We start from the raw sequence: 69,431 nt of genomic DNA on the forward strand, positions 1-69,431 counted from the left end.
TAAGAAGTGTGCTTGAACATTATCACAAAATGAGAAAATAGCTGAATAACTTGTTTTTCATATGGCACTTTAGTATATACTTTATTTATTATGAAGTACGTCGGATGCTCGGACGAATTATGGCCGTGCTTGATGTGGTGAGGTCTTTGATATTTGGAAAAAAAATGAGCTCTGGCAATTTTTACCGAGCTATGAAAGTGAACACATTCATCGAACCCCAAACTGAAGCTCTCATGAGGTGAAATTTTCCACGACCATAATGAAGTCACTGCTCATGAGAGCAATTGAAATGGTATGAAATCTGCATTCGCTAACCCACATTTGCCATGCGTGCTGTAATCGCAATCGAAACTCAATTAACCACGAGCGAATTCTATCGCTCGTCATTGATTCAATAATTGATTCAATAATTTAGTTCTTTCCATCTTCTCGTCAGAGTGTAGTTAAACCGCTATTACTAGTTTCAGCTTAGATATCACTCTTAAAACTGGTGAAGTCAGTCAGACTTTATTAATCGCCAATAATAATTGCCGCCGCTAGGTATTGCGATTGCTCGGAGCAAGAGCAGGCGTGTCGCAAGAAGGGCTGTGTGCTTTAATAATGAACTCGAAGGCATATCTAAACAAAAGGTGATTTACCTCAATTTTTTTCATTTTGTTGTAATTGGTGCTTCGCCTAACCTATGATGCCACCATTACAGGAAAAGTAGTAAGAATGGCGTTGGAGTATTTTTCTCCTAATTTGTTTAGAATATAAGGGAGCATTCCCTAAGGCCAATTTCCTGCATTCTGAGAACGCCGGTTTCGTGCGCTTGCTCTGGGTGGTATACGTTTTATTTGTGAAACTTCAAAAGGAGTGGCCTAGAAATGTTTGTATTCGCACATAAAATATTTTCACACATTTTCAATAACATGGTCGTATTACGCGTAGTTTATTAGGACTAACAGTGCATTCAATGCTCCGAAAGAGCTCCGATATCACATTCATATAAAAAGACGTCCACGTAAATGAATATGTCTCAGTGTTCTTCATAAAATTATTCCGTGAATAGGAGTTCATGTTTAAGATAGTTCTAGTATTAAGCCTGTGTAGTAGTATGTAACAATGAATTTCTTAAATGATTATCAATCCTAGCAACACACAAATACAATGAATTATGCTCATTTAAGCGACAATGCTACACGAAAAGGTTTTTTTTTGGGGGGGGGGAAGGGAGTTTCCAGTTTCCTCCAACACTTGAAGGTCGAATTATTGGTATAACTACAAGGGTTATGAACGCGACAGCATTAAAGTTCTCGTTTCACAGAAAGTGAAACTAGACTTTAAAGGCATGACACCATTGAAGGGATCGGATGCTTACCGCTGCTGTATTTCCTGGTTGGGTTCCTCAGTTCCCTGTCGACGTGGGTTCTTGATGTGAAGTCGTTTTGTTTTGGCCGTGTGGTTTCGCTCCTGATCCTGATCACGCAAAGATGGTCACTGCTGATTCCTTCGTCTACCAGCACCCTGCGACACAGTTCTTTCACGGACAACATCACAAGATGTGACGCGGGATACAGCAACAAGCTGGTTACGTCCTTCGGTGCCCGGCCTTCGACGGTTCTCGAACCTTTCTCAAGCGGCTCCGTTTCCGGCAGTTCAACGATGGCTAAGCTTGGTTTCCTCGTCTACTGGTGCCTGGCAGCGTGGTTCGCTCGCAGACAATCTCGCTAACCATGACGTAGGATACAAAAGCCAGCCAAGCACAAGTTCAGGTTGGCAGAACGGCTTTGAAGAAATGGGACGCTTACGGCTGCCGTATTTCCAGGTTGGTTACTTTCTAGACGCTTCCTGTGTAATATGTAGCCATTATTGCCTCGTTGCGGCGTCGTAAGACCCACTCACCTCACCTGCATGATAAGGTGTTACGCGCATTGATGCTTCTCTTACTTCTCGCGAAAGTTGCATCGTTGTTATTGTAGCTCTCAGGTAACATTTAGTCGAATACCAGCCTTAACTTTGAGGAGATGCTTGCAGTTGTTATTGAAACAGTGCGTAGGCTTCACACTGTTCAGAATACCGTATTAGGGAAAATTAAGGGGATAAAGGGAACGCAAGAAGCTGCTGATAATTAAATCAAAAGCTTGAGCATGAGAGTGATAACTCTGGAAGATTAGGTTGTTTCTAATGCCTCTCCTTCAACCAATTTTGCTATTGGTACTATTAGCTCTACTTCCGTCATGTCTCTTTCCACCTCTCTGTCTCACTCGCTGTTCAATTATTAGATTAAATGCTGCATTCGAAAAAACCGGTTAGTGGTTATACTGAAAATGGGAGCTAGACAGGCCTCCTTTGAGTTTTAGAGAAGTACATATGATAATATGCATTTTCTAATAAAATAGGTGTCGCACATGTACAAAAGGTGAGAGGTGTATATTTCAGCCTAATGGACATATCTTGAGAAACAAAAAAGAAAATAAAGACACTGTGTCAGACTGAGGCGTCATACGCCATACAATAAAGTCCTTAAATCATCACTGGATTCGTCAGAAATACATGATGCTCTTTCAACTTTTGATAAGCTGCATGCTGACTCCTACTGCTGTCTGTTGAATTCTATTTCGAGTTTGTTTGCGTGTTGTATTATTCTGGCGTCTTTTGGGGATGGTAAAGAAAGAACTGAGAGCTACCAAAGACAAAATACTTTATTTGGTAAGCTTGGGCCCTGAAAGAAAGAATCGTTCTCAAATAGAGTGACATCGACAAATAAAGCCGTCATTCTTCAAATAATCCGGTCAGCAGTTAAGAACGTTAGTATTTGTACATATGCCATTTTACCCTCCTAAAGAGTGCCTGGGTAAATCCTAGCTATAGACGAGAGCACGCCTATCTCGCACACAGGCGCCTTCGGCAGCATACCCTCGCTCCCAGAGACGTCATATTTTGTTTGGAACTGCCAAGATGCGCCTCGCTAGCATGGCAAGCAGCGGCTCTCTTAGCTCAAAAAGCAAAAACGCCCCTGTTCACGCTGCGCCCGCTCATAAAATGTTATCTGGGTGCCACTGCGCTGTCATCTGATGCGACAAACAGAGCTCGAAAAATAGATTGCTGAGCACTGCGTGTGAAGTTCACAGCGCATCGCGGTAATCGTGCCGGTGTGGTGATTTGCGATTGCACAGATTTCCGTGCACAACGAAAAACGCTGACCTCCACCGCCTTTGGATATAACCACAATCGACAGGAAAAACAACGAGTCCAGTAAAGTGTAAGTACACTTACTGCGTTTATTCAAGCGCGACGTCTGCTGTTCCAATTTAATGCAGCGATTTGCGCGCAGTATGTCTGCAGGATAAGGCGCAAAGCTATTGCCGTACTCTTTCGCAGGCCGGATGTCAATAATAGCATATACGCATTACGACTCACACGTAGATGCACGCACCACGCATGTTTAGTACTACTGTAACGGCCCACTATCTCGATGCACGGAGACGTGAACGGTGTGGAAATCATGACTTTCAACTCCGTCTAACGGCGACATGCCTTGGCTGTCCCTAGGCGAATCTACATCTGCTTTCGGCCAGCGTCACCGTAGCTTTTTAAGATCTTGTTCTGGCTGGTACTTTTGACCGGCAGGACTGGTAATTGATACACATAGGGTACATAAGCGTAAGTGGCAGCCAGATTCTAGCGCTACGTTGACGCCGGCTTACAGCACAAATTCTGCCTTGTCACAACCAAGGCACGCCGCAGTAAACGCTGTCCGTTGTTCGCGTTTCTTTCAGTCCTAATACGTAACTAATGAAGTTGCTTCCGCTGTTTGCAATGCACATGCTGCAGACATTCCGGACTGCCGAGGAAGGTCTCCTCGACGTTTCACACGAAATCAGCACAAAGTTCCAGCAAAGGAATAGCGCAAAACATGCTTACAGCCGCACTCGGGTTGTGAAGTTTCGCGTTTGATTTGAAGAGCATCTGCTCTGGAGATGCTTGAGGGTGGTAATTCGCCACGCTTGCAAAAGACGGCGCCGCACGTCTTTCAGTGTGGCAGCAAGCCCTGAGTTGGCTGTGTTCTCGTGCCAAACCAAAATTTTCAGTTTTCTTGTTTTATATAGCATTTTAAGGGGGACGTCATTACGAGCATAGATGCCAGCGTTATCATTTTTTTCGGACATGTTAATTCTATAATGCAATATACTGTTCGTGCTGGGTCGACAGTATTTTCGGATATTCGGTATTAAGCGGGATTGTTCGCTGCCGTGTAGGTGTGGTTTGCAATGGGCCGTATTTAAATGTGTAACGAGACGGTCACATTAAAGCAATATCAGAGGTGTCTGGCAATGTCAACATGTAGAAGATTCAAAAATTTCTAAAAATTTGGAGACTATCTTGCTCGCAATACAGCTAAACGAATTTTAATAGCGTCAACAAAAGTTCTTTGAGCACCATTTAGTACTTTGGATAGCTCATTAATAACCTCTCTCTCAGTACAAAAATGTTTGTGATTGAAGTGAAAAATAGACATCCAGATGAGAATTGAGCGAGTAATAGGAACTATAATATACTTTGCAAGTTGGTTCGAATGAGAACATATTGTAACGTCGAAATTACATCCGTATTTCAAGAGCGTACGGACATTCCATATAATATTGAATTCGCATCATTCCCTTTTAGGCGAACGTTGAACCCAGTGAGGCATTTTGATTGACTCGTGATTGTAAGTTTTTGTCGTGTTCTGCCTATCTAGCCCACCTAATATAAAGAAAACTTTCATAAAAAATTAATGAGCAGTAATTAAGTATTGCCAAATAATTGAAGAGTTCTGTATACACTGTAATGCAACGTGACTGTTTTTTATCATTGCTAGGCGAATTCGATCATCGCTTAAAATTAAGTGTTGAAGTTCCATTTTCAATCCTGCAAGCATTGAAACGTCACTCTTCGTGTTACAATGATATTCGCATTATATTCAAGTCATACGCACATGCTGATATATTTTATTCCGTTTCTCAAAGTTGCATGGTGTACTTGCGCCAAACCTCAAAGTTACCTTACACGAGAAAATTCGACGCTACCAGGGCGTTTATTTTGCCGAGTGCGTGTGCAATCATCTCGATCTAAATAAACAGTATAAAATACAAGGACGAGTGAGCAGCTCATTTGACGAGCTGTCCATTTCGCTCAAGTTCATTCTACGCATCCTATCTCGTGTTCTTTAAATATTAGTGCAATAATTGCTCATGTCGTTGAAAATAAGGCGGTCGCGCCCTGACGACTAACCATATCGTTTTGAGTTTCCGCACTAGTTACGCCTAAATACTTTATTGGTTTACGGAAACTATAGAACCGCTTGACGTCGATGTGCCCTAGTAAATGCCTAGAGCCACCACTCTATGGTGACGACGCCTATATATTTAGTTCTAATACTCAATGAATATTAGCTTAGAGCAGCCCTTCACCCGTGTTCTCCGTCATACGTGTCTTGCGCGCTTACACAGTTGATAAATCAGTACATACTAGTCCGATCTCAGTGGCTTCCAAGTGGTGCCGGAAGTTCTTGAAATATACCTGGGCACAGCGTATGTATCGCGAATTGCAGCCAATTATGGCACCAACAACCCCATAATAAGCATTTACACGCAATTTACACGCGCCTATAGCGTTTTCAGCTATGTGCATGGACAATAGGGTATGAACGTGCAAGTAATAGGTTCCATATTTATGCGAGTGCTGATGCATACACTACCACACTGTGCTGCAGCAACACGGTGGGCAGCAGTTCGTAGCTTGAGCAACACGGTAAAATAGTAGGTAGCGACCGGGTAGGCAGCAAAAGCCTCTAGGAACAGCAACATGGTAGGCAAGAGTTCCAGAAACACAGTAGACAGCAGTTCGTACTTCAGCAACACGGAAAGGAGCAGTTCGTAGTTTGAGCTGCGAACACCCACAGATGTGTTTCACGTCCCGCTGTCCTGTGTTTTGCTCCACGAAGGCGCAAGGTTGAAGCGTCGACAGCGTTGCTTTGCTGAGGTACTTTCTGCGCAGTTTTGTTAATAGAACCTATCGCATTGGAAGCAGGAAGCAGCGGAAAGACAATGTTTGCGCACGTCGAACCGTCGCTACTCCAACTTCAAGCTACCTCATGCTAACGCAAAGCAAAATGCAAAGAACGCAACTCCATCTAGGGTGACACCCCGATGGAAGCGCGTCCAGGGTTTCTCGAAGGTATAAGGATGTTTTAACCATCGCCTCCAAAACTGCGACTATTGGCCAAAACCACGGCCTCCAAAATTGCGATAAATGAGTTGATGGAGTGACATAACCGATTCCTCCATTACGTTTTGCAACGAAGTGCGAAAGGCTGAATCACAGTAGGTAGGTTTCGAAAGTGTGTAGAACTTAACAAATCTTTCATTGTAGAGTATTTGGGTTGTTTCTTATGTGCATTCACTTTGCGAAATATGCCAAGGACAAGTAGGATCTCGGCGGGTCGAACTATCACTCGTGCAAATCGACGTAGGGGCTCTTTGAGGGTCTGTTGCGAAAAGAACTGATAGAAAGACAAATGCATAAGTGGGGGACAAGGTAAAGCAACTTCATTGTGCTTGGTGTCGCATAGAAATGAATTACTACTCTGTAACCTGAGTGAGTGCCGATGAGGCTTTAGATAATTAGCCACTTCTCACTACAAAACGCAGTGTTTGACAACAGCAAACTGTCTTTAGAGCTGGTGTTTTATATACCTAATATGTGACATCAACCTAAGCTACGTGTCCAAGCTTAAACCTGAGAATTCATGTTCCCTTTGTGCAGACAGAGGCTGACCACGAACAACAACGCGATTGGGATGAGTCCCTTTTACTTTGTTCAGCTTAGGCGCAAATTCTTTGTTTTCATGGATGCAGTCTCAACTCGTTTGCGTCGGTCAATTTACAAATTTTACGACATTTCAAAACATAGCTTTGAGCACATCATCTATTTATGTGTAATAGAACACATTATTAGGATGAACAGCTGCGAGGAAGTGAATTTTTATTAGAAAATGAGTACAACCTTTAGCACAATACCCTGTTTACTGAAGAAAGAGGAGAAAGAAAGTTTAAGCGGAAAGACAGGGAGGTTAGCCAGTTCATAGACCGGCTGGCTACCCTTTGCTGGGGAAAGGGGTGAGGGGAATGAAAGATGATAAAAATAGATGTTGTGAAGAGAGGGAGAAATTACAAAAAACATTGCGACAGAGGAATGGCGACATCAAAGAGTATAAGACACTAAAGTCTGTCTCTGAGGCCAGTTGTCCGCAAAAAGCGCAGCAAAGCTTTCAAAGCCTTCTGAGCTGAGGGTGGGCTCGGCTAATGACCCAGAATCCTTTGTTCCGACAAAGGCCGATTGTCTAGTCTATCCAGAGCTGCAGTGAGTTCTTGTCTTTGCACGTTGAAATGGGTGCACTCACACAGAAGGTGCGCGATGGTTTCTTCGCAACTGCAGTAAGTGCATGTAGGAGAGCTGGCCATCCCAAGGAGATAAGAGTATGCGTTCGTGAAGGCCACTCCAAGCCACAGGCGGCATAGAAGAGTCTCCTCAGCTCGAGATATCCTTGGGGGAAGACGAAGCTGCACATCGGGATCCAAGTTATGCAGGCGCGCGTTTGGAAAGTCTGTTGAGTTCCACTGTACCAGTGTGAGGTCACGTGCAAGCGAACGAAGTCTTGTAGCTGCGTCGGTTTTTGAAAACGGGATTGCTTTGTATTGGGTACCATCGTGTGCAGATCTAGCGGCCTCATCTGCGCGGTCATTGCCATATATACCGCAATGACCTGGTATCCACTGATACACTATGTTGGGCTGTTTTTCGGTTGCTTGGTGATGAAGAACCCTTATTTCAGCTACTAACTGTTCATTCGGTCCATGGCGAAAGGGTCATATAAGACATTGAAGAGATGCCTTCGAGTCCAAGAAGATCGACCAAATTCCCGAAGGTTCTTTCACTATAAACTGCAGAGCTGCACGAATGGCTGCAAGCTCTGCAGCTGTCGACGACGTCAAATGCAATGTCATGAATTTAATTGTGATGTGCCTCGCGGGAATAGCCACCACCCCTGCAGAGCTTACTGAAGACACCGAGCCATCTGTGTAAATGTGAAGGCGTCCGTTGTGCTTCTCTTGCAGGAAAAGTAATGTGGCCTGTTTCAGGGCTAGATGCGACGACTTTTTCTTATTTTGGATGCCAGGAATTGTAAGAAGGGCTTTGAGTGGGTGTAGGCACCATAATGGTATCGGCGGCTGTGCTGCATGCGTGAAGTGCAATGGAAGCACTGCGCAATGCTGAGCTACATTTGCGCTGAACGCTGAGTGGGGCCTGGAAGTTCGAAGTGAGGCGAGGGGATGAGATGGAAGCTGAGCGAAATGTCTTATGTGCATTCTCAAAGCGTCTACGCGGATGTATGCATTGACTGGATAATCACGCGCAATGATGACTGTCGCTGTTGTAGACGCGCATCTCGGGAGACCAAGGCATATTCTCAGGGCTTGGGCTTGCATCGACTGGAGGACGCGCAAGTTTGTTCTTCGGATCCCACAAAGCACGGGTAAGCTGTATGGCATATAACCGAGGAACAAAACAGTGTAGAGTTGGAGCATTGCTCGTACCGATGCACCCCACGTTTTTCCAGCAAGAAACCTCAGTACGTGGTTGATCATGGTGAGTTTAGTTTTCATGTGGGCGATGTGAGGGCTTCAGGAGAGGTCGCGATCAACTATGACTCCAAGTAATCGGTGGGTCTTCACGTAGTTGATCGTGTGTCCGTTCATTTTAATAACATATGGGCCCATAGCGTTATGCGTGAATGCTATAAGCGAGCATTTCTCTGATGACAGCTCTAGTCCCCGTTCTTCCAGGTACTTTGTCGCTATTTTAGCCGCTCTCTGAAGCCGGGCACGCAAATGAAGGCATGTTACGCCTGACACCCAGATGCAGATGTCATCTGCATATATTGACAGATGGACAGATTCTGGAACTGCATCAACCAGGCCGAGTAGCACTAGATTGAAAAGTGTGGGGCTAAGAACACCGCCTTGAGGCACACCTCGACGGTTGCAATGGTGCGTTGTTGTGCCATTCTCCGTCTGTATAAAGAAAGTTCTGCCTTTCAGATAGCTGTGGATTCATTGGTAAAGCCGACCCCCTAATCAAACATTTTCCATGACATCCAGAATGTCTTCATGTGATACGTTATCGTATGCACCTTTCACGTCCAAGAACAACGCCGCAGATAAACGTTTCAGTCTTTTTTGATGCTGAACAGATGAGACCAGGTCTATACCGTTATCAATTGCGGACTGCCCTCGCCGAAAGCCCGTCATAGCATGAGGGTATACCTCGTGGCGCTCCAGGTACCACTCTAGGCGAGTCAAAATCATCCTCTCCATCACTGTCCCGAAACAAATAATAAGCGCGATGGGGCGATAAAAGGTCAAGTGCAGAGGAGATTTACCCGGTTTAAGCACAGGGACGAGGCTGCTGGATTTCTATGAATGAGGGATAAATCCGCTGCTCCACGAGTCGTTTTACTTGGATAGAAGAGCCCGTCGAGCTGCTTCTCCGAGGTTGCAAAGAGCCATGTACGTGATCCCATCCGGACCAGGCGATGAAGATCGTTTGCATGCCGTCAAGGCCGCTTGTAGTTCCTCTAGAGAGAAAAAGGTGTCCATTCTTGAATCTCTGGAAGCTGGAGCGTTTTCTTGGTGGCGCGTGGTGCACGCGGACGCATGACCGGCAACTTTCATGCAGAAATCTTCTGCTACTTCAATTTCAGTGCGTCCTTGGTGGAGAGAAAGACACTTGAAGGGGTGATGTTGATGTGGCGATGTTCGTAGGCCACGGACAATCCTCAATGTCTGCGTCAAAGGCTTGTGTGGATCCAAAGATTCGCACAGATGTTTCCAGCGAAAGGATTGAAGTGAAATGAGTCGCCGCTGAATTTTTTTCTGTAGGCGCTTTGCCTCCCTCAAGTCGTGAATGGACTTAGTGCGCCTATATCTTCTTTCTGCGCGACGACGGATCACTCTGAGCCGTTCCAATTCCACTTGATATTGAAAATAATCTGAAGTATGTTGAATGTGATAGATAGGTCGCTTCTTGAGTAGCAGCTCTAATCATATCCTCAAGGGTCTAAAGAGGAGGCGTTTTATTTTCTTGACACCTTTTTTCCGTCAGTGACCTGAACTTTGTCCAGTCGATGCGAGTCAAAGTGTCAGAGTTTGGCGATTTTTCCAGGCCCTTGATCTTCAAATGAGTTGGTATGTGGTCGCTTCCATGAGTTTCATAGTCTGCGAACCACTTGACCTTTCCATTTAGGCTTCGTGACACAAATGTCAAGTCAAGGCAGCTGCTGTATGTCGTTCCCCGTAGAAACGTTGGGCGTCCGTCGTTTACACAAAGCAGCTGCTGCTCCAGAGCAAAGGAGAATACTTGCCTTCCACGACTGTCTGTCTTCTGACTTCCCCATATTGAGTGGTGAGCGTTGAAATCTCCGGTGATGATCCATGGTCCAGGTGTGGCCGTTAACAGTGCACGTAGTCTTTCAGGTTCAAAACGGTTCGAAGGTGACATATATGCGCCTACAAGTGTGAAATTGAGGTCTCTACGTTTAACTGCCAAGCAGACATACTGGTTGTCATCGTGAGGTGCTACACGGTGCTCGATATAGGTAAGGTCGCATCTGATATATACAATGACTTTACTCTGTTCGTTGCAGGTAGCGGACTTAAAGGCTTCGTACCTGGATAGGCGTATTGCATTGTGTAGCCTTGGCTCACAGATAACAATAATTGGAAACTGGTTTTTAAACACAAATTTTCGGATATCAGAAATGCGGGGCTTGAGGCCTCGGGCATTCAACTGAAATATCGAAGCTCCTTTGACTTCTTTACGAAATGCTTGCAGAGGCGGAGCCATGGTGGCTTTCCAGACTTGATAGCACCGGCTTCAGCGCATCCACTAACTGAAGTGCACTCTTTGCAGCCGGACTGTAAATGCTAGTGAGGAGCATACGAATGGTATTCATAAGGGCCTTTACCATGGCTACAATTTCTTGGTCGCGACTATCACCGCGTTCTCGTTCCGAAGTGATTGTAGGCGAGCTATGTGGGGGCTCAAACGGTGGGTCTATCGTTGGCAGCGCTGGCCATGCTTCAGGCGAGCCGGTGATGCTCTTGTCTTGCTTTATCCTTTGCTTTATCCTTCTCGAGTGCAAACAATAACCTGATCGTTTATTTTGTACACTTTTTTTTCCAGTACAAGTGTTATGAGACTGAATTGCACTGCACTTATTTTTAAGGTGCAATAAAACCCAATTAACGTCAATCTCATTCATCAAAATGACTGACCAATTAGAGATTGACTGACGTTTAAAAGTGGAACGTTCTTGCAGCTCCCAAACCGGCGTACAAATCTAGAGGACCATACATCACGTCATACTTGATGGAGCTGCCCTCACGCTCTACTAAAGGAACGTTGAACTCTGCACGTCTTTCTATTGTGTTACGATTGCAAAATTTTGTGAAGCAACTGCAGAATACATACGATTGTGCTAAAAACATTCTATCGAACAAAACAAACGCTAGGGAATACGGAGTTTCACACTGATGTTTAATTTACTTTATTGATACTGTCACTCATTTTTGAAAGGATGTTACTGGAGTGCAATGAAAACGTACTTAATCAGAAATGTGCATAAGAGAAACACAAAAAAGAAACCTTTTTACTGGGACACATAATGTTTCTGAGCACGTATATTAAGGTATAAAACAAATCAATTTGAATTGCAAGTTTTTTAAATATTCAAAGAAATAAATTATGGCTGCTGAAAAACGTATTATATCACTAATATGCACACACCAATTATATGTTATTTACAAGGCACTCAAAATACACCCGAAATCTCCATAATAATGTACACAATGAGAGTACACTATATGGTCAGTGGTTTATAAAAATCCGATGTGTAATTTTGTTTTTTCAACCCGATCTGGCAACGATTGTTTCTGCTCGATCATCTTGAGATGAAATCGTGCCTGAAGCTTAGCTGTATCTCAGAAAATTACCCCGAGCTAAGAGCTATACGAAGTCTCTAATTTCGAGTACCTTGTGGACATAGAGCACATGTCCGTTCAAGTATAGATTATCCACTTTGCTTCACTCCTATTCATCCTGCAAATAATTGTCCCCCAGTTTAATCTGCAATCATTCAGAAACTGTCAAAATAAGGAGAATAACGTTTCCTGTTCGTAATAGTGGCTGTGCTACCGGGATCTTACTATTTTGCTATAATTGCGAATGAAGCAATTCGTAATTATACCTAGGTGTAGGTGTCAGTATATATCCTACCAAGAAAACGTCGCATAGCACAGATGTTCAAGAACTGGTAAGCTAATACTGGCTGCAAGTAAGAACGCAATATGCCTAGGCGCCCTCCACATTCATTATCGGTAGTCAGATCTTGCCCCTGTCAAATTCAAATTTGCCCTGTATTTCCGTGCTTCACTACAAGTGTCGTCAAGAACAATATTTTTCTATTTTTCTGACGAGCATAACACGTGAGTTCTGGTCTCATCGACTTGAGATATGGCGCTGCGTGACGTGCACTGCATTTGGCTGGGACATTGGGAAACACGAGGTTTAACTGAACCAAGGATCACTGCCAGGTGAAAGTGCCACATGCTTGGTACAGGGTTTTTTCTTGCATTGCATCGCATTTTCAGCGTAGCTTAAAATATTTAGGGTTTCTAAATAAATTACATGTCTACAATTTTTCAAGTGAAACAATTCACCACCTAACACCTACGTATTGATTACGCGCTCCAGGTATGCGTAATTTTCATTTTTGTTCGACAATGCTCGCAAGTGAAATTCAGCCACCACTTGAAAATTTCTGGCCGATCAGCGAGTGCTAAATTTTCATCATATGACTATAGCGCACCACGACAGGGATTGAAAAAAGACACACACAGCGTAAACTTCAACTTATGTTATGTTCTCGATGACCCATGCTGTTTGTACTATACCAGTAGAGCAATGAAACTAAAGTATACCATGTAAACATGCTGCTTTCTAGGTCTAGAAAGTCATACAACGCAGCTGATGCACGTTTTAGCAGTGATTGCGACAATTTGCGCCCGCCAACTTAGAAGCGATCATTCGAAGTAGGCTTTTTATCTCTTAGTTGACAAGCCACGCTCATACATTTTTCTTTCATTTTTGTGAAATTCATAGGCTTGAGTGATTTCACACGTAGTTCTGCCAGCGGCCGTATTGAGAAGACGGGTGTTTTGAAACATTGAGGTGCAACCACACCTCTGACTGTGAATTCTCAAGTCATAAGATTGATGAGCCTGGAAATGTGCCTTAGCTTAAACTTTGGTCGTGTAGCTGAATAGTGTGAGAGACAGAGGAAAGAAAAAACACAGGCGCATGTTTCTGCGGCGAAGTATCTCGAGAAAGACAATCGACTTTAAAAGGCTTTCAAAGCTGCTATAGTTGTTTCAGTGCTAGTTGTTTAGGATTTGGCAACTGAATTTATGCTCCCTAAAAAGATGCAGTGCAGAAAGAGTGATGACCTACATCATGGTACTACAATACTGAAAGTGAGCAGCAAAAAAAAAAAAAAAAAAAAAACTAAAGAGCTTTGTTTGCGCTAAACTTCTAATGGTAATATACCTTACCGTTATATCGGCAACATTGTGGCGTTAAGAAGCGCCAATTTTGTTCATGTCAAGCCTAAAGTGTATTTAAAACTAAAGCCATGGAGTCATACTGTTAACAAATGATGTACGCAGTAACTAAACGAGTAAAGCACGGTAAAAGCGCTAGGATAATTGAAGTAGAGCGAGCACTTGGTACAAGCGGCGCCTTAAGTTTTTTTTTCAAGTTGTTCCTGATGACAACATAGAGTTTCCTATAGACGTCAGACTCTGGAGTTTCGCGAACACGCAGCATCACCGGTCGACGCAGTTTTGAGTAGTGCAAAGCCGGACTCCTTTGCACAGTTTGCTGCGCAACCAGGTGCAAATAGCGGGGACGAAAAAATGATTGAGATAAATATTATGCGTATATCCGCACTGATCTCTCAGAAAAAGTGCAACGAATTTCGGTCCACTAGTCGGACGCCTCATCGAACTGCAATGAAGTTCTTTCTGTTTCACTCGCCTGAACAATGGCGAAACCAGGAGCAGGCGCAACGTCTTCGCACTCCCCGAAAAACAACCCCACTCGACGCTGCTGATGCGGTCTGATTGCCAAGAACATAAACGACGTCACTTATGCTGATTTCCGCAATTTACGCGAAGCATAATGGCAAGAGCGCTGGATGCGGGCCGTTGCAAACGTGTTCAGTAAGTGAATTACTGGCGTTCTCCACAACCGGTCGCAGGAAAAGGTGTGATAACGTAGGTATTTTGTTTTAGTTCTGAGTAGCGTTGACGGAGAGCCATGGTAACTTTGATTATATAGCTTAACAGAGCCTCTGACATAGGCGCACGAGCTTCAACAGTATAGGCAGGTGACGCGAGCGTTAAGCATAGCACACGCCGCGACCACCCATAATCTTAAGTGGTCGCCACCGCACAATATAACGCATCTAGAACTTTGAGCAGTATAAACTCCGCATTCAACCATGAGATGCGAACACGTTCTTTATACAGGTAAACCGCAAAGTGATCGCGACCACAATCGGGTTTGTCTTGCCGTTGGTCTTCACGATTGCCGGAACTATCCGGGAAGCCTCAGTATTGCCTTTCGTTACACACCAATTAAGTGGACGCGAATGTGTCAGAATTATCAGTACATGCAAATGGACGACAACCGCCAACACCACATTCTAGTATGCGTGATAAAAGAGTTCGATGAACAAAAAGCGTAAGATCTATGAAGAATGCAAATGCAGAGGCGAAAATAGTCAATCCAATTCATGCCGGATAAAGCGAGCTAGCTTCGTAGTACGTACCACTGATCGTAAGGTACATTGTTTGTGTATGCACTTAATTGCTCTGGTACCATGTGCATACCCAAGTTTAACGCATTTAGGCGTTTCAGAACACACTTCGGAGTGCTTGCCTTTAACTCGATGTCATGTGCTGTGAACGACGGGCTCGAGACGTTTTCGCTTTTTTTTTTCACGTGCACTTGTGTTTCCTCTCATGGCGTTTCATAAGAGTACAGCGGCCACGGACGTACTTAGTGAACAAGTTATGATCGTGTTGCCGAAATTCCGAGGCAACCCCATCACCACACATTTAAGGACTTTCCTTTCCCAAGTTCAAATAGCGGCCAGAACGATTTACAGTGGGCGTAGCATTATATGATAGGTAGCAGCCACGGCCACACTCGCACAAACTCAACGTGAATAAGGTTTGCAAATTTTGGAGCGCAGTTTCTGCGGCAGTTGAAAGTGGGAAGGCGCACCGATGCTTTTCATGGCTTTGCAAATGCAGCAGTACGGGTTGTTCGGATTTACGCAGGAATTGGACTGGAGTACTCTGCGCTTCGCTGAGCCTATTTCGGCGTACAGAATATGCGACGTCTGCCGTTCGGTGCCAAGAAGTATCTCCAGACTGCCCTGTCGGTACGTGCTGTGAGAAGCATGCTACGAGCAACAAGGAGAAGTTTATTGACTTCCAATCAAGGATAAAGTACATGACAAAAACATCGAGCTTCAAGACTACAAAGGGTGCATGTACAATCAGGAAAGCACCACTACCGTGGTACAATGTATGTGGGGGAACGTACCCCTCTATTTACTGTACAGCGCGTGGTGCTCCAGCAGGCTTAATGACGCACGGTGGTAGGTCTTCTCAACACGCGGTTGGAACAAGTAGCGACTTAGCGCTGTACAACTCTAGGTATTATTTCTTTTTTGTCGCCTGAAACAATGCTGCTTTCGTACACGGTAAGTGCATGCCCGGAAGTATAAAAGAGGCCTTGAGGCTGGGGGGGGGGCAGGGGGGGTACAAGGAAGTAGGGGGGGGGGTCTTGTCTCCCCCCAAATAAGGCATCAGCAACAATCTGCGCGTAAAAAACTGACTGAAGGCGCCAATCAATGAAGAAGGCGCTATACAAAAATTAACTCGTGTCGACCAGCACACTTTGCCCGAATCGATTACAAATAACAACGACAATGGGGTGATAAAATGAAAAAGGTGATAAAGATATACATACATATATATATATATATACACAAGTCGCCTTCCGCATGTGCTAGACAGCGGGAGGGGGGAGGGGGGTCACCAGGTAGTGATTGGGGTGGCTAGCTTGCCATTCCTCAGAAAAAAGAATTTGGTATGCCAGCGACGAAGGAAGTTTTCCTCGCCGCTGGCCTCGAGTTCGCCGGATAGGTGGGCCCATAGCAACCGCCGAATACGCGAGACTACCGGAAACGCGCTCCGGGCAGGCTTTCTACGCGCCTCTGCTAGCGATCTCCTTTGCCAAATAGCTAGCATCGTGAAGATCAGCACAAGTTGGCCGAAGGCACCTTTGTTGCGCTTGTGGTAAGGAGGTGGGCGGATACCACAGGAGTGGGCTACCATCCGCCACACAGGTTTCACCGCCACGCATTGGAACAACGCGTGATCCTGCGATTCAACTGCGTGACAGTTCGGACAACGTGCATCCGGGACTATTCCAAATTTATGCAGGCGTTGTCTGGTGGGGAGGACGGCTCAGGCCTTTTTCAGGAGGAAATCCTGTGGATCACGGGGGGTGCCACAACGGAGCGAGAGTAATTCGCGCTGCGCGCGCTCGGCTCGTTTTTGTTCAGTGTCGCTCAGCTGCTTCCGCGTGATGGCTTCAACGATGCGCGCTGGCTGGTCCTGATCCACATCGCCTTCGGGCACTTCTTGCCTCAACATGCGCCAGGTAGCCGACGCCGTTTTATAGAAGGGCGCGGGTGCCTCAGCAAAGGGCCCGGTGTGGCGGCCTGCATCCAGCCAGTCGTGCTTCACTCCACTCCAGTAGAGGAGTAGGTTGCGCCCTAGGTAATCGCTCGCGCGCGCGAGCATGTGGGCGGTTTTCAGGGCCAGGACTCTGGTCGTGGTCAACACATGTGGTAGGCCGAGACCCCCTTCTGACACTGCCAGTTGTAGCAAGTTTTGCTTCAATGGTGGCGGTTTCCCATCCCAGAGGTATGCGTTAATGAGTTTGGTCAACTGGCTTGCTGTTCTTTGGGCATCACCGCTACTCGGCTCGCATGCGAGGCTAGGGCGCAAATGCTTGTTTTGACGGCTACGGCTTTCTCGTATAGCGTCAGGCCTTGTAGGCTAGCGCTCTCTGACATTTGTGCAGCCCTGTCCACGACTCGGGACCACGTTGAGGCCGTAACTCCCTCGTTGGAAAAGTATATACCGAGGACCTTAACAGCGGTGACTACCTTGAAGTTGCCGATCACGTGCGCCGGAAAATGGCCGAATGGAGGGCTTTACACTTCCTCTCATTTAGCTGTGCACCTGATTTTAGGGCGTATGACGCGAATACCTGGTGAAAGCGCTCGAAACTGCTTGGATCTCACACAAAAAGGGAGATATCGTCAGCGTATGCGAGGACTTTTAGGTCCGCAGTTCCTGTGAGAGGAAGGCCCCGGATGTGCGCATCGCTTGCCAGGGATGTAAGTAGCGGCTCTATCGCGAGTACAAAGAGGGTTGGGCCAAGCGGGCACCCCTGCCTGATCCCTCTCGTGTACTGAAAGGTGTCCGTCGTGGAGCCATTTACTACTACGTGGCACCTGAGGTCTGAGTACAGGAGCCTTATCACTTGTACAAAGCTTGCCGGTAGGCCAAACTCTCGCAGGGTTTCGAACAGGTAGGTGTGCCTGACCCTATCGAAAGCCTTGGCCTGATCAAGTGAAAAAAAGGCCCCAGTGACTCTTTTCTCCGAAGCGTACTGGAACACGTCTCTTGTCGTGGTCAGGTTGGTGAACATTGATCTGCCCGGGACTACGCAAGCCTGGTGTGGAGCAATAATATCCGGCAGAAAGGTCCTTAGTCGGCTGTTCAAGATTGACGCCACAATCTTGTAGTCTACATTTAACAACGTGATCGGGCGCCAACAAGCAGGGTCGTTCGGCGGTGCACCTTCTTTAAGAATGAGGACAACACGCCCCATGCCGAAGGAGGCAGGTTTCGCGTGTCCCTCGAGGACCATGTTGACTATGGCTAGGAGCGGTTCACATAGACTCTCGAAAAAGGTGGCGTAGAAGCCCGCTGTGAGGCCGTCCGCACCAGGAGCCGAGATTCGTGGTATTGATTGGACAGCGGCTCTCAATTCTGGTAACGTCGCTGCGCCGCACATAGTCGGGCATTGATCCTCTTCCAGACGCTTAAGGAATTTACACAGCTCCGACAGGGACGCTGGCTCCGAGGCGATCGTCGTGGCGTCCGGCTCGTGAAAGGCTGTCTCGAAGTGGTGCAAGGAGGTCGCCTCGATCTCGACCGGGTCTGTCGCGAGGGTACCATCTGAGCGCTTTACTTCTGCAATACGCGCAGAGCCGTTTCCCCTTACTTCGCGCGAGACTACCTCTGGCCTCTCGTTCGAGGTGGCCCAAGTGGCGCGCTTTTCGCCAGTAGCTGCCCGAAGAAGCTGTTCGTACTGCACCTTGAGCGAGGCTAGGTAATCTCGTGTACAGGAGGTGAGGGTGTCAGCACTCTGAATGATACGCATTCTGCGCAGTAACTCGTTCATCTGGGACGTCAAGTGCTTTTTCCTTTTACGGCCTTCGTCTTGGAGGAGCACCTTCCAGGCCTCCTTGAGGTCGTCCCAGGTAGTCGATGTTACGTGGGGGGATGCTCTAATCGAGGCCTCTATGAGCGTCTCAATCTGTGGTGCAGACACCGGATCCTTTAGTAGTGCAGAATCCAGGTGCCACGATGCGTCGGCTGGTTTGGGGCCAGGCTTTGCACGGAGGGTTGTTAGCAGTGGCGCGTCATCAGACAGAGCGGCCTGAGGGGGTGGCAACGGGACCGCCTCGCACGCTGTTAGGGATGGAAGTAGGAGCTCCGGTAAGTACGCGCGGTCTAGCCGGCTAGCGGTGACCCTACACACGCGAGTGGGGCCGAAGTCGTCGTCGTGGAGGCGGACCCATGCGTCTGAAAGACGGAGGCGTTCGAGAACTTTGATCAGTTCTTTTGCACGGTAGGCTGAGCCTCCGAAACCTGGTCCCCGGATATCCCTCACAGTGTCGACTACACAGTTAAAGTCTCCAAGGACTACGTGCGGGAGGGGGGCCAGCAGGTACTCGCCAAGCTCCCTGAAAAAGGGGTTCGTCTCCGATCTAGTTACTGGCGTGTACACGTTCACAAACCGGACTTTCTGCCCATCGATGAAGATGTCAAGCATTAATGTGCGGCCGTCAGCGCCAAACACGCAATGGGCTTTTTGCCTAAACCGTGGTGACGAACACAACCCCGACCCCGCATGACCTGGTCCTCGTCAATGAGAAGAAGGCTTCGACGTGACAGAGGCTGCGGAAGCGAGCGACGTCGAGGGGGGATCGGAAATTCGTCTCTTGGACGAACAACAAGTCGATGCTGCGGGCTTTCGCAAAGGAAACGACCGCGGTTTGTTTCGTCGTGTCGCGGAAACCGCGAACATTCCAAGTGGCGAAACAGATTCGGTCAGCCATCAGTCGCACTATGGTGAAGTGGAAACCACGGGGGTACGTGAGTGTGTGGAAGGGAGGGGTGAAGGCAAGGGGAGGCAGCGCATGGGGGAGTGAAACAGGAAAGGGTTAACAGCGGCGCCGGCGCGCACGGGCACTGCCGTCTGTAACGAAGCGAAGGTGTTATCAAATCGGCTCGCTGGCTTTAGGGGGCGGTTCCCCTTTGCTTGCGGCGCTTTGGCCGAGCTTCTGCAACTTCGCCTTCGGTGGGGTGGGGCATCGCTGTCACTCGCCGTCGCTTCTGGCTCAATTCGGCGTTGTCGCGCCTCTCTGCTTGTGGCTCTTCCTCTCGTTTCTTTCCTGTTATCCTCTCCCTGGCGTCGGCGCGAGTGCGAACGAGCTCTCAGCTCGCGGCCAGGCACCCGCTGGGACGCGAGTGGGTCAAGTTGGCGGTCTGTGTAGGGCGACGCTTTACCGGAGGGGGGCTCAAAGGAGAGGGGCTGGTTTAGTTGAGCACGGTCTTGGTCGTCAAGGAGCGCGTAATACCCGCGGCTCACGATGGACAATTCGTCCCTGGCGGGGTCATTGGTAGCGTCGTCCAAGTCCTGGGCGCACACTCGGGCCAACACGTTAACGGGTGTTTGGGAGGCGGTTGGGGGGGGGGGGGCTCACTTCGCTTTAAAGTTTCGGCAAGCGCCGGGAAGTTGTGGCCTTCATCTTGGACTGACGGGGGGACGGATGGCATAGACGGGTACGATTAGGCCGAGACGGTTTGGAGGTCGCTCGATTCCGTTTCCGATGACATGGTGGCGGCATCGTCAGTCTTCTCGGGCTTGTCTTCCTCGTTGGCGGATGAATCCGCCGTGGTGCTTCCTGTGAGCAATCTGGCATCTGTTTCGCGGCCTTGGGGGGAAGGAGGCCTTGGGGGGCGCGGGCCGCGGTCCTGGGTACGAGCACTTGTAAACGAGAGGGGGGTTCGCCTGGCTTCTGCGACGGGGAGCCACTCGGCTGGACCGAGTTCGACGCGAGGTCCGATACCGAGGGGAACCCACGAGCGGCTGACGCATAAGAGCGCCTCCTCAAACATTATTTCGTTCCGTGGTGACCCCCGCAACGCTTACATTCGGCTGAACAGCCCTCAGTTTCATGACCGAAAGTTCCGCATCGTTTGCAGTATGGTGCGGAGCATGCGCTCGCCATCTGGCCCACCTCACTACATCGCGCGCACACCCGCCTCATGCCTCTATATTCGAACATGACCCGGTGGCCCGCAATGGTCGCAAAGTGGGGCACCGGCTTACTCATTTCGATTTTTACGACTCTGACGCCGTTCAACTTATTTTGGCGGGTGGCCACAGTAGCAAACGAGATGCCCCGCACCTTACCGTACTGTGCTAAGGCGTTGCCAAGTATCTCGTCAGACAGGTAGGCGGGGTATCAGTAGACGTTGACGAACGTGACCGGCGGCCGACGGCCTCAACCGGTACGCTTACTCCATTAACCTTGAAACCTTCCGCCACCATTAACTTTGTTGCCTGGCTGGCGTTACGTGTACAGACGAGAAACTTGGCCCCGCCCATATGCTGCATAACAAAAACACTATCATCACCAGCTTCTAATTCTATAGCGTCTATAAGATCATCAAGGGATACGTCGCCGTCAGGCGCTGTGAAGAGGAAGCAGTTCTCCCGCACTGGTAGGTCGGTAGTGGCCGCCATTCTGGAGGGGCTGTCGCCAGTAGAAGGGGGCGTGACTTGTAGAAAACTAGTAGCGTGCAGTCGAGCTGCACTCTGGTAAATCTGCGGCTAAGCCTGGGGAGACGCCGCTCGGGATCAGGTGGAGTCGGGTGGGCTGCAGGCGGGCTCCGGGAAGGTAGCGTGGACCGGCAACCGTGCTCCTCCTGGCATAGGGATGGGGGGCTCCGGGCTGGAAGGCCCGAGACCCAGTGGTAGCGATATGAGGTCCCGGGGCACCGCCTAGTTGATCACGGTAATCCCGGCACCAGGTAACGCATATTGCGCGCGTTAAAGTATTACAGCTGGAAACAGAGCTACATAAATGTTATTCGTGCCGGCATACTTTGCAAAGAAGTTCAATCACTGACAGATTTTTACAGCTTACAACCACCTTGTTCCGTGCATGGACGTCTACAAAAACGGTTTCATTCCGCCATCTTGACCACGGTTACCCCGACACCAGGTAAGTATGTGCTTGGACGCCCGCGGAAGTGCTCTCAACGGCGAGCAGATGACGCTGACTGAAGAGACTTTCCGGTTGAGGATCTGCACAGGCGCAAGTTAAGAGTCAGCATTATACGATAAGTACAGCTCTTGTTTCTACATGTTACAGCTACTACCAAGGTCTTTTTTTCTCTAAAAGTTGTGCGAATCAGGCACTTATTACACGCGTGCAATCAGAACAGCGAGTGGCTTTAATCTAATATTTAAATAACTATAGAATCCACTAAGATTGGACTCGGCTACTCACTCGAAGTTGACGGTTCGATTGCGGCAACACCAGTCGCGTTTCAATGAAGAGCGTAATATACTATATGCGATGTTTTGTTCACACTCGTGACAAGCTATTTATTATTAATGCGCTAGCATTAAGAATGTCACTTCGCCGAAATTACGATGTCTGTGACGACGTCGTCGGTTTTAGGCGAAATATCTTGCTCATGACCAAAAGCTCGAAAGATAATATAAATAAATTTAAAAATTTGGTACTGATGGAGGGTGAAACGCAGGCCGTCTGCGTGGTAAGGAGATGTTCAATTACAAGGCACTCTATTTTTGTCGAATATGAAAATCTATATTTTTCATGTAGCGGAAGGAGTGTCATTAGGAAGCTCTAGAATAGTGCACCGTGAGCTCCTGCGGTGCGGTGACTGCCGCTGCGCATGCGTAGTACGTGAGCCGCCGTTCGCGTTCGCAGTCCGGCCGCAGAAAATCCGAAATAGCGTGCGGCAATCGCGGCCCGCCAGGCCCGCGAAGTGCTGGTGTCGAGGTTATGTGTCGTTTTCACGCATTTGAGTTTGCAGACCAGCTAAAGTCGGGCCCGCTATGCCTGCAACGGACAATTCCCAGTGGGGTGGGAGGCGAACACCCCCCTTGCCCACCCCCCGGCTGGTATGCCTATGGCACCCACCAATATTGCTCAAGATTCAGCGTTCATACTTGTGCGATTGTCTAATAAAAAAAAAACATTATTGAGCATATCTGAGGCACCATAACAACACGTCGATATTCTGTATGTGTGTCTCTTAATAACAAAGACATATATAAGTAATTCTAAGGACCGTAGCGCTTATCACGCTGCGCTGACCATGCAACGCTTGCACGAAAACGCAAATGTTTCAACGTTTTGCTAAGACGACACGGTGGTGGCACCTACCCGTCGCCTTGCGTTCTATACGTTATCACCTCCCAGACGAGCACGCGGGGCGCGCGCTTCGTTTTCCATGATAACTAACTGCCAGACAGCGCTCATGTATCGCATGTGACGTTACTTGATGCTCTCGTTCGCTTCTGCTGCACGCTCGAGGCACTCTAACGCAGCGCCCCCGGAATACCATTCACCGATTTTCTTACGCAGAACATCAAATAAACATTTTGTTCACTCTCTCCAGACGTAAGACACTGCTAGTTTCGTCTTTCGACGAAAGCAGCAGTGTAACATGCAGATAAGTGGCCAATTTTTTTGTCTACGAATGTTACGACTTTGACTACGAATGTTACGTTTTTCTTCCCACTGTTTAAGCTGATTGTTCACTTTAAAGTTGTGATGAATCAACTTCACTTTTGCTCCGTTTGCTCTTTCGGTTTTGCACCTTTGCCATAGCGTTTTTCTAGCGTAATCGGTTGCGTTCACGTAATCACTGTTGAACTTCTTGGTAGACCCCTTCAACTTTCCGCGGTGATCGTAAAAATTCACGATGACCGTTCTTGAGCTGTCAGGTGTTCGCTTGCCGAGCTGGTAAATTCGGTCAATGCATTTTACTTCATTACCAAGTTTCGCATCAAATATTTTTTGAACGGCTTTCGTCAGCTCTGTCTCAGTTTCACCAGCATTTTCAAGCAGGCCGGAAACGAGTAGATCATGACGTCTACTCGTGTTCTCGTAATATATTTTTTTCAATCCATGTTGCTGCACTAAGACTTTCAGACTGCTGAATCGCTCACTCATATCCTTAATGAATTCAAAATGGGCAGTCAACTTTTCAGTTTTAATGCTTAAATCAGATATTCATTATCTTATAGCGTCGATATTAGTTTCGAATGCTAAACACTCTCTTAAGATTTGCTCCAACATCTCAGATCTCTTTGGCCTTGAGTATTTTCAACATCACCAGGCTTTAAAAACATCAACATTGCAGATCAGCAATCGATTGCACAAGCAGTACATGTGTGAGGTTACGGCCATACTGAGAAAAATTGAATGTCGCTATGAGAGCATAAAGTATTTGAAAGGTGAAGAACCTGCCTAAACAGGAATGCCGACTTAGACAAGTTTCCTGAAGGCCATGTGCCGTGCCCTCTGAGGATTCCTTCAATGTGCTGCTCCTTTTCTAGGCGAGAGTGTTATTATGAAACACAATGAGTTTGACAATGTAAGATTGTTTTAGCGTTCTCCAGAGTGTCATTGCCAAAAATGTATTTTTGATATGTGGAGTTCCAAAACGTCTCAAAACAACCATATCAGTATTAGAGACGCCATAGTAGAGGACTCCAAAAATTTTGACCACCTGGGGTTCTTTAGCCTGCACCCAAATCTGAGCACACGGGCGTACATTATTTTCACCTCCACCGAAAATTAAAACGCCGAAGCCGGGATTCGCTTCTGTGACCTACGAGTCAGCAGCCGAGTACTTTAGTGTCACGGACGGCCATTTTTGGCGACACCGCGTCACGGCAATTAACGGGCGCCGTACTCCCCGACTGACCGTGAGAAACGGCGGCGCATGAAAGGGGGCCGAGAAGTGCAAAATGGGGTGCTCTTCTTAGAACGTCACCGCCGACGGTTAATCTATTTGTAACTGTGGCGGCGTCTGCAAGGTCGTAGAAGGCCGCGGTATACCCCGAACAAGGATTAGACTACAAAACGCACCGACTGAGAGCCAAATGTTTGACCGTTCCCACGGGGAAAAGCGTGGGAAACGCTCTGGTGGCCAAGCCGTATGACAACAACCCGACCGGTTGTCACTCTCGCTAGCTGTGGGCCCTCTCCCAATTAAAAAGGGGGTGGGGTCCAAAATATTTTTGGGGCGGAGTTTCCCATCAATTAAACGCGCATGATTGGACCCAGGTAGAGGTCTCTTGTCCCCAAAAAAGAGAGCGAGGAGACACGAGGGGGATTTAAGCGCAGGATTTTGCCCTGCTAGGCAGACTGGTCGCTGACCAAGATGGTGTAGAAACAGATCAACAAGCATCTCTTCTAGAAGTTTTTGGTGTGGCTCTGTATCGGCTGGCCACCTAAACTTAGCCGTTCGTCTAGTTGTGACGCGATATTAACGTCTGCAACGTAGACATCGGGACTTCGCCTCGAGTTAGCTCAACCTGCTCGAAGTCACCTGCAAGCACTAGCCTCCCGGAGCCACCAGCGTTGCAACACCGCCGACATCGCAGTCGTGCCAGAACTCTCTTCGACTGCTCGCATCCGATCGTCGGGGACACAACGCTGCCGGGCATCACACGTATGCCTTCACCTGTTTATATCTTCGAACTTTCTCATCCGTCGTTCTATTCTTCTTAGTTGTGTAGTTTGTAATAGTTCTCTCTCGTAAGCTGATTTATTGTTTCTGTTATATATTTCTTTAGTTGTATCAAGTGTCGATGTATTTTGTTAGTTGTATTGAAGTGTTGTATTAGATCCCGTGTTGCTGCAATATCACTAGAGTAAAGATTGTTTTGTTTTCCCACGTCTCTGATCTCTTCACTGTCTCTGCTTGCGTACGGAACGAACCAACCTGCTGTCATTCCCGTCGCCGACTTCGCGCTAGCGACGCTAGAGTGGCAGCTTGTAACAAAACTGGCGTCCGCGAGATAGGACGTTCCGTACGAGAGTAGGACAGTGAGGGGTGAACGAGAACCGTGCGGAGAGCGTGGTGATAGAGCCGCACAGTTGAAGCGGTTGCATCCTGCATATGATTGCGCTGGTTTTTTTTTTTTTTTAGTGGCGTTATAGTGACAGTTGCAGTATGCAGTGTATGGATTTTGATAAGTGGTTCACGCAAGGTAAACAAACAGTTAGGCCTCGAGGGTGCCGAACTGAGACAATGGTTTAAGGAGCAGCAGGAACAGGCGCAGGCGTTAGCCAGAGAAGAGCGGGCATGGGCCCGGGAAGAAAGGGCGAAAGAACGAGAAGCGGCAAGGGAAGCCGGAGAACGGGAAGTGCAGTTACTGCAATTAAAGATTCGCCTCAGTGAGAGTAGCAGGGTGAACCAATCCAGCAGTGAGCACGGCGATGCCGGCGAGAAACTGTCATTTGAGCGAGACACATGGTGTCAAGTGCTACTCACGGTTCTGCCTTGCGAGGCAAATGAAGCTGTTGCGCGACTCAGTCAGGAGAACGCGAACAACTACGAGGTAGTTAAGGGAGAGAGGTTCCAGATATTCGGAACTTCTGTCTGGACAAAAAAAGAGCAGCTCAGACAAGAGTCTGAAAGAAAGCGCGAAACAGAAAGACAACAGTCTGAAAGCGAGGCGCGTCAGAAAGCGATGGACGTTAAAGTGTGGCAGGAAGTGCTAGAACCAAAGATCGCGCCAGAAAAGGGCCCGGGTATTCTAGAATGCATCAAGGTAGAGTATGCTGAGAACGAGGCCTTGGCCGGTCTGGAGGTAGAGACGATGTCGAAAGACGCTCTTTGCGTGGATGAGGAGAGTGCCAGCAGTCCCAATGGGCCCAGTAAGATGCTGGAAACCTCCTTCGTGCCTCAAGAGTACGATTCGACATCGTCAAATGTAGGCATGATTAGCACAGTGGCGAATCAGAGCGAAGACGCGACGCTTCAGGAATGCAGCGACGCCATCCGAGAGGGCCCAGTCAATGGTTTCATCAGCGTTGACAAAGATAATTTGGCCCAACAGTCCGTCGTGACGAAGAGTTCGAAAAGCGTTAGCGGGAGGGAAGACCTAGCACTAGCTCCAACGAGCTTCCCGACTTCTGAGGTCACGACGCGACATGATGATGGCATCGAGAGAAAAGAGGCAAGCAAACATCGCCGAAAAAGAAAGAAGCGAAAGCGTTCGGCACTGCCTAAGCCTAGGACTAGTCCCACCCCATCGCCAGAAAGACGAAGGGGTAGGCATTCAATCAGTTTTAGGAAACGTCAATGGTGGCGTTCAGCCTGGCACAAGCGGCGAACCAGCTTTGGAGGAGGAAAGGGAGGTGCATCACCCAAACGAAAGGCGCGTTTTAGTTCGACAACTTCATGAAGGCGACCGTGTCCGAAGGGTCAACGTCGAAAGATTGCAAAAGCTAAAAACCGTGTTTGGGCGAACACAAAGGGACGGTGGCCCCAGTTTTCCCCCTGTTTCTGGCGTCCCTTTCAAATTCCTGAGGGGAACAGGCCAAAGTGGAAAATGAGGTGTGACGGCAGTGCACTGCTTAGAGTTTGTGCATTTTGTAGCTTCTTGCGTGCTCGAAAACTGCCCGCACCACGACCCCATCGGGTGCGATTCAAAAGAATCTAGTTGAGAAAGGGGGAATGGTCAGTTCGAGTAACTTTTGCACAGGCGTGTTAAATACTGTTACTCAGGGTACGTCAAGATGCGTATTCAAGTCTTTTAAATTTTGTAAGTTACGTGATGCGGTGTAAGTTTTTCAAAAGGAAAACCGCCGAACCAAAGGCTGAGAATTGCAGTTAGTTTAATCACGAGTGCGAAAATTTGCATAAGGTAAAACCCGAGAAAATGTGTCATTTTTCTAGTTGTTTCAAAGGTTTAGTGTGGCATCGTATGCCTCCACTGCCATGGGGATGTGGCATGAAAGAGCATTTGAGGAAGATGTTAGCATAAACCGAATGATTTCGTAAATTGATTAAGATTGGCGTGACCCAGTACAGTTGTCGTTGTGCGCATTGAGAATTGAGGTCTATGAGCATGTTATTTTTTTTCCTTTCGTTGGTTGTTTTCTGTTTGCATGTGCGTATTTCATTGTATAAGAAGTGTATTTTGAGTTATTTTCTTTTTGCTTGGTGCATTGGTTGTTTTACTTGTGTAATGCACATTGAAAGATTGCCCTACAGTAAAGGAGCGCACCTGTTCCGCTTTGTTTCGCAGTATACAATCGTGCAGTGTATTCTGTATTGATGGCTGCCGTACACGGCTATTTCGTCTTCTTGTTTGTATTGCGCCTTGATCTTGTTGCGTGTAACTGAAGCTGGTACTCTAACAATTTGTTTGTTTTTTTCTTTTGTTTTCACTTTGATGCACTCTGCCTAGTTATGTTGTGTATGAGAGGGACAGCCCTCATGCCTCCTTTGTTGGTGGTGTTTTGTTCCTTGTTCTCGAAAAAATTCCCCTCCGTGTGAACAAATGTTATGAATAACATTCTGAATGTGGGGGGCAATGTCACGGACGGCCATTTTTGGCGACACCGCGTCACGGCAATTAACGGGCGCCGTACTCCCCGACTGACCGTGAGAAACGGCGGCGCATGAAAGGGGGCCGAGAGTGCAAAACTGGGTGCTCTTCTTAGAACGTCGCCGCCGACGGTTAATCCTTTTGTAACTGTGGCGGCGTCTGCAAGGTCGTAGAAGGCCGCGGTATACCCCGAACAAGGATTAGACTACAAAACGCACCGACTGAGAGCCAAATGTTTGACCGTTTCCACGGGGAAAAGCGTGGGAAACGCTCTGGTGGCCAAGCCGTATGACAACAACCCGACAGGTTGTCACTCTCGCTAGCTGTGGGCCCTCTCCCAATTAAAAAGGGGGTGGGGTCCAAAATATTTCTGGGGCGGAGTTTCCCATCAATTAAACGCGCATGATTGGACCCAGGTAGAGGTCTCTTGTCCCCAAGGAAGAGAGCGAGGAGACACGAAGGGGATTTAAGCGCAGGATTTTGCCCTGCTAGGCAGACTAGTCGCTGACCAAGATGGTGTAGAAACAGATCAACAAGCATCTCTTCTAGAAGTTTTTAGTGTGGCTCTGTATCGGCTGGCCACCTAAACTTAGCCGTTCGTCTAGTTGTGACGCTATATTAACGTCTGCAACGTAGACATCGGGACTTCGCCTCGAATTAGCTCAACCTGCTCGAAGTCACCTGCAAGCACTAGCCTCCCGGAGCCACCAGCGTTGCAACACCGCCGACATCGCAGTCGTGCCAGAACTCTTTTCGACTTCTCGCATCCGATCGTCGGGGACACAACGCGGCCGGGCATCACACGTATGCCTTCACCTGTTTATATCTTCGAACTTTCTCATCCGTCGTTCTATTCTTGTTAGTTGTGTAGTTTGTAATAGTTCTCTCTCTTAAGCTGATTTATTGTTTCTGTTATATATTTCTTTAGTTGTATCAAGTGTCGATGTATTTTGTTAGTTGTATTGAAGTGTTGTATTAGATCCCGTGTTGCTGCAATATCACTAGAGTAAAGATTGTTTTGTTTTCCCACGTCTCTGATCTCTTCACTGTCCCTGCTTGCGTACAGAACGAACCAACCTGCTGTCATTGCCGTCGCCGACTTCGCGCTAGCGACGCTAGAGTGGCAGCTTGTAACATTTAGCCACTAGACCCCCGTAGCGTGGCTGCCAAAAAAGGAGCTTCAGGTGGATTAAAATGTATTTGTGGGCTACATGGTTGATCGTGTTTGCGATAAACGTTAACCCACGCCGGGTTGAGGCACAAACTCAAAACACCAAAAAGACGACACAAGAACTGAACTCAGGTAGATTAGTTATAGAAAATGCTTAAGTACACTAAACGCATCAAGTACATACTTCAAGGAAAAGCCAGTTTCACTGGATGGGCCAAGCAAAGAATGCGACAGAAACATTCAAACTCGGGTGAAACGAAACAGATATTTCACATTTGCACCCAACAACAGAGCTCGTCCAAGAAATTTGCGAGCATTTAGGGCGCATACGCAGAACTCACGTCACTCTACTTATGTTGCCCCAAGTCCCGAAACAAAACCGGAAATCGCGTGTGATAAAGAGTAGGGAACAAAGACAGCCCTTGGCAGTGCACGTGAAGTGACACCTTTCATTCACTGGTCGTGTTCATTTTGCTTTACTTTTTGTCACGTGTTATTATATAAGAAAGTCTGATTAACATTGCTTAAGCTCAATCTTTCTAAAGACCTTTCATCTCGTATCACGGCGTCATGGCGGTCCTTGTCTCCAGCCTCATTGCGTGTGACGCGATGCGACAAGACCCGAGTGCCCGGAATTCATTGAAACCTCTTGCTGATTACTATTCCTTCTTGTTCCCGAAACACATCATGGATCGACATTATATTTGACAAGAGCAGCGCATGACAGAGGGGATCCAGGGGTTCGTTTCTTTGTATTACATACAAAGAGTTCTGAAATTTATATATCCCAAAAAAGACATAGGGTACCTAATTTGCTGTCGCTAACACTACTCTAGTAGTATTGATCTCACTTGGAAGAAATCAAAGTGAATTATGGCAGCAGGTGACAGCTTATTCGTCAGCGGTAACTTAATGCCTAGATCATGCTCCACGTGGCGCCTTGCGGCAAGAAGAATAGACTGGCCGCTTCAGCACGAGTGGCGCTGACGAACACTATATACTACAAATTCAGCGCACGCATAAAACCCCCCAAAAAAGGACCAGAGAGCACCTCCCGTCAATATAGTGAGTATAGATTGGTGCTGGTGCAGATCCCAACTTTGAAAATTCCTTTCAGTTTGAGTCTTAATCAAGAAACTGCGTTACACTAAGAACAATGCCATTTACGCTTCGCTTGGCCCAATTTTCTGTTATTTTCCGTGGTCGGGTCTAACAAGAAAAGCGTGTTACTCGTAACGTCAGCTGCCCCATTGAGTAGTCTGAGGTCGTAATTGGCGAATAAATTTGAACAATCTTAGAGTTTATTGCTCAATCCAAGTCCGCGTGTAAAACGACAATTTCATTATTGAATTGGTGAACACATTAGCAAATATGTATTAGACGAACTTCACGAGGCAAGTCACTTTTGTGAAATGGCATCAGGCCATTGAATATTTTGCTACATGAAGATCAGAAAACAACACTTGTACTTCATACAGCAGCGTTCATGAGTGAAGTAAAGCAAGTGAACAGTTCATGAAGCTGCAACTTATATTATGTTGATATTATTTGGTTGGTGTTGCTGACAAGGCGGTAAAGCACGTCATTCAAAGAGTGGTATTCTAGAAACAGGAGCACTCCATTCGCTATTGACGCCAAAATCTCGATTATGAACGTGGCCTAGCGATAAAACCTCACTAAAATATAAACTCACAGAGCCAGCGCATGTGAAATGCAAAGAATTGTGTATTTTTTCCAACACAGATGTTTGGACAGGCGATTGAGAAACAGCAATCTTCACCGAGCGGGAACAATAATGACATTCTCTATTTTTTATTCAACCAGCGGCAGCCAATAGGCAATCTAAATTATCTGCAACATGGAGGTATTTCGACCGTATGAAGTTCAACACATCACGCATATTCTTGATCCGCTGGAAGCTGGCTCCAGATGGCTGGAATCCCAGTCGGACGCACGTGGGAGCGTAGTCATAGTCAACGTCATAAGCAGCCAAGCTGAAGTCTAGGTTCAAGTTATACTCCTTGCCGTCACAGGCCTGAAAAAGGAAAAAAAAGGAACAAAGAAACACATGCCTCTCACATGGTAATTAGCTATCTTTCTTTTGGGCTTAACAAAAACACCAGGCTTATGAAAAACGCGCATCAGCGTAACGGTGTAAATCGCAGAATAATTTGACAGCGCATCAGATACGATAGGGACAGAGAAGGGACACAGCGATGTCCGTATCTAACTCGTTGCGCTGTCAAATTGTTCTACGATGAACATTCACAAACTTTCTCAACTTGTGATTCATGCTGGAGCGGTGCCTTATCATAGAAACCTTCCTAAGCTCTCTGGGGACGACAGCTACCAAACAAGCAGGAAATCAACTCAATTGCGACGTAGCCAAACCCACGCTAAGCGTTTATATGCAGCACAGTGATCGAAGAGGTGCTTCCACAGCTTAAACTGGATGTCTTACTATGCTCGCGCAACATACCGAAATTCTGTGTTTTTTTCGACATCAACGAAGAACAATGGGAGACCGCACTGTACAGTGCAAACCCGGAAGTGCAACTTCCTGTCCTTCGGCAAGCTGAGGATGCCACTAGAGCACAAGGACCCATGGCTGCCACTCCAGGAAGGAAGCCAATCCTTCGCAATCTATTCGTTTTACACAAGACTGATTCCCTCCCCCTCATTCCATTGAACACTGGAATTTGCTGCCTGGTTATGTTCGTCGACGCCCATTGGTAGAGTGTGTAGCCGACATTCATGACAGACATAATGACATTCATGACAGGTAATAGTTGTTATGTTTCAGTATTGTTGTCCAATTGTTATTGATGTTGATGGCATATTTGTACATTTTGCTTTGTGTTACCACACATCTCCATTAATTTACCTATCTATGTAATTTTCATTGTTGCTAGAAAAAGAATTCATATCCTTCTAACTTCCCCTTCTACCCCCACCCTCCTTGTCATAGCACAAAGTGCGCTGCCGTCTGTCTGTACGTAGAAGAGAGAGAGAGAGAATCATTTTATTGAACGAAATGGGCCAGCAATTACGTCTCGGTGGCTTTAGGTGGCGGCTAGTAGCCTCTGGACTCAGGCGGCATCCTCGACACGCTGGACGGCCCAGAGCTCGTTGTTCAGTTTTGAGGTTTGGAGAGCCGCTTCCAAGCTGCGGCGACGCCGACGAAGAAGCTTCCCCGCGGCAACCGCCGCGATGGCGGTGGCAGCAACGAGTGAGCTCGAGGCTTCTTCTGGTATGGCATTCACGACTGTTGTCACCGGCACATTACCAGAGCACGCATGTGGCTCAATGGTTATATGTACCCGTACGCTTTACGCATATCGGTCAGAGGTGGCGTAGAATAGCCGGACGAGGGCATTACATAGAGGGTTTGGAGTACACTAGAGCTTACGGCATCACGCCTGTTTAATTTCTCGTGTGGTGCCGGGGTATGCACGCCTTTCGAGCCTATAGTGTTGGGTGATGTCTCTGGAACGTTGTGAGATGATCATCCCCATTATCATTCCGAGTCTCTTTCCTTCGTGCCTATCAAAGTGTCTTGATCCACCAGACGCAAAGCCCCGTTCTCGGAGTCAGAGATGGTGGCCACTTAGTGGGTCGCCTCGTTTCAAGCGAGCGGAAAGTTAACGTATTCCGGGGTCCACGAGAAGAAAAGCGCCGGAACTTGGGTTCTGAGCCCGACGCTGAGCCGCCGTCTGCGCAACATTTGCACGATGCAATAAATGAAAAAAAGTGGCAGCATATACACGGAGTGAATGATGGAGAGTGGGGCGAAGCATTCGTCCGTCCATGCGTCCGTCTGTGTGACCATCCATGCGTCTGTTCTTGCACCCGTCCCTGCATCCGTTCATGCTTTCATCCATGCATCTGTCTGTGTGTCCGTTCATCCATCTATTCAACACTCCAAGTCCCACCATCTCTTTATCATATATTCCCCATATAGAAGCACCGCCATTCAGTGGACATTCCAAGGACTAAACTAGAGGTGGCACACGCACACTTTCTTACGGCTTGCGCTTCGGGTCTACTTCCCACCTTCAACCACCTTGAGTTCATGGTATAAACTAGTTCACTGTATTCATGGCACTGCGGCCCAATTCTCGCTAAACCTTTCTAAAACCAAGGAGGTTACGCCCAGCGAGTATTATGTAGCAACCGTTTCTTATCAGATAGTGCTCAATGTATATGCCAGTGGCTGCTAATGTGAAATGAGAGACAGGAGGATTCGGTTTTTAATTTCTTATGGCTTGCGCTTCGTATCTGCTTTCCCCCTTTAACCACCTCGAATTCATTCATGGTATATACAAGTTCAATGTATTCATGGCCCTGCGGCTCAACGCTCGCTAAACCTTTCTAAAACTAAGAAGGTTACACCCAGCGAGTATAATGTAGCCCCTTCTTGTCCGATAGTGCTCAATGTACATGCCAATGGCTGCTAATGGGGATTGCAGCGTGCGCGGTGACTTAAAGCCGAATGCTCCTGTCTCTCATTTCCCATTAGCAGCCATTGGCATCTATATTGAGCACTATTTTTTTATTGTTAAACAACGCACAGAAGAAATCTCTCACCGGCACCACCTTGGAGGTCAAAATGTTATACTTGTTACACGCTACAGCGGTTACGAGGCACAAACAGGTGCCGTTATAAAGAGCTACTACATGGTTACGTACTACTAGGGACGCCCAAGCCACGCCTTAAGGAGCTTCGCCCCTAAAAAAATTGGGGACACTAGGGCTTCACCATTAGGAGTTGTACGCGATAGTGATATGCTGTCCATATTGCGTACTTTAAACACCTAGTTCATCAAACGTTTTTTTAACTTGATGTGCAGCCGCTACATGGCGTTAATGTAGTCGCGAATGTGCATTTTGTAGTGGGTGGCCGGCTCTAAACCACGAAGTCATAATGATAATCACTTGTCATACTTATGACTTCGTGATAATCACGAAGTCATAATGATAATGAAAGAACATTGACACCCTATAGCAATGGGTGCTAGTACCACGCATTTTTGCTGCAATATTTGATATATTATTGTGAAGCATGTACCTTGGACACGTGTGTTTGTATAGGATCAAAGTTACTTTCACTGCAATTCATGCAGAGAAAGTTAATTTCACAGTATTTACGAGCAGACGCGAGGCCGTTGGGTATAACATCCCCTTGCCATGCAAACGGCCCTGGCTTGATCCACACCCTGACCCAGGGTTTCTTTATCTGCATCGTACTTGATTTTTTGGTGATGCGTAAGATGATGATTTTCGCTCGCAACGAACGATGCCGATATTGACATTTTTGCGAAACGCGTTTTTTAGCGCTATCGCGTTAATAAATAAGTATGCCCACCTATGCCGATCTGCACCTGCTCTCCGTGGCTCATGATGAGAATGCTGAATTACGGAGGAGAGAAGAATATTTATGGGAGTTTAGGTAAAATGAGCATCCCGCACAATTATAATTGACTTCAATGTGACGCGCGCGTCCTCAGTATGTGATCTGATGTTCGGCTAAGCACTACACTGTTCGACAGGGCATTCATTCGCCACATTCGAGTTGTGCTTTCAAAACTATGATTTTTGTGCTCGCAAAACAAATGCTACCAGAAGAAAGGGACGCTGGTATTTAGAAACATATTTGATTGTAATCCTGCAAACATGAACAAACACTGATTTTACAATGGATGTACATTTGTTTGCACCTTAATACGGCACTACAAAGGTTATTAACTTGCTTTCTTTTCTAAACTTTATCATCAATGACAAGTAAAATTTGTGAATATTCAAGAAAGCGTCGTTAATTTTAGCATGTCGCTGAAATACCTGTTTAGCTATCTTATATACCATGAGCCAACTATCTTCCCCTCAACTTCTGTCTTCATCGGTCTTCATCAGTCATCAAGGTATGAAGTAGCAGCAGATACTGTATCGAATATTTCTGCCTAAACAAGATAAGAAAAATCAACCCGTCACTGTGGTCTAGTGCTTGCAGTGCTTTACTATCCAGCCGAAGGCATGGTATTGAATCGCAGAAGCTTCCTGTGCATTTCAACACAGATTAATTTCTAGAGGAGCGTGTACGTAGATTCAAGTTTACGTTAAAGAAGACCAGGTGGAGAAAGTCTCCACAGCCCACCATTACGGCTTACGTTATAAATATATTTAGGTTTTGGGAAGTGAATCATCGTTAACATAGGATCAATAAGATGAAATCAAGAGTGTGTACTAACCAGTTGGGCTACACCTATGTCGGTCAAGTACGTTAATGACCTCTTCTCGCCGACGTTGTAGGCCAGCATAGATAGTGGCTGTGTCGGAGTCCAGTTACCTTGGCTGCACAGCTACGAAGTTTAAAAAATAACGATTATCGCTACGTACAACGGGACAAGACGTTATTGTTTGTTAAGTCAGAGCGTTTAAATTTGTGCGAGTTGGAACACGTGTTTGAGGCAGCAGCTTTTCACCGTCAGTACATGTTGCAAAAGAATGCATGCTTACATTGTGCATTGGTCGTCATGGTGACGCAGGCGACATACAAGCTGGTAGATATAAAGCTTTTCATAGAGTATACCCTTGCCCAAGAAATGAAACATTGAAGTAGAACAAACGCTGCACACTAATGCGGTAGTTGCAGCCGTTGGCAGTTGGTAATCTGATCGATCATTGACCAAACGAGCCGTTTCGTATCTCTCATTGATCAAACTTAACAGCGTCGTAGCTCGTGCCCGCAGAATCCGAGCTGAAGAATGAAAAAAAAACGCAAAAGACCAGGACAGCTGGTCTTCCGCACCATGTTGTTATCTTTTTCTGCCTGCATTGTGATGAAAACACTAGAAAATGAAGGAAAACGTGTTTAAGGAATATTATTCGTAGTATCCCTGTAGTCGTTGCGCAATAGCGACGATATAAATTCAAAGAAAGTGTACACGATAAGACACTCGAAGCTAATTCCACACGGCACCCACAACAGTAGAATAACGCGTCCGTTGATGTATCATCTGAGCTACGGTGGGTGCCGTAGTCCCGCCCACTTAAGTGGGGAGCTCCGTGCACAGAAACCTGTAAAAGTGCGTGGCAGCGCTGTACTATCCGTGAAGCTCATGACGCGTCCTTCGAAGGATGCCAATTTGGTGGCAAGTACTTTTTCCACCCACTTTACTATCAATTTATTGTTCAAAACACTAGATAATATTTAAAGCCTAGAAATAAGAATCCTGATACCTTCCATTGATTAGTTGTTGGCTGGTTTGGTTAGGTTCTGTATAACAAAAAAAAAACGAGCCGTTGATTGATTTTCCTTCTTTCCTAAAGCGAAAAATTGATAATATTAACAGTACTTTCGTTTTATGCCAATAAAAACACCCTAATAGGATTGCGTAACTATGATGTGAGTGTGAAGTGTATCGTTTCACTGACGTCAATGTTTTGTGGTTTATAAAACTTAGGCACGGAGAAAGTCAAGATTTCTCACCGACTTTGGGTCGTCGTAAAAAGGGTACTGGTGGTCCTGGCACTGCTTAAACATCTGAAACTCGTCCACCTTCGGTGTAGCAGGATTAGCGAACTTCGGGGCGTAATACACTCCTTTGAGACTAAACGAGATACCAATAGGAATAACGAAGCCCGCCTTGTCCACTTCGCGAAGCAACGCCAAGCTTTCGTTCTGTGAAGGTGCAATAAAGAGAAAGTGCATGAGGCCTTGCAACTTCTGACGCATGCAGGATCAAGCGTTAGTTGAAGAAATGAGGCACATATTTGTGTAGCTCAACAGGGAACTAGGCGTAGCACACGCATTGTCAGAGGGCGTCTAATGCAGGACCATAGCCAGGAAGGGCGGGAAAGGGGACCATGGGCCCGGCTCCTCCCCCCCCCCCAAGTTCCGAGGAAGGGGGTCACTGTAATTGTAACTTGCAAATAAAATAACGCCGTGTTTGGCCACATGTGGAATGACTGGCACTAAAATCATTCTACAGCTCCCATGCAGTTCTTCCGGCGTCAGCTCCCTTTGACCAAGTGGTGGTGTCATATCAACACGTATTCATGTAACGGCATGTTATGTGTTGCCATAGCGACGTCATTAGACGACGGTATCAGGTGATGCTTCCTTTCGTCGCTCACGCTTACGTCGATGCCGCTGTCTCAAACGGCAAATTTCGAAGTTTAATTAGGCGCATAAGGATCTTGCCTTAAAGCTAACCAAACACTTGCATGTGCAACTTGTCGTGGCTCAGTGATGTTGTCAGCAAGTCGAGAACTGACACTATCAGTCATAGAGTTCGTACGACCATGAAGTTTTTAGCGAATTCCCAGCGAAATGCGTCGTTCAGCCAAGCGTTGTTATATTCGTCATTTACAAATTAGACAAGTGGCGCAAATGCGGCCTTTCGACGATTCTCCCTCCTAAGACAGAGCAGCTGAGGAAATTCACAGTATGGCTGCAGTGGGAGACAAAGCTGGCCGAGTATGCGCCATACACACCGGGTATGTACCGAGCAGCTTCTCGCATAGCCTAGCTGTTCAGAGTACTAAATATATAGCAAGGGGGAAAGAAGGGGCGAGGGAGCAAGCAGCAATGATGGAAGATTGCGGAGAAAGGAAAGCAGGAGAGATAATAAGGCACCGAACAGCCCTGCATAGACTATTTTCTGTAATATTTATGGCTGACGCCACCTTGTGTGGCTACGCTACTGTTTTCATGTTTGTGTATATCAAGACATGAATGATTAGACTTATGTAACATTTTGGTAGAAGTGCGGAGTACTTTCCTTTGACGACAGCGCTTGTGAACGCCTCTAAGGACTGTTATACTATGGCTCCGGGTGAATACACACCTTCGCCACCTACCTCGGCAACGACAACAACTCGACGCGTTGCCTCAACACAACCCGTGATCTATATACTTTTCCTTGAGAGAACAATCTAGTGTGGAGAGGTGGCTCGGTATGTACGATCACGTCATTAAGCAATATGGCTAGGACGCAACCGTGATGGTTGCAAATGTCACATTCTATCTCTATAAAACTTCTCGCATCTGGTTTGAGACCCAGGAGCACAAAGTCCCCAGCTGGAAATGTTTAAACAACAGCTGCGTGACCTTTTCGGCAACGCGTTCGGTCAACAACTTGATGCTCAGACGCAATGAGCCGTACATACACAGACGTCCACCCAGCCTTAATTTGGCTATATTATTGGCTTAGCTTGTGTCAAAAGGCCATTCTTAACATGACCGAGGCTCACAAGATCTCAGTCACTTTGAACGTTATTGCTGACGATGCGTTCAATCTGCTTCTCTTTGCAAACGTAACGACCGTCGACAACGTAATCAAAGAGTGATGCCAACTCGAGTAAGTGAGGAGTCCGTGCAATGTGCACCAGTTCCACCGCCTACCCAGCAAATCCACCAAAATATCACGTGGAAATAACAGCAGGCAGTCTGTAACCACAGCACAGCTCAGACAATGTCACCCTCTTCCTTTCTAGTCTGAGGTGCCTTTCAGGGTATGTCTTATTATGCCCTGCATCCTTGAGCGAAAACCACGGAATATTATAATGCATCTACCAACTTAACTGTTTTCTTGAAGATACATCTATCGTAACATTGTTCATTTCTTGAAGATATTAAACACAAAAGTGCCCAATATAGCGGTGATCGATGCATCCGTAAAATATTCTATAGTATCGTTCAGTCAGCCAGTGCTGTTAACTGCTTACACACGCCGCTTAAGAGCTGCCTAGCTTAACCACAAAGCGCCACTGTGGTGGTCTAGTGGCTAAGGCACTCGGCTGCTGATCCACAGGTCGCTGTATTGAATCGGGGCTGCGGCGGCTGCATATCCGGTTGAGGCGAAAATGCTGGAGGCCCGTGTGCTTAGATTTGGGTGCACGTTAAAGAACACCAGGTGGTCAAAATTTCCCGAACCCTCCATTAGGTCGTCTCCTATAAATCGTATGGTGGTTTTGGGACGTTACACCTCACATATCAATCAATCAGTTAGTATAACCATGATGTTTATCTTTGCTTAATAAATCTATTTTCCGATGTACACTTTATGAGCACGATGTAAGCATAATAACGCCATTTATTTCAAGGTAACTGTCTGCAACAGTTCGTATTGTGAGTGAATACGTACGACCGTGTGACCATAGGTGTAGTCTCTCCCACGGACAAGGTTTTGAGGCAGAGTCGCCATGGCCACTGGAAAGATGAGGCAGTCATTGAACTTCCTCACCGGATACGAGAGATGCGAAATGGCGATGAACATCGATGGAGTGAATATGGTCCTGAAAAAATAGTAGAATTTTTGAACACCCAGATTCAATACCATTCAACACCGACTCACAAGTAAGTTAAGCGCATAGAGCCAAAAAGATATAAGAGGTTTTGGGCTATAATCTTTTGTTGTCAACAGTTTCCTTGATTTGATTACAAAGTAGGACTATGGCATCATGCTTGAAATAGGAAACGCTGGCTGTGTACGTACTTTTGTTTCGGATATTAGGTTTCTGTAGTTACCCCTTTATTTCACACAAACAGTTTTGCTGCTAAAAAGCTACGTTCATTAGATGTTAAAACATCGTGAATACCGCCGCTTTCAGCACAGGCTTTAATTTTTTTCTTGCTGCTATGCGAACAAGTGGTACATGAGGCATATAGCGAGTAGTATATTGTGTGATTATAAGAACGGTCACCCATTATTCCTACGCCTCTCAAAAGAAATTTATCAAACCCCGCTAAGATTATTTACATCATTGTCGCAATGTACGGGCACACTGCGCTTCTAGCTGGGGGCGGACGCGAGAGAACCTCTATCTTCCCCGGTGCCAGGGTACCCATATAGACGCGGTTGGTTTAAAGGGTTCAGATCACCACAATTTTATATCCGCATGTTCAAATTTGTCTTTTCGCAATGAGCATGAGTTGCTTTCACGGAGCCCCAAGAAGCGACAACGTGCGTCTAGTCATACTCGGAAAACGACAGAAAAAAATGGCTGAGTATGAACGAGGGCCCTGATGTGTCCTTGTGATTAGAGAAAGCTTTTTTCAGGGGCGAAGCTTTTTAGAACGGCACCCGTTCGTGCATCGTATCTGTTGTAGCGTGCAACAAGTATAACATTTTGATCTCCAAGGTGGCGCCGGTGAGAGATTTCTTCTGTGCCTTGTTGAACAATAAAAATAGTGCTCAATGTACATGTCAATGGCTGCTAATGGGGAATGAGAGACAGGACCGTTTGGCTTTTAGTTAATGCGCACGCTGCGATTCCCATTAGCAGTCATTGGCATGTACAAAGAGCACTATCTGACAAGGAAAGCTTGCTACGTTATACTCGCTGGGTGTAACCTCCTTAGTTTTAAAAAGGTTTAGCGAGCGTTGAGCCGCAGTGCCATGATTACAATGAACTAGTATATACCATGAATTGGAGGTGGTTAAAGGTGAGAATTATATACGAAGCGCAAGCCGTAACAAAGTAAAAGCCGAATTCTCCTGTCTCTCATTCCACATTAGCAGCCATTGGCAGGTAAATTGAGCCCTATCCGACAGGAAAAGGTTGCTACATTACACTCGCTGGGCATAACCTCCTTGGTTTTAAAAAGGTTTAGCGAGCGTTGGGCCGTAGTGCCATGAATACAGTCAACTAGTATATACCATGAACTCGAGGTGGTTAAAGGTGGGAAGTAGACCCGAAGCGCAAGCCGTAGGAAAGAGTGCGTGTGCCACCTCTCGTTTAGTCCTTGGACTGTCCGCTGGATGGCGGTGCTTGTATAAGGGAATATACGACGAAAAGATGCGAGATGGTGGTACTTGGAGTGTTGAATAGATGAACGAACGGACAGACAGACAGATGCATGGATGGACGCATGAACGGACGCAGGGGTGGATGCATGGACGAACGCAGGGCCGGACGCACGAATAGACGCATGCACGGACGGGCGGATGGACGCATGGACGGTCACACAGACGGACGCATGGACGGATGGAAGCAAGAACGAATGGACGGACGAATGCTTCGCCCCACCTTTTATTATTCAATCCGTGTATGTGCTGCCAATGTTTTTTCTTAGTTGTACCATGAACGACAAATGAACGACAAGGTGTAGTTTCTACTTTGGACGCTCTGAAGATCATATTGAAAGTCATTATGGTCTGATATTTTTGTTGCACTCAATTTTAGAGACCTTTAAACTCAGGAGTACCCAAATGATTAGCATATCCTTTTAGTACAGCCACTGAATTTTCTGACTTAATCATTTTTCGGCATTTGTTTTTAAGGGCATGAAGACTAATAATGATTTTGCGTAAGATTTTTTGATTAGCACTTACTTGGGACTGAGGAGGCTGTAGGCGAGTGCAATTCATTCGTGTGAAGACTTAATGTGCTTTGCTTTTTCGAAAGTGTATCACTTAACACCCTAAAAATATTTGCTCCGGGGCATAATCGAGGTTGGTCGCCAAATAAAATACCCTACTGTTTTGTGTTTTCGCGTTTTGTGTTATAACGTCATGTCCGATCAAAACACCCTTGCGGGGGTGGGAACAAAAGCTACGTAAAAATGTAGTAAAAGCGATTCAACCGGTTTTAAACATCTTAACTCTATAGGTTTTAAACATGTTAACTCTTAACTTAAAAAGCTCGTTTCGCAGAAATTCCGGCGTCGGCATTGGTTTCGGCGTCCTTCGTTGTCACCAAAAAATTATCTTGTGCGTGAAGAAAAAATTAAGATGGAAATATAAATTAAAAATAAATCTAATCCGAATGATGATTCATACAGATCGTTTGCGTGGCAAGCAAGCGTTCGATCACACAGCTGCACGTCTGCATGGAAGTACAATGAAAATAGGTTCTTTTTTTCAGAAATGCAGCGAAAGTAATTTTATGCTCTATATATAGAGCACCACGTCCAATAGACTTTTTTCACAATACAATATGTAATATCGCTGTATTAATGCATTGTACAGGCGTACATTGTCACCGGGCGTCAGAAAAGGTGATGATCTTAAACGCTTTATGCTTTAAAATCGACGGCCCACTACAAAAGGTACACATGTTGCTTTGCCTGTTTGATTAAATCCACATAGTCGGTGCATAACAAGTTCGAAAAGCTTTCACGCGCATAACTGCCCATAATTTGCTACCCACAATGCAAAATGCAGCCACTCGCGAAAGCTTCAACGACACAAGTCATATTGACATTCCTGAAGTGTGCGCTAGAGCCAGGATATCTCAATTGCGTTCAACTCATGAAGGGGAAAGACTATTGATTATTTTCAAGTTCGGTTTAGCGTCCCAAAACCTCCATATGATTATGAGAGACGCTGTAGTGGAGGGCTCGAGAAGTTTCGACCACATGGGGTTCTTTAACGTGCACCCAAATCTGAGCATGCGGGCCTACAGCATTTTCACCTCCATCGGAAATGCAGCCGCTGCAGCCGGGATTCGATCCCGCAACCTGGGGTCAGCAGCCGAGTACCTTAGCCACTAGACTACCGCGGAGGGGGAAAGGGGAAGCTTAAGGGTTCCTTAATGGTTATTCATTGCTATATCTGCAATTTAAGAAAGGCCAGCCTCTAGTACGTGGAGCCACAGAGCTTCTTATTACACACATTACTTCACCTAAAAACTTCTGCAAAACGTTATCTGCACAAACTGTCAAATAAGCTGCAAGCTAGTCTCAAACATTACATTGTCCTTGCAATGAAGCACCTTTTATATTATAATAAGTAACTCAATTCACATCGCATAGGACTCACTTCATCAAATTGATAATTTGGTCATTAGCTGTACTGTCTGGGGTCATGCCAATGACGTAGTAGGATGACCTCTTGAAAGAGAAGTTAGGCGCCAGGAATTTGTACAGCGCCTGAAAAGAATAAATCAGAGAAATCAGACGGTGAAAATATCTGATCAGTAATCACACTGCATTGTGCGAGAAAGAAGGGAGGGAGTTTTCAAGTAGTAGTTTTTTTGTTCGGTTCAACAATAAAGAAAACGGAGAATACGAAGGTTCCAGATTCTCTTCCTGATGGCGGTGCGTTGTCTTTGTTGTCCACTTTATTTCTTTCACATCTCTACCATAACTACTCAAATAGGCTCAACACAGTTTAGTGAATGTCCCAAAATGCATGCTGTGATACATGAGTGCCTTATGACTTTCTAAGATGTACAGTATAGCCTCATATCTTGTTTGCATCCTCTTCGGCACACTTCTACTAGTAGAAGAAAATATAATATTGCTAGAACAATATATTGCCTTGTGGAAAACGGCATGCCGGGGTAACAAAGGCGTATAAACGTAGGATCATTGAAAGGAAGCTTGCGGAATAGGTGCATTGGACCAACAGCTACCAGGATGAATGAGTGCTTGACCTATATTACGGCTGTAACGAAGAGGCACTTGACGATAGTGTAAAAACACACAGACAAAAGTGCAGGTTAACGTGTGAATATTGTTTGAAAAACACGCCGAAACTGATGGAATATCCAGATGTTGTTAGTATATGAAACACCATGGAGTTCATACAATGCAAATGACTAAATATTTACGCCATTCAGATGGCTCCACTAAGAAAACACAAGGCACAAGGAGAATCGCACTCATGCGCTGAAAGTGCCAACTACCTATACTGATATATTTGAAAACGGACAATGAGGCGTAGGGCCAATAGAGCACACGCGCCTTTATTGTTATGGCCCATGCTATAACGGCAGCCATTACAAGACATTTGAATGCCGTGATAAGAACAGCGCGATGACAGGGCAGTGGTAAGAATCAAACAACGCAAGTGATTACAATTAACTTAGTGGAAGTTTGTTACAATGAAAAATAAATATGAAAGGCTGCTAAGAAAAGCTTCAGATGGTGGCACATTTTTAATCTTTGTTACTGTATGGATGTTTTGATCATGTGCTTCTCTGAACTGCATGTCGCAACGGGGTGTAACTCGCACACGTAGTATTATTCTGTTTAAATAGGCGAGGCTGCATATGTCCACGGCCTTGTTGCAGTGGCTTCTGCTTCAAAGTAGACCGATGGGCGTACATATGATTTTCACGCACAGTTGCTTGGATGAGGGCTAATGCGTGCGCATAATTTTTGGCGTAAGTGTACGTACCATCTAGTACGTGTGAGTCTTGGGGGGAGGCTCTCTTGGTAGAGCGTTCGGGGCAAAAGCCCTTGTAAAGTTGAAAATTATTATAATGTACTTCTTTTACACCAGGAACAGTTTTTGCAAGTTTGTGTCAGTTCTATTTCTCCATAAAAATTAATAGGTAAGATGCGAATAAATAGGGATTTATAAAGTCAGAGCTTTGCCCGGTATGGTACCACCGTTTTGCCACTCTGCACTGCACTACGCGGGATAATTGACCCAGCAAACTATCAATATGTTTGTTCCAAAGCATAATGCTAGAAAAATTGCTAGCACCATCGAATACGTTGACATAGTTTGTTCAGAGCTTGAAATTTTTTGTTGCATGATAGAAAACTTCAGTAGCGAGCGACTGAGTCAAATATTGTGCTTTACGAGCAACGTGATCACCTGCAGCGATTTGCGACTACCTTAGTCACAAAACCAATGGTAGTCGTCAGAAGTGGTGACCTCTTATTAAACACGTCTGCTCCAGATTCATTCCTAGTTGGCTAGTGAACTAGAAAAATTGGCTGCAGCACAATCACCTTCAGTATTGTAAGGGCTTGCGCAACAATGCTGGGATGTGTGAGGTGCCTGTATAGGTCAAGGAAGCCAAAATGGTGAACTTCTTTGTCCCAAATCTCTTTGATGGTGTTCAGGAATCCCTGCTCCTCGTAGTCTGTGAAAATGCCATGCCTGCGGAAACATTTCAAAACATAGATCAGAACACACAGTATGCGCACGTACATACATGTAGCAGTGCGATATATTGGGGCGAAAAATTGGTAACACTTGTTTGACGAGCTTGTTCGGCAAGCTTCTTTTGTTCGCGCCCTCTTCTACGGCGGAAGCCCATGTTTACGCCACTGTTGCCAGTTTACACTCCTCTGGTTCCCATGACTGCATATCGTGGTTATCTCGGGCGAGCTTCAAGATATTTGATTGAGAGAAACGGTAGATGGGCGTGGCAAAACAAACACCACTCATCAAGCCAAAAGATAAAAATAAAGTCAGAACTCGAAAGCGAAAACGAACACTCGCAAACACCCAAACTTAACTCGGTAAAAAACCGCGTACTTAGGTCAAACTAAAGCTGACCGTAGCCTAGTATAAATGCGTTTTTACCCCGCGCCATAGCGGTAAAGGTTCGTACAGTTCACGCCACTTTGCCACGTCGACTCTGTGCCCCTTTGCTGTGTCGACATTTCGTAGATTTTGTCGTCGACGTCCTCCGCGTGAGTTCTTATGGTCGTGGTCCTTTTCAGCTAAAAGAGCCGCTCGACATCATGGGCGGTTTGTTCCAGTCTTCGTCATCTTCTTCGGCTCAGTTAGGCTATGCTCAAGTCGTCAATAGCGTCGCGACTGTGGTGTAGGCCGCGTCCGTTCTGGTTTGATGTGGGAGAGCTGTAGGCCCACCAGGAACTGCGGTGAAAGGTTGTGGCAAGTTCCGGCAGCCTCACTTGAGTCTTCAGAGATCAAAGGCCACTTCCTTGGCCTTTTCGTCGACAGTCTCAGAACCGGGTCGTTCTGCTCATTTCGTCCCTGTAGCGACGCGGACACATTTGATCTTCATAGTTCAAAGCCCAATCGCACCGTGATCGCTGATGCTTTTAAACTCTCCACTACGGCTCTGGTAGCGTGCCGCGAATCTACATCTCCAATCTCGTACGGGAATGTGGCGCGTACTCAAAATACCGAGAGTCTCGCGGACTGATATCACATTCTAGTGCCCGGTACGTTCCTCACTGCATGCCGTTTTACTTGGGACATTGGTATCCCACTTTTAAAAATTGTTTTTTTAAAAACTCCTAATGTGAGCCTCATCAATGCAGTCTTCTGTTTCCTTGCTGTAGTGGATATCACTTGTCATCACTCGTGTACAGGCTCGCACGTCACCTCCCATTGTTACACGGTTTTACTTGCCGCTCCACCGCAGTATCGCAAAATTCACTAAATTATGGCACCAACACTTCACAAACAGATTTTCACTGTTCCCATAGTTCATTGACTAGTACACATTAGTCCGTCATATCTACATGACATCACAACGTCATGACTACACTTCACTGGACACGTTTTGCACATCTTTTCGCAAACCGATTTATGTCCGTATGAACTCCCGGCCAAAATGCCTCGCTAGTCACTTCCCTGCGTGGGCTCTTTAAATCTGTAAACCCATTATTGTAGCGGTATTCTAAGACGCTCTGTCTACAGCGTGCTGGCACCATCACTGGTCAAATCAGATCTTCGTTTTTCCTAAACTTCCAGCATACCAAATGTTTACTGGCTTCATATGCCCTACTTCTTCACAATACCTTTCTCGGTTTACTGCAATGCTGTTTATTGCATATCTCAGGGTTCTGTCCTTTCTGTGCTCTTTTGCGAGCTCCTCTACGGATACACCTAACTAGTCAAGAGCGGCCCCTATTGTCTCTCTATGCCGTTTACAACTTCCGCTACTCCTTCTGCTATATATTTTATTGGTACTGTATTGTGTCTCCTCTATTTTGATGCCCTGATTTTCTGCTCACTTGACATCAAAATTCTTCCACTCTTGGTCATTGTTACAAGTATTCTCGATGAACGGTTTTTGTAGGAACGCACTAGGAAAAACAAAATAAGTGCAGTACAGGGTTGTAAGTTGTAGATGCATACGTGCAGGTTATAATTTATGGTTGTGAGAACCACGCGTATGTGACATACGACATTGCGAAGTACATATACTAGCGAGATCGGCCAGTAATAAACCGTCCTTGAAAGATTGCGCTCTGTTTTCTTGACTGTGCGATCTCTTGTCGATGTCCTTTGCCTGCGCTAGCATATATTACCATGACGTTTCTTGCTTTGTGTTTCGACGCCTTTACAATACGGTCTATTTGTTTGTTGCTAGCTCTCAAGTATCGCGCTTGTGACCTTCTTTGGTACATCATCTCTTCGTTCCTGCAAGTGCACTGAGGGGAGTAGTGTTCGCATGCATTCTAGGAACCATTATATTGCGAATGCTTCATTAAAATACTTAGTTTCGTGGCGTTTTTTCTGTCTTTTCTTTTTTCTTCTCGCTTCTGTCACATTGCTGTCCTTCTTGCAAACATAACAATAATATTATCTAGAGTTTTACGCCCCGAGATCACAATATGATTACGAGAGACGCCATCGAGCACTCCGAGTTTTCTCACCATCTGCTGTTCTCTAACGGGAACTGATATTGCAAAGCACACGGGCGGCCTCAACAGTTTTTCATCTACCTATATGCGACTACCACTGCCGCGATCGAACCCGTGACAATACGGTCAGCAGCAGAACATCGTAACCACTTTTCCAACACAGCGGAGTTATTTCAAATATGCGGCGAATATTAGTAGGACGCAGTAGGCCTCAAATTACGCTCGTTAGCATTTGGCCAAACCTATAGACACCATTACACAGTACTAGGTGGAAGTTGGCATACAAGCTTCGGTTTATGCGAGTAAGTACGGTATGTCTCATGGCACGCATACCATTTCATGCCAATGATAATTTTGCCACATTGACATAACTGAGAGGGGGAGAAATCAATGTTTATTGAGAAACTGTTCCTAGTGATGCCAGGTATCACCTTTATCTTCGACTGAACATTAAAATTATACGTTGCTAAACCTATTCGGCAAGAGTCATACCACCATAATATCCCATTATTTGCCACATATTTGGCATGTGTGCAGTAGCTTCAGGTGCGTACCATGTAACTGAAGTAACCAGAGTGACTTAACGACGTCATCGTCATGTAATGAGCGCTGTTCATGCTATAAGACGTCAAGAATTTTCTAACTTTAACGTAATGAAACTGAGCTCATGCTTGCCACAGAGCAACGTGGAGGTATACCCGCAGCGTCTTGCACTAACGCACTCAAAGCTTTGGAAGCAGAATGACACCTTCCCACGTGTGACAAGTATGAACTATTTACCCACGAGCAAAATAAGGAGAAGATAGAAGCTTCAACGCATAAAAAATTTTCGCAACAGATGGTGTGGGTGGAGACAAAGTTTCGCTACTCCCGCTGCTCGCCTCTAAGGAAACATGGCCGCTTGTCAAACTTTATGAGCGCAGACAGACAGACAGGCAGACGGACAGACAGACAGACGGACAGACGGACAGACAGACAGACAGACAGACAGACAGACAGACAGACAGGCAGGCAGACGGACAGACGGACAGACAGACGGACAGACGGACAGACGGACAGACGGACGGACGGACGTGTCTTTGGTTCACCTATAAAGGCGCCGTAATTGAATATATACGAGCTTTCTAGTTCTTTCATAGCTTGGATATCTTAAGCACATCTACATACGTTGAAGTAGTCGACAAGATTCACTTACTCAGGTGAAAAGGATAAGCCGAAGTGGGTGAACTTGTACCGTTCCGTCTGATAGACAAGGTATTGGGCACCGACGTCCAACATGTCAAGGCCATCGAGAAGGCTGCTCCTGAAGCTCTTGTAGAGGGAGTCGAAAAAAAGGTAGTCACACATGCCGTCAGGAGGTAGGTAGCCCTTATTTCCGCGCACCGGCGCAGTCACAGTGCAGATGTACGGATGGGGAGGCATAGGCCGGGCCACTGTCGAGAAGAACCAGTCATTTAACGAGAAATGTGGCACTTAAACGATTTTCAAAATCTTGGTCGATTTTTATGGAACTCGCTCAATTCATGTATATGTGCATGCAGATTTTCTAGGCAATTCTTTTTTTCTCGTGATAAATAGTTTTTAAGATATCACAAACACCTACTTGTATAAGGCCTAATTAACTAAGTAACAGCTGTCCAAGATGTATTACCGAGAACATTCGGTATGACAGCTTGGAGCGTACTGCAGTATGCCTACCAAGGACAGTAATTGAGTCGTAATGACCTTAAGGTGACAAGACGTAATGCTACGTCCATCCTCTGAGTGGTCATGTCGCAACTGCGCTTGCTCAGAGCCATGACGCATCGGTTTTGTCCATTGTTCTCTGGATATGAACTGAGGATCATAGTTACGTCAACAAAAGGAAATGTTTCCATGCTCAACAAGTACATTATGGTCCTATTTACGGCAGCTCTGAACAAAAATATTTAGGCAGGAACTTATCGCGTTGCCATTGAAAGAGAGAATAAATTAGAAAAGAAAGAGAGAAATAAAAAAGAACAAAAGCAGAAAAGAAGGAACGAAAAGAAAGACGGAAAGAAAGAAATGAAGAAAGAAAGGAAGATGTAGTAGTACGGGAAGGCCACCTGCACCAAGCATCACATGCTCCGATTATTTCGATGGATGAAGGGCTCCTCAATGATGTTCAATTGAATTACTAGTTTTACTAATTACTTTGTTTTAGCGATCTATTTTGTTAAAGTAAAATATGCTTTAACAGTAATTTACTTTTTTGAGCTGCTACTTTGCTTATGACAACCACAAGGGAAGATATATGCACCCAAATGTAATCAATACTTCTCTCTCACCCATTTGAACTGCTACATTTAAATTTATTGCGATGTGTCTGCTGCTATGTCTAGGACCACATTAGGAAGGAGTCGTGTGGTGTATAAACTGAACGATGCTGACGGCTTACATGCTATTGTGAACAAGATATGCGCTGTTGCGTACTCTCTGGCCCCTGGAACAACAGTTAGCTAAAAAAAAAAAGAATGCGATTAACGAGTGCCAATTCACCTGTAACTGGACCGCTGGTGACAGGAATGGGCGGAATTGTCTGCGTCGTCGTGGTGCCTAGAAGCAAAGAAAAATATGCAAGAAAAGGCTAGAAAGCAAGCCTGTTTTTGCTGCCTTGAAAGCAAATAAGCAGCAACTTGCAGTCATGATGCCCTCATAGAATCGAATACATATTGCTTGCAAATTCTCTAATTTCCCTTTGCAGTTCTTGACGACTTCCCATCCCCTCCAGTTTTCCTCACTTCGTATGAAGTCGCAATGGCAACGAATAAATACTATTGAAAATAAAGCCACTACTCTGAAGACACAACAATAAATTACTTGATGGATCCGTTCTTCATAGGAATCGGTACAAAGTGAAAGTAAAAGGAATCCTTGCAGACGTAGTTTGATGTTTACCGCAAACTGATACGATAGAGCTTCTAAAATGTATACAGGGGCACTATTCAACATGAATATTCACACGTTAACGGTTGGTCATACATCCACATCTCGACGACTGACGCTCACGATCATGAAATAAGCAAAGTCTTGTGGTAGCAGTTGCACTTAGCGGTGTAAGCCTAATAAGATGAAGTCGCACTACATCAGAAGAGGGACGCTTACGGAACGTACAACTTGGGCGAAAGTCACCTAATACTAGACACGTCTCATTAGTAGAACACCATGGTTGCAAAAAAAAAAAACGCAATGCACGTCATGTCCCCTCTCTGGCCCAGCCGTTACTTTTCTCTAAGTATGGGCAAGGGGGGAACGCGGTGGTAGAGCTAAGTAAGGCAGGTACGCGTCTCAGAGCAATGTTTAATACGTAAAACAGCTATCAGGGAGGCCGATGACGAAGGATTTGTTCTAGTCGGTGCTTGCTGAAAATCATAATTTAGCTTTAAAAAAGCACAACTGACGCACAGAACCAACACCGCAAGCACCTGTGTTGCATGACTCTGTGTGTCTGTTGTGTCTTTTTTTGTGCTGCTTTATGATTTTCAGTGAGAGGCTGAGGCTTTAGCTAACGTCGTCACTTCGCCGAGTGTTGAGACGCCGACAAACTTGTTCGTATATTGGAAACGCACCGAATGGAACGGACGCGTTAAGCAACGTACGTGTAACAAAACATATTCACGAAGGCCACAGATGAAATACATTACTTCAATTTGCCACTTCTAGACGCCGAAACCAGCCTTCCAGTTAAGAGTAATGTTGGAGAAAAGTTTGAAGGTCCCGTTTGTAAAGCCTCTCTTGTGTAAGACCATGAATAGCGTACGCGGCTTTTTTGCTGTGATGGTCCAATATATCATGAGTTTGACTTGAGTCAATTATTTGGCGAAAGTAAAACACTGTTTGCTTTGCAATATCATCCCCTTTTGATAGTTCGGCCAGAAAAGTAAGCTGCTCACCTAAGGCCGTTTCGCATGGCTTGAAAAGTAGCAAGTTTTGGACTACAATTTTCCTCGCAACAAAAAAATGGGCAGTTCGTTCTCGCCGCAGCAATCTGTGGCGAGCTACCAACTGTTTAATCTATTTCGCTCTGATCGCAGCGGCGGAGCGATTTTCGGCCGGGGCCCACCGAAATAGGGCCGGGCCGGCCAGTCCGTGGAAACTGCACAGACATTTTTGTTTTGGGAAAGACTGCTGTATCGCATTTTAAAATGGATTTGATTGCAAAGCATTCTTAAATGGCAAAAAACGCGTGCTCGTGGTTACCGCTCATGACAATTTAATAATATCATGACAGACAGATCGTTATATTGCATCTGAAAAGTTCTGCAGTGTCTGCTACAAAGAAAGTTGGCAAGAAACGTGTTGTTAATCAAAAGAGCAGAGCATTCGGAGTGCATATGAAACGAAACGACGTTTAGTGGCGGCTGTGAACCGAATGAACGGAACGCTTTTGTTTTCTGCAATCGTGGCATGTGGCCTTTTGGTGCCAGTCGACGCATAAAACCACACGGACTACATCTATACCAAGTATTTCACTCTGGGTGAGCTTTTTGACCCTTTTTCGAGACTCTTCTGTTTGCCCATCTGCTCAGCTGAGCGCTAGGCTTAGGCTACGGCGGAGCGGCCGCCGGCCCTTCTCGAAACGGTGTTTCAGCACTTTGCGTACGGAATGTCTATGCAAGTCTCTGTCGATGGGGAGGATATCACTCCCGATGATCTTCAAGATTCTGGATGGTCTGTGGCTACCGCTAAACGTAAACTGCGCGGGACGCATACCCCCAGGACCGAGACGCGAGCAAGTGTCTCCATGCACGGCGACGCGTGGTCGCCTCAGCGCTCTTGGGCTGCGGTGAAGAGGCGTCTTATCGCTGCTTCTAGACTTCCTTACCTTCCAAGAGATCACCATCGAGTCATCGTGAGACCTAGAAATGGCCTGGACATGAGAACTGTGAGTCAAGTTAAGTTCGCGAAGGCACTCGCAGTGGCTGCAGCACTCAGTGAGGAAGAAGTCACGGAAGACGTGGTATGCCCGAATATGATGCAGAACATTGCAGCTATAAGCGCTCCAGCGGAGAGGAATGCCAGAGCGTATTCCAAGATCACCGCCAATACTCTCGGTACCGCCAGTTTTGATGTTAGTGCCTACCGAGCTGCCCCCGACGACACCTGCAAAGGTATCATCAGGGGTGTTGACGCCGACATCAGTCAAGAACAACTTTATTCACTTATTGTACACCCAAGGAAACCGACTGCACCTCAAGTGAAAAGAATCAAGAATTCCACCGCGGTAATCATCCTCTTTGACGGACTAAAAGTGCCAAATTACGTCAAATGTGGAAATACTTTGGTTCGCTGCACCCTGTATAGTCAACAGACGGATGTCTGTTATGCCTGTGGAAAGCTAGGTCATCGAGCCGATGTTTGTCCCCATCCAGAGGAGGCCGTATGTAGAGGGTGTGGTATGTCATCTCCTTCGGAGGATCACGTCTGCACTCCAGAATGCAAGTTGTGTGGGGGTCCACATCTCACGGCAGACAAGACGTGTAAGCATCATTTTCAAGTGCCCTACATAGTCCGTCGACGAAGACGAGAGCGATGGATGCAATATACGATAGAATTTGCGGAACAAGACGCCGACGACATGAACTTCACAGATAGTGGAGGAGACTTCCTATCGCTACCAGCCGCTGCAGGCGGCCGCGCTACGACTGAGCGCCCGAGCAGCAGCTGGCGCCCGCGTGACGTCAGCCAACATCTACAACCACCGCGAGGGCGATCCCGTTCCAGAGGCAGAGCAAGGGGCCGTTCGAGATCCAGAGGACATTCTAGATCCAAGGGCCGTTCTAACTCACGGGTGCCTACCGTCCGCAATGGTGTGCAGCAAGGAAATGAGCACCAGACCTGGGCATCCAAGATCAAGGGCTCCCAACCACAGGTAAAGAGGGGGGGGGGTACCAATCCAGAGCAACACTCAGATATATATGCGCAGATGCAAAGGGAAAATGCTAACCTTAGGGCCATTGTCGAGCAACTCAGGGCTGAAATAGCCGACTTAAGGAAATCACAGCAGGTTTCGTCTCCGTCTCCTTCAAACACAGTTCCCTGTACAGAGGCCACATCGGATGCGAGTCACGATGAGGTACCCATGGACGTCCATCCAGGGACAAAACCAACAAAAAGAAGAGCGCTAGCACAACCGGCCAATAACGAGGACAGAGATTTCAAAACAGAGGTCAAGGAAACCTTGAATGATATCAAAAATGCTCTCAGGGCGGTGGTCGAGTCGATTGCGGTATTGGACAGCAGAGTCACAAAGATCGAGGCTGACCAAGTTAAAGCTTTACAATCAGCCGAGGCTACTCCAGCCCAAGTATTACCTAAGGTCAGGATCGTGCAGAAGGTGGCAACCCGTAGCGTCTCTCAGGAGAGAACTTTTGAGGGTCCCAACAATGGCGGGACACCTTAAAAATTTCGTAATTTGGCAGTGGAACTGCTGGGGCTTCCAATCAAAGAAGGCAGCTCTCCAGCAGTATATTAAATCCCAGCCGATTCGACCACATGTTATTATGCTACAGGAGACGCTTACGGAAACAATGAGCCTGCCAGGCTACACACATCACATCACGAAACCTCCAGATGGCCGCGGTATCTGCACGTTTGTGTCCAAGAAGTACACTTACATTGAGCACAATTTGCACATGGCAAATAGCAAGATTGAACACTCTCTTTTAGAAATTATACCTGGCAGCAACCTTGAAAATAGCATTTTCATACTCCACATATATAGCTCCCCAAAAGGCAGGCACCATCGCTTCACCTCATTGTTAACAAAAGCCGTTACGATCGCTAGGAAAGTGGACGCACCCATAGTTGTAGCGGGAGATTTCAACGCAGCCCATCAAGCTTGGGGCTACCCTCGCACCACCGCCAAGGGAGCCGAGCTCTGGCAAGCGGTATCGGATCTAAATCTTACTTTGGTCACTGACCCCACGTTTCCTACCGGCACTGGAAATTCTTGCTCTAGGGATATTATCCCAGACCTCATCTTTGTCACAACCACGGGGGAGCTATCATGGTTAAACTTAGGAGAAAACTTGGGGAGTGACCATTGTATTTTGAGTACGACATTACAAATTCAAGCAAAGCCCCCTAAAGCTTTCAAATTTACAGATTGGGACCTCTTCCGTAAGATCAGAGCGAAGAGCGCAGAAGAGATTAATGACTCACCGAATTTCGACAAGTAGCTGTCTCAGCTGGTCGAAGACGTCAAGTCGGCCACCAAAACGATAGAGACTGATCTACCGGTCAATAAATTGGATAGTAGGCTTGCTCATCTTCTTGAGGCTAAAAGCGCCCTCCTAGCCAGGTGGAAAGCACACCGTATGAATCGAAGACTGCGAAAACGCATCGCAAGTCTTAACCAAGAAATAACAACTTACTGTCAGACGCTGGAAAAACAGCATTGGGACGAGATTTGCAACAAGGTGGATGGTCAGATGAAAGTTGGGGGAAAATGGAACCTCCTCAAACACCTGCTGCAGGAGTCTAAATCTAAATCCAACCAGACGCGCTTGGTAGACCGAATACTGCACTCAGAAAGGAAAGTTAAATCGGACACGGAAATAACGAAGTGTCTGGCACAGAGATATCTCCCTTTGGACACAACCCGGGCTCCTTCTGGCTACGCGCAATACACGGGATCACCAGCCTTCGAATTGGACAAGTCCTTCCAGGAAGAAGAGGTCCGCACCATCTTAAACAATCTTAATGGGAACTCTAGCCCGGGCCCGGATGGCATTACAAACAAGACACTACGCAATTTAGAAGATGACTCTGTCACCTACCTTCCCAAAGAAATCAATCGTATTTGGGAGACGGGGACTTCCCCTGAGCAATGGAAAAGGGCGTCGGTTATTCTCATACCTAAACCTGGCCGGAGTCCCAGTTTTAGCAACTTACGACCCATTTCACTGACGTCTTGTATAGGCAAGGTCGCCGAGCATGTCATCAACGATCGAATATCAAAGCACATAGAGAAGACTAACCTGTTTCCGTACAACATGGTAGGTTTTAGACCACACCTATCTACTCAGGACGTCATGAAAATGCTGAAGCATCACATCATAGATCAGGAGACAAAAGACGTTAGAGTTATTCTCGGTCTGGATCTTGAAAAGGCATTTGACAATGTCTCACACTCCCACATACTTGCCTCCATCTCTTCTCTCAACTTAGGAGCCAACTTTCACAAGTTCACCAGCTCGTTCCTCAGAAATAGAAAATCCACTATACAGCTTGGGGATCTCAAGTCTGAGCCCTACGATCTCGGTTCTTTCGGCACCCCGCAGGGCTCAGTCGTCTCCCCACTGCTTTTTACATTGCAATGTGCGGCCTTGCTGCAAAGCTCTCAAACCAAGAGGGCATTAAGTTCGCCATCTACGCGGATGACATCACCATATGGAGTGTCGGTGGCTCGGAGGGCTCTGTGGAGAGCTCTCTTCAAGAGGCCGTAGACAGTGTTGAAGTCTACATAAATGAAATGGGCCTCAAGCTCTCGCCAGCAAAGTCCGAACTTCTCTTATATCTACCCACGAGACGGGGACCCAAACACAAAAACTGGCAACCACTGGCTGACATCGACATTAGGCTGCACACGGCATCGGGGCAGCGTATTCCAAGGGTGGACTTCATACGCGTTCTGGGCATGATTATCGAGGCTAATGGACAGAATGGCCGCACGATCGACTGTCTGACTTCTAAGGCGGAAGGGGTCATCCGACTAATCTCACGCATTTCCAACAGTTGAGGTGGTCTTCGAGAGCAAAACCTGCTCAGACTATTCCATGCATTCTTGATGAGCCACATAAGCTATGTCGCATCTATGCACAGGTGGCAACTCCATGAAAGAAATAAATTGAACATCCTCATAAGGAAAAGCATCAAGAAAGTTCTTGGCATTCCTATGCGCACAAGCACTGAGAACATTATGAAGCTTGAAGTCCACAACACGCTTGAAGAAGTTATCGAGGCTCAAGAAACGGCACAGGTTGCCAGGCTTTCGATCACACCAGCGGGGAGAAAGATTCTGATTGACACTGGAGTGAACCCCCTGACGCTCGAAGTGCAAAATACGCCACTCGATGATTATATACGCTCTCACATCAAAGTATGCCCCTTTTCACGAAATATGCATCCACAGTACAACGTGGGCAGGCGTGTCGCTCGAGCCTCCTCTCTTTTAGCTCAAGCTCACAAACAATCGTCTGTTTCATGCTTCGTTGATGCCACCCAGTATGGCGTTTCCGCTCGCTTTGCGGTAGTATCCGTAGATACTAAGGGTCAGATTTTATCCTCGGCGTCGGTTCGAACCCCCTCTTCTTACAAAGCAGATCAGATGGCCATTGCACTAGCACTCCTTGATCCACAAAGGACTGATATTTATACGGACTCTAAATCCGCTGTTAGGGCCTTCGCTTCTGGTGCCGTTTGCAAGAAAGTTTTGAAAATTCTCGCTCACAAGGAACTCACCCACCACACAATTATTTGGTTCCCTGCTCACCTTGGCTTGAGGGTTGGAGGCCTTGCCAATGTCAACGAGCTAGCCCACTCCAAGGCGCGAGGCTTCATTTACCGCGCCGGGACTTGTGCTTCTCAGACAGAGGAGTCAGCCACCAGCCTTCATTTTAGAGACATTTTGACTACCTTCAACGAGATCACGAAGCATTATCAATTAGGCCGTAGGTCATTTCCATTGCCACACGAAAAGCTGTCTAGGCCACAGGCAATCTCTCTTCGCATGCTTCAGACGGGAACATACCCTAGCCTCGTAATTTATAGCCATTACTCCAATATTTCAGAACTTTGTCCAGACTGCTAGAATCGCATTGATTTTAACCACATGCTCTGGAGGTGCCCCTCTTTACAAATAAAAAATGAAGAATTTTCTGAGAACTCCTTTCATTTAATGCTCACGAGTCCGGTTCTCATACAACAACTCAAGGCTGTCCAGAAGGCCCACGATGCGGCGGTGAGGTTGGGCCTCCCCGTCCCAACGTGGGAGCGGCCAGCGATCTTACCCCTATAAAACAGGAGTGGAATCCTTCAGGACCCCAATAAAATTTTTTCATCCATCCAACCATCGTGGCATGGAAACAGCTTTTATGTGATGGCAATCTCACTGGAACCTCGTCAACCGTTGGGACGAAAAAAAGATGTCACATCGTGCAATGCTCCTTGTTCTTATGAGACAGAATAATAACCTGCTCCGAAGATGTACAGTGTTCGAATGAAAGTTTCTCAAATGCATCTTGGGCACGATTACAGCCACACAATGACTTCGAACAACGTTTGTTTAATTTATGTGCTTAAGATTTTGTCATAATTGTCCATTAATACGTCACAGCGCTATCTACTCACGCATGGTAATGAGGGACGCAGGCGTTCACTCATTTACACGTGGGTATCCATACGTTAGACAATAGCCCCCCCCCCCCCCCTCACCCTGTCTCGCACCTCTTCGCGAGTGAAATGTGTCAAGAATGTCCGAATGGCGCATTGCATACATCTACCTACTGACAATTTTCTAACCGCCTACTCCTAAAGGCTTAGTGGAGTGATTACATGGAAGGCCCGGCTAGTTTTACAAGAACCGTCACTATTTTGTTACTAGAACCAATACTTGCTCTTCTCATTTTGCTTTTAAATTGCTCTTCTCATTTTCTACTATCGTCAGTCTACTGCAGGGTACCATGAGTTTCTTAACTTGTTCGCTTTGTGGCTGCTCATATATTATATCAATTCAAAGAAAAAAAACACGGCTCCCCTATCTCTTGCGGCGAAGCCCCACACCTGCAAAGGTAGCCTGTTTTCTGAGATGCCTTTGCTTACATAAACATACCTGCTGTGACTACCGGTGGTCGCGTCGGAGCCGGTGCACTCGGTGGCGTTGGAGCCGGTGCACTCGGAGATGCACTTGGTAGCTGTTGAGTGACAGTCGTGTTCGAACGGCGTGGAACCACCACTACTTCGACGACGGGTACTTGAACTGGCGGAAAAGGTCGTCCACTACCACCACTGCTTCCTCCTCCGGCTCCTCCACTTCCACCGTTTTCTCGCAGGTCGTCTTCATCGCCTCCGTTAGTTTGATAGTCGGCGTCTGATGAAAGGTGTACGAGGCGAGACAAGACTTAATTGCGAGGCGCGAACGGCAAGGCAGAGAAAGGTCACATTTACCAAAGCACTCTTGCTGCGTTACGCAATGGACTCTTTATGTTGTGTAAAAAGTTGCGCGTAAAGGTGCATTCGCTCTATTGTAATCTTAAACATTACTTCACACTAATTTGAGAGAGTCACACTTAAGAGCAAGGTTAATATACGGATACTTTTATTCCACTTCATCTAAACTACACAACTTATGATTTTAGCATGTTGATGAAGTGCTTAGAGCTTGTCAAGCAAAGCTAGAGAAAGCAATAACTGGATGAGTAGGAAGGCATTAGATAATATATCATTGACCTTAGTGAGAAAAGAACGGGTGATGCATTTAGTTCACTCACTAATCTTAGTCTCTCGTCGACAAGGGGCTCCGCAAGGTGAGATAATAGAGCGTGAGCTTATTTCCAAGGACATTTGAGGCCTTCGGTCAATATAATGAGGTATCATAAAGCGTCGATAAAATGGTGCAAAAACTGCTTTGGATTGGATATTTCAACTCAAAGAAGCTCAGGAAATGGCTCTCACGTGTGGCCCTTGCCTGAAGCAATAAACTGAAATTTCTTCGTCTACCCGCATTAACAAGCTTAGTTTCGCATTGGTATTGGACGCTTAATAAATTAACGAATGAGTAGAAAAGGCAGTCACATGAAAACAAAAAAGAAACCTGACAAGAGGTAAGCGAAGGAAAATCCGGATACCAAATGCCAGAAGAAGAATGGCTGAATGCCCACTCTATTGGGAGCGTCATGCAAGAAAAAAGAAGAAGACATGACATAGTCACTAGAATAGACACAGGCTTTGGTCGAACACAACTTGGAATTTGCAATGTGTCCTTGATTTTCTAGTTCGTGTTTTTACCGCTTCATCGCGCTTGCACTGTCATACGATGTTAGAGATGTAATGAATTATAACTTTCAATGGCATTTCATGTGCCAATGTTTCCTTAATCTTGCATGAGATTAGGCAGTTTGTAAAGTTTTGGACGTCACTGGATATTTTTTTTACTGGGTCACAAAACTCTAGAAACAGCCCCACACTTGAGCACTCTTCTTACAGTAGAACAAAAAATTTCGCTCACTCATTGAAGCCAGAAATACGATTACAACGATGATGAAAGTAAGCACCACGAAGGAAATAGCGAGTGTAGTGCAGTTGAACTTCGAAGAGGCGGCTCTGGAATAAAAAAAAGGCAATGCTTCAAATCAATGTGCCAATAAATACTCGAACTAACAGCAAAGAGATTCCGACGGGCGCACATAATGAAACACCCAACGCAACCGCAAAACAGCCCAACACGTTCTCCATGTCAATCTGATGCGAAGGGTAGAACAAGCATACCCGGCAAAAAGTAGGAAGGGTTAGCTTAACTCCCGTGAAACTTGGAACAGTTTCCCTGAAGCCGTTGTAAGCAATCATAACTCCACTGGTCTTGAATAGGCATTAGATCTTGACTTTTTGTTAAGTTGGATACTGAAATTTGACATGCGTAATTATTTATTGATTTTCATTGCATGTCTTTCGAACACCGGCTTACCAGGCAAGCGACTCGGCTTTAATTCACACTCGGACCCGGAATTTTTTATACCTGCGATACAATAGTCGTGCAGGTGGGCACTCTAGCCTTTCTCACACTCTGTATGTATACGGTGGATCACCAAAGGTGTTAATTATTTTCTATATTACTTTGTTATTGTTCATGCATATGACTGCATTGTACAAAAATTACCTTCAATATGATGGTTCGAAGAATGAGGTTGACAATGTCAAATAAGTACTATAGGTGCACCGCTAGGCTAACATAAATGAATGGTATAGACGTGCTTTCTCACAAACGTTCTCTATTTCATTCATTATTTATTTGACTCAAAGCATAGCATACTGAAGTTTTAAAGACAATATTCGTTCAATAACTCATCGGCTCTCTTATGCAATCAGCTAAGACGACCTGAACAAGAAAGCCATCTTCTTTCAGATGCAAAACACAATAGGCGGAGTTAAATTCGTTGTGCGGCGTAACCACCCTTACCACGCATGCGCGTCCTCTCTCCTCTTTGTCCTCCTGTTGACTCTACAACTATACAGCACGTCCGTATACCCTCATCCTCCTCTGTCTCCTGTGCTAAGCTACCCTTCACCCTCATCAAGCAAATGCAGGCCCGAAAGCACTTGCGCGTTCGGGCCTGCCTAAGTGGCTCTATTAGAGGGTGTTGCATTTTCCCCTTACGCTCTCTCAGTAATCACGTGATTGCGTCGGGAAGTGATATTGGGCAAACCGCGTGGTGAGTTGCTACAAGAGCTCGAGACGAGTAACAGCAAAAAAAAATACAGTGAATTCATGGCGTGATCTATTTGCAAATACGCGTAAACATCGGGCCACGCGCCGGGGGTGAACAGAGCTTCAACTCGACCCATGCGCTGCTTCGCAAGCTTAATTCTTCCAGTGGAAGACGGTGTATTTTTTTTTCTTCTTAGTTGATGTAATCATCCAGCCCTGCAACCCTTCGAAGGCTCTCTGCACCTAACGTGTGTTTTAAAGGGCTCCAAGATCCGAGGCACCTTGCGTTGTTTGCACTGCTTTCATGAGCGGTCCACTTTTTACCAAGGCACCATATGATGAAAATGACGTCACAGTGTGACATCACGTTACGAGACACCATAGTGATACCATGACCACGATTAAAGCTCCGGTGATCTGTGACTTCATAATGGCGTATTATGATAGCGTTTTTGCACTATGGTAATTTGTTCGTTCACATGTGCTTAATTTTTATTCCAAATTGCATTTACTGCACCAAGCGTTCCGATGAGACGTAAGGGTCATTACATCGCGTACATCGGCTGCCCCGTTATCGCTTCACTTTCAAGACTCAGACACGTGCGGTGTAGCGTTTGCTATTGTTTCGGAGCAATACATGCTGTAAAGATCTCACTCATCTGATTGTTACATGGGCTATGAAAAGGGGATAGTCATAGTGATGTCAAGGCGTTTAACTAAATGAGTAGAGCTTGAAATTCACAAAACTTGCTAATTTTATAATATTTTATTAACTAGCCCCCTAGTTTCGCATATACATTTTGAAAACCAAAATATGACGAAATTTTCTGTTACAAATATTTGTTTCACCCTAGAGCATAACATAGTACATGAAAGTATTAGCAGTGCTTCTATGTTACAGGTGCTAGAGTGTGCTTCAGAACTGCAAGCGTGTGTGGCACGTGAACGGCATCCAGTGTAGGAATCATTTCGTTTTATATAACCAGTTAGACATATGAAAAGTCTGTTTTAGCACAAAAAAGAAAGGATTTAAAAAATATTATTGGAGTGGATAAATTTTCAAACCCAGAAGGAACAGCTTTAGTCATATATATACAGCAATATTTTTTTGAGATTATTCAGCTAGCACTACTACTATCCTGGTTTCTCATATTCTCTGTGAAGCAGTGTTCCGTCTGTTATTAACTGGCAAATGGAGATAATTGACAACAATTCAAATCAAATGAAAATGGCATTAGCAAAATGCATACTTACTTGGGGGCAGCTATAAGAGCCGGTGACACGTTTAGTCAAGTACTTTCAGCAACACATAAAAACTCACCGCAAAGTTGAAACGAAAAGAGGTTACCAATAATCGCTATTTTGTACTTACCAGGCGCCGCATTCAGTTGTGACTGATTTTCTGAATGAATTAAAATGATAAAGTGGGAAGTTATGTTCAGTTTATGCTAAATTTTTGCGTCTCTTGGAGACTGTAACTAGACATAACCCATGTTTATGTTTCTTTATTTGCTCAGACGTATTTGCGGCAACTACGTGACGCTCAAATGTAAATGAGTCTAAAGCCTCTTGGTGATTTTCTGCCTTTTAAATATATAGCACTTCTCAGCGAACTTCGGTGACTTGGAGCGTATCTATCTATCTATCTATCTATCTATCTATCTATCTATCTATCTATCTATCTATCTATCTATCTATCTATCTATCTATCTATCTATCTATCTATCTATCTATCTATCTATCTATCTATCTATCTATTTATCTATCTATCTATCTATTTATCTATCTATCTATTTATCTATCTATCTATTTATCTATCTATCTATTTATTTATCTATCTATCTATTTATTTATCTATTTATTTATCTATCTATCTATCTATCTATTTATCTATTTATCTATCTATTTATCTATCTATCTATCTATCTATCTATCTATCTATTTATCTATCTATCTATCTATCTATCTATCTATCTATTTATCTATGTGTCTATCTATCTTTCTATTTATCTATCTATCTATCTATCTATCTATCTATTTATCTATCTATCTATCTATCTGTCTATTTATCCATTTATCTATTTATCTATCTATTTATCTATCTATTTATCTATTTATCTATCTATCTATCTATCTATCTATCTATCTATCTATCTATTTATCTATCAATCTATCCGCTTACGTTTGGGTGCTCTCGTGCTCAACCCCTCAATTTGGCGTGAACCAAAATTAGCATGAGAGGGTAAGACAATTCGACAAATATGACGCGCAGGTCAAGACATGAATAATGTGACATCAAGTCGCGTACGTCGTCAAACGCTTCCCGCCAGAAAGTGGCACATAACGACGGGCGGGTATGTGCCACAGGTGATTGACATTTAGTATGTACCCAGGAACGATGAAAACACACATGGGCAATTTCGACGTGCGTGCGTTAAGAAATCCCCGATATCGATCGCGTCGACCCGACGAGTACAAAGAATAAATGTCAGGGTCCCAGGTGGAATTGAACCCATGCAAGCATTCTGCATGGAAATGAAGCATTTTACCACAAACGTACGCCAGGTCTTGGAACTACTTTTCAAATAGACGCTAATATTCATGAAACATCCGTAGTGGTTGCAGTGCTGGCTACCCAATTTTCGAAACATTACTTATTTATTTATTTGATACAGCCGTGACGTCAGGTTAACGTCGATTGCAGCCAGTTTTTATGCACTGAAGTTGATTTATGTAGCCGTGTTCAGGGCCAGCATCCTAGCGAGCATCAGCTCATCGTATCAGCTTCTGGTGTTGCTAATACCATTGTTCCCTTTGGCATTGTTGCACAACTTCAAACAACTGGTTATATAAACATCTGCAACTCTTCAACATATTCAGGTGCGTACATTATTTGTACCTATATTTAGCATCATTTCGTGATGTGTCGCTCACTAAAAAAATTGCAGCACATTCGCCTTCCTTCTACATGCTTCGCATATCGTCGATTTGCAGGTACGTCAAATCCGCTGAATTTTCTATTTTCCATCTTGCTGTCTTTGAAGTAAACGGTGACATTTGTGTGCGGCTTGTGTTCGACAACCATTTACCATGCACGCAAGTAATATGTATCGTTGCTGAATTACACGTGTTGCACGTAATAATACATGGCACTTTGGCAAAGTTTTCAGTGCAATTTTTGTTCTTGCCGTGTGTGCTGTAGTATAGACAATAAATAAATTACTTAAATATGCTTGTCGAGACCTATTTTCAACTTGCAAAACTGATGGCGACAAAGACAGATAGACGTGGCGTTCATGCGGTCGTCCCCTTATACTCATCTACTTTCTATGACTTGCATTACATACGCCCAAGTTTACTGTTCAACCTCTCGATAGTACACAATATGTCTTTATAATTGCCCCGTTCACGTCAGAATGGAACGCGAGAGCACTTCCACAAATAACGAGCGAGGAATTGCGCACGTTCAACATCGATTTCTGTGTTCCTGATAAAACAAACGATGGAGTGGTATGATGGACAGTAGAACATGTTGAATTTAATGCAAAGCTGTTGCTTGCAGCGTTTGCGAGGTCAATGGAGACCAAGAAAACCACTCAAGGCGACCTATGTTCCTATCTGCTTGTGACTAATGCATGCCGCCGCACAAAATTCTGACCTACTCGCACACAGAGAGCACTTCCCTTGCCCCCTGAATTGCGTGGATGTTCTGTACCTGCATGTAAGATTCAGACGTCAGTGACTGTATTCGTGTGACTGACGAATCGAGCAGCAAAATGATAGAGCCAAAGCAGCAGTTTTAGGGGCGAAGCTCCTTAGGGCGTGGGCTGTGCGTCCCCTGTAGCCTGTATGTAGCCACCTCTAGTTTAGTTCTTGCAGTGTTCACTAGATGGCGGTACCGTCCCCTGTATGTAGCCACCTCTAGTTTAGTTCTTGCAGTGTTCACTAGATGGCGGTACCGTCTCCTGTATGTAGCCACCTCTCGTTTAGTTCTTGTAGTGTTTACTAGATTGTGGTACTTGTAGCTGATGATGAAAAGATGCAAGATGTTATAAACTAGAAAGCGGTACTTGTAGTTGATGAAAGACGCGAGATCTTATAAAATAGGAATGATGTCACATATGGCGCGTGTCATTGGTTGAAGGCAATCGTTCGATTTAGTGCGGCGACGTACGCTGGGGGAGCGATGTAATAAAATCGAGTGGGCAAATTGTACAGAGGATTCATGGTTTACCAGGTTTACCTCCAGAGCTTCGCCCACTCATCATCATTCACTTCGTGGATATGGCGGAATTTTTAGAACAAAGGAGCCATTGGCAACTTTGTAGCGTGACCATTGCTATAGTCTCAGGTGTGACAAAATATTTGGCAGAGTCGGCAACCTTAGATCTGCGGCTCATATGCAGGCCACGAATAAGTTTCATCTGACCCCGGCACCATATGAAAACGTTGTTCATCGACACCCGACACCTGTTCTCCTCCTTTCCTTATGCTTCCCACCTGAAGGCAGAGAGGGCAGTTTTGTGTTTTCAAACATGGTTATCGCTTGCAACGCGTGTTTGTGATTGACAGCTTTATGATAGCAATTCCACAAATAAACGTCATAATCATGCAGTTTTGTACTGGGGTACGTGTTAGTACGCCTAACTATTCATTCTCGCTATTCAACAACCGGTGAGTGCACCATATGTGACAGAAAGGAGTGGTTGCCTACAGCGTCAGAAGACATGGCCACCAGCAACAGCCTGCGACGTATTAACTAGCGCAATCTTGTCAAGCATTATGGCCATGAATTTTATTCATCCTGTGATGCAACTGCGACATAAAATAATATCATAACGGAGTAATCACTAATGACGGAACTACTAATAGCCAGATGAAAAAATTTGCCCTGAATCTGCATGATCCCCTGGAATTGTCGTCAAAAGACGATCGTCTTGCGTATAGAGAGAGGGAGCAAAACGTTTATTTCGGTGAATTCGGTGAACTGTATCGTGGAAGTGCTCCATTGCAGTTCCTGCATCTGTGCAGCGAAGGCAAGTGAGCGCCTTGAGGCACGTGAGACACGACCGATATCTGGCTGTTATCTTCTATAACGAAGAAAGGCGTGCGCGTCTTTCTCGGGGGCGATACGGTGTAGAACGCAACGTGACGGGCAGGTGCCACCTCTGTGTCGTCTTAGCAAAGCGTTGGAAGCACTTGCCTTTTTGTGCATAGCGTTGCATTGTCAGCGCAGCGTGATAAACGCTACGGTCCTTACAATTATTCATGCATGCCTTCTCTAATATAAAGACACACATACAGATTATGGACGTGTTATTGTGCCTCAGATATGCGCAATAATTGCTTTTCAGCCGACAATTGCACTAGTATGTACGCTGAAACTTGAGCAGTATTGGTGGATGCTGCGGATATGGTTGGATTTGGCCGTATGGGGTATCGTTTCTGCAGACAAACAGACAAATGTACAGAAAGACAGACCGACAGACCAAAATTTTTGCTTCCAAGTACCCCAAGAAAGAAATGGTGTCTTCATAAAAAGAGAGACTAACCTGCGATGAGCTGATCTGCAGGCGAGTAAGCTTCGTAGTTGTTGTAGCCTTGGTAAGCAGGGTCGTATGGCATCTGGTATGCAGAAGCGTAAGGGTCGTATCCCTGCTGGTAGTCTGTAAGAAGAGCAAATATACTGCATACCCCTTTTTTTCAACTCCTAAAGAAGACATTTTTATACATCATAAACATATAGCACTGAGTCAGGTGGCAGTTTACATTCCCTTCTGCGATGTTGACGCAGTGTATAAGACGAGACCTAAAACATTTTCAGAGATCCCCGACATAGTTCGGAAAACTCCCACATGAGTTTATTCACTCGTACTCACTCACTCAGATCGAGCTGTGAGTCGGAGCCTGGGTGAGTCCGGTTGACTAAAAGTTTCGTTCAAAGGAATCCGGTTGAGTCTGACTAAGGAACATTTTAGTGAGTCTGGGTCTTAATGAGTCGAAAGCGCGAAATATACTTTCTTAGTAAGTCTGAGTGAATTATACACTTTTTTCCCGACCTAAGGTCCTATCTAGTCACCTTCAGCATTGCTATCAGACTTACATGGATTTACCTTTATGCTTACGTGTACTCACAGGTATTCCAAAGCAGTGTCGCTCATACACTGTTTCAATATTTATTCGTAGAGGCTTGAATTACGTAGAAAGAGTGCTTTCACTTCCCCTCTCCCACCCTTTCAGGGAACTTCTACATGATTATATACTACGGTGTCACCTCTTCCAAGAAAAAGTGAACTTACTGGCTTGGAAGCTTTCAGAACTAGTTTTTGAAGATACAATGTCTAACGGCACCAAGAAGAGCAGTGATTACATGAGATATTGGTGCTAAAAGGCGTTGACACCACGGGCGAAGAGGCTAATTTAATAATGCCGGACTCGTGAGTCGGCTGATTAGCACTCGCTCAGACTCAGATCGAACTGTCAGTCTGAATGTGAGTGAGTCCGGGATAGTAATATTTTGGTGACTTTGAGTCCCAGGGATGAACATGATTATATGTGGGGTTTAACGTCCCGAACACACCATACGATTATGCGAGACGCCGTAGTAGTGCAGGGCTCCAGAAATTTCACCCATCTGGGGTTCTTTAACATGCACCCAAATCTGAGCAGACGGGCCTACATTTCCCCCTCCATTGGAAATGCAGCCGCCGCAGCCGGGATTTGATCCCGCGACCTGCGGGTCAGCAGCCGAGTACCTTAGCCACTAGAATTATACCGCGGCGGGGCTCAGTCTGAGTGAGTCCAAAGCTCCAAAAATATTAGATGAGTGAGTCTGAGTGAGCTGAACAAATCTTACCGACCTATGGACTCACAGATATGTAATTGTATGTTTTACAAACGCACCTATGAAGTTAAGAATTATTGGCATAAGGCCCACTTGCGAATTGTCAGGTGCTTATAGGTAAAAAAAATGACACGTGGAAGTTTCCCAAATAGATAGTAGAACTCAGATCAGAACAGTAGCGCAAACAAGCGATATGAATTGTGTAGAGACAGGACACAACGCGGATACCTTGATGTTTATTTCACGTCGTTGCTTTCGTATACACACGACATATCTGATCACACGACAGTCGCATTTTTTCAATAAAAAAACTCGCTAACAAACGGTGCATGCGTCGGCGTGCGGAAAACGCGGCTTGCATAGCCTTTCTGGCTGTCATATCATTCAGATACCTATTTTCGCAATGTATTTTATACGAATTGCCTATTTCTTAAGCAATGTCAAAGCACTCAACGTTGATATGATGATTTTCCTTAAGAATTTGCGCGACAAATGCCGATCATGGTTGGGTATTACGCTGAGACTTCACGCTGAAGATCCCAACCATGGGTTCCCTGCCAGCGTGAAACGCCGTGTGCTAACCCGCTAAAAGCGCGCTAACTTCTCCCGAGTCCTTCGGGTCAGTAAGGGATATAAAAAAGAAACGGCGAACTAAAAAAAGGCACGCATATTCACAAAGAGTAATTTCCGATGACTGTGCGCATAATATCTTGAATAGCGCCCAATTTCTTTTCGTTCTCGTTAATAGCATTTTTAAATGCATAGCATTTCTTAGCAAACTTGAGCGACTTTGCGCGCATCTATCTATCTCTCTATCGGCCTACGACATTTAGCTCTCCTGGCCGTTTCGATATTGGTATCGATACCAAATTTGGTATGGCATAACATGACTGTATAAAGAACATATTTGACTAGTCACTACATGAAAATTATGACATGAATGTCATGAAGGCCATGATATATATTTCAAGATCCTGCAGCTCTTGCGGTGGTTTCGTTCACATGGCATGTTGCAAAGCTCGTATATGGTATGACATGATTGCAAGGCGAATACAAGTGACAGACCCTAACATAAATATCATGACATGCTTGTCATGTAACAGCATGACTGCATGCCAAGCTTATGTTGCGCTCACGGGCATTTCAAGCGTCACATATACCAAATTTAGTATTACGGTACGTGAATGGATGATGAAGGTATGTGACTGGTGCAAACGTGATACTCAGGAAATGCGTGTCATTTAACAACATGACTACACGCCACACTGATGATACGCTGACGGCCGTTTCTCTAGCTTCACTTATACCAAATTTGGTATTACGAGACGTGAATAGATGACGAAGGTATGATACTGGTGCAAACATGATAAATATCAGATGCGTGTCATGTAACAGCATGACTACATGCTACGCTCTTGATGCGCTCGCGGCCGTTTAGATTGCTTCACATGTACCAAACTTGGTA

The 69,431-nt window shown here is 45.8% G+C and overlaps 1 protein-coding gene across 1 annotated transcript; it reads right to left on the reverse strand.

Annotated features, from left to right (window-relative positions):
* Positions 1–31,184: 31,184 nt before the first annotated feature.
* Positions 31,185–60,012, reverse strand: LOC142768309 (uncharacterized). Its single transcript, XM_075870275.1, has 10 exons — positions 59,926–60,012; positions 58,531–58,788; positions 50,196–50,252; positions 48,871–49,108; positions 45,057–45,207; positions 43,132–43,241; positions 39,514–39,664; positions 36,855–37,046; positions 35,614–35,724; positions 31,185–31,403 (listed from the first exon to the last, which is right to left on the reverse strand). The coding sequence occupies exons 1-10, from the start codon at positions 59,927–59,929 to the stop codon at positions 31,185–31,187; spliced, it is 1,491 nt and encodes a 496-aa protein (XP_075726390.1). The 5' UTR covers positions 59,930–60,012.
* Between the last annotated feature and the right edge of the window lie 9,419 nt (positions 60,013–69,431).

This window comes from Rhipicephalus microplus, chromosome 8 (assembly GCF_043290135.1).
Source record: "Rhipicephalus microplus isolate Deutch F79 chromosome 8, USDA_Rmic, whole genome shotgun sequence".
In the NCBI taxonomy this organism is placed as follows: domain Eukaryota; kingdom Metazoa; phylum Arthropoda; class Arachnida; order Ixodida; family Ixodidae; genus Rhipicephalus; species Rhipicephalus microplus.

Bases quoted from the DNA above. Each gene is read 5' to 3' on its own strand.
- LOC142768309 (XM_075870275.1), bottom strand. The intron at 37,047-39,513 runs GTACGTATTCAC...GCACCTTCACAG, and splicing joins ACACCTATGGTCACACGGTC to AACGAAAGCTTGGCGTTGCT. The intron at 31,404-35,613 runs GTTAGTACACAC...TTCCTTTTTCAG, and splicing joins ACATAGGTGTAGCCCAACTG to GCCTGTGACGGCAAGGAGTA.